Consider the following 72089-nt stretch of genomic DNA (forward strand, 5'->3'; position numbering starts at 1 on the left):
ATTTTACCCTTATTTTATTTAAGATATGGACATAATAGTCACAATATGATAAAATATGAGCATAATAGTCACAATATGACAAGATATCGTCTTTTTCCTCCAAATCCTTCTAATTTTGTAGGGGAGGTTGAGGAGGGGAGGGGAGGAACAATTTTTAAAATTTTTCCTCCCTTCTTAAAATTTGTGTGTTGCCAAATAAGGAGAAATAATTAAAATCCTTTTCCCTCCCTCCTTTCCGTTCCAAATCCCTTATACCAAATATATCCTTAAGGAAGCAATTTTATTCGATAATAATTTCAACAACTTTAAGATTTGCCTTAAAACTAATTGTCAGGGGCTCTATAAGATGGTGCTTAATGAATCTTTAGAAAACATTAAGTGGCAAAGTTTAACGACTCTATCTAATATTCCTTCCAAACTATGGTGTTGTTGTACTCTGCACTCTGCCTTTCACCTTCTTAACAATCCTCTAAATTGATTTTGACAACAAATGTTCCAAACAAATTTTTTATCTTCTTTTGTTTTCAAATATAATAATTTTAGAAAAATTATGCACATATATTTTTTGTTTTCTCTTTTGTACAAATTATTTCAAAAAATAATTTTAGAAAACTATTCTGAAAACAAAAAAACCAAAAGCAGAAACAAACAACGCATTAATTTAGGCACTTCATGGAGAAACTGAAATAACCAAACATTATTTAAAATTCGAACCGAGCCGAAGTTGGTATTTTAACCGACGAGACCAAACCGTGATATTTAACTTATAGGTTCGATTTGGACTTTTTTTTTTAAAATAAAAACATGTTTTTGTATGTGTTTTAAAATACTACCTCCGGTCCTAATTATAAGAGTCAGTTGACTAATTTGAGGAGATTAAGGAAGTAAGTTGAGTTAGTTATTTGTTTTAAATATGTGTTGTCTTTCCTAAAATATCCTTGCTAATCAAGTGTATTAACTAGAACTATAATTTTTAGAAGGACTATCTTGAAAAAAATTGAATAAATATGAGAGACAAAGTGGATTGGGGTCTTATATTTAGGACCAAAATAAAAGTCAAATAGGGTCTTATATTAAGGACTGGAGGTAGTATTATACTCCTCCGGTCCTAATTATAAGACCCAATTGACTTATTTGAGGAGATTAAGGAAGTAAGTTAAGTTGGTTATTTATAATAAATAAGTGTTGTCATTCCTAAAATATCCTTGCTAATTAAGTATATTGGCTAAAACTATCATTATTAGAAGGATTATCTTGGAAAAAAATGCATAAATATAAGAGATAAAATAGATTGGGGTCTTATAATTAGGACCAAATAAAAAGTCAAATTGGGTCTTATAATAATGACCGGAGGAGTATTAGAAATACTTGTTGACTGAAAAATATCTTAACACCGTGCAAGCAATATTAACAGAGATAACACCATTTGTGACACATAACCACAATCAAATTTGATTCAATAACAATGGGGACAGAGTTACTAAACCAACAAAAGTTGAGAAATTAACTCACGATGAGTTAAATCTGAGGGGCAAAATTATTAAGAATTACATAACTATTTTTTCTTATAAACATTTATTCTTTATATCATATCAAATCCTTTTATTTCATTTTATCAAATCTAATCCTCATGCATTTTTATAAAAATAAGGAAAAATTACTATAAGGATCCAAATAAGAAAATTAATAATTAAAAAATTTCTTAACAGCTGAGCAGTTTTTATAGACAACTCCTAGTATGAAAAATAATAATAAGTTTTAACTGCTTCCTTGTGATTGGAAATTTTTTTTTAAAAACAATTATATCCATTTCCTAGATCTCATTACAATTCTCTTTGAAAATATTTATGCTAACGTATCCATTTGATCTTTTGGTTTTGTACATGATTTCAATTTGGTCCTTTAACTTTAAAAAGCATACATTTAGTCCTTTAATTTTAAAATTATTAAGTTTCAATGATGATTTTTTGTAACAATCATGTATTTTTTAAAAATTAAACTTAATATGTTAGTATTTGAGAATGTTTAATCAACATTTAAGATCTTAATGTTATCATTTTTAAAAAAAATTTTAGGATCAAAAGACTAAAAATATACTTCTTAAAATTAAGAGATCAAATTAAAATTTTATATAAAATTAAAGTATTAAATATATACTTTACCCAAATATTTAATGCGCAAAACGCCCCTTCGGCAAACAGATCACTGAGATCAGGTTCGCCTCCGGCGTGCAAGGCAAAGTGCTTCGGAAGTGTGTTCATCATAACCGTCCGATGTTGATGAACGCCGTTCCCAGGCCCTTCACTAGTCCATGTTGCCCCCAGGAGGGGATCCAATTCGTAGTGAAACACGTGATCAATTATTCATTCTGTCGGCACCCGATTTACTGAGAAAATAGCCCTAATAATGAAAAATTACATATTCAGTTGGTGCTATCCCTCTCACTCTTTGGCCGTATATTGCTAATAATAAACGTGAAATTTTTTTTTTCAAATTTTGCAGTGCAATTAACAAGTGAGATCCCATTCTTAAAAACACAAATTCTGTAATACCTTCTATCTTAAATATAAGAGTTAGTTGACTAATTTGAGTAAATTAAAAAAAAAATCGAAGTTATCGAGTTAGTTATTTATATTAAATATATGTCTTTCTTAAAATACTATTTCTAATCAAGTTTATTAGTTAGAACTACTATTATTAGAAAGATTATTTAAAAAAAAGATAAATATGAGAGACAAAGTGAATTATAGTCTTATATTTGCGATTATTTACTTGGATTCAAAGATACTCACAAAAAATAAAATAAAAAAGAAGCAAAAACGTGACATCGGTTAATTTTAGCAAATTCTCGTTAATTATCAAAATGTAAACAGATGTGAGGCCCACCATGAGAAAGTAACAAATGTTTTCTTAAATAAGCACTGTGACATTTTTGCATCCTTCTAGAATTTTGACCGATATTTTTGCACCCGACATGCATATTCACTAATATTTTATAAATATATTTGGACTTTAATAAGAAAAAGGATATATTTCATTAAGATATACACTCTACAAGGACCGACAAGCTAATATATAATATATATGCCTTTATTTAGATGGACATGACCAGAAAATAATTTATTTATTCTATCAAATTATAAAAAGGCACATACGCCCAAAAAGAAAGGAAAGAACAAAAAGGGACGGCAACTCTGAGATCTCATATCATCAAGTAATTGACTATCCGATCCCCCGACCACGCCCTTAGCTGCTTCATCTCCAACATCTTCAGAAGTTCCTCCATCTAAGCTTCTTCTTCAACATCTTCAAGTTTCACCATCTCAGTTTCTCTGGGAAATACTGCACACCCATACGCAGAAAATAAATACATACTCACAAAGGGAAAATAGCAGACAAAATTCCAAATGGTTGAAGAAGTAAAAGTTAATAAAGTTCTCACTTTTTTAATGAGAGATTGATAGTATGGCTTCACTTTTTCCACATCTACACGAACTTGCTCTTACTGTACAGATCATATTGCTGTATAATGAACAGAGTCAGTTTAATTTGTAAGATTACTAACCAATTACAACTAATTAAGAATCTGTATTGAGATTATGGGAGAAGCATACTTGAATATTTTGACCCACTTCAGATTCTCAACATCTTCTTCGTTCATCAAGTGGGTATATGCACCTTCCTCATGCAAAGCTGCAAAATTTATTGTGTTAATGTCATCACATTTGCTAGCAGAATAGAGAATATTGACAAAGCTGCTGGAGATTCTTACGATAGAAAGAGTGATATCTGATAACGAACAAAGCTGCTGGAGGCAAAGTGGTGCCGTTTTCCTTAGCAACCTGCAGATTCCAGTGAACCATTGATTAGATCTTCGTCATTAACATGACATAAAATGAAGAAGACTGGCTCCATGAAACTAGTCTGGTTCAGGGTATGATGTTGAAGATAACTCACCAAGTACATATAATCATCATGTCCCCATGACATGACCACGTTATCAAGTCCACAACCTTTGGAATAGACGCCATTTTGGTGTTGTAAGAAGGATTGTTGTAATCTGGGTTGTCCTTGAAATACTGCAACAAGCAAAACAACTTGTGTTGGATGAATCTCAAAATTCACAAAGAAGTAACATTTACCTCTGAGTTGTCAGAAGGAATACACACCTTATGGTGCACATTTGCTTCATCAAAAGCACAGCCAGAGGGAACGTATCTCCTACAAAAATTTCAAGAAGCATCCATTTCAGTGTTGAATTCTCTCAGTGACATACAAAAAGAATACGTAGGTGGTATGCAAATAATGGACCAGTTCTTACCAACAACAGCCCATTGAGGAGACCACCAAATTGAGAAAGGAGAAGGATCTTTCCAAGATCTGTAAGAAAGAACAAAAGAATATTCTTCAACCAGTTCATTTTCCTTCAAAGTTTCCAACTTTTGATATTTAAAAGATGGGGGCCCAATTGGTGGCATGTAAAAAGTAGATATATGGACGATTTTGCCCAAAAGTTTTGAGTTTGATCCATAAAATCTAGATAATAAAATGAAAGATATAAATATTACATAAAATAATATACCATGAATAAGAGCGGTCAAGTGCAACCAATCTTCATCAGGATAATCTTTTCTTATTGCCTCAGCAGATTGCAACAAATGCTCAATTTGAGGTTCATCCAAATCAGGATCGCTTTCATCCACAACTTCATTTAACAACTCACAACATTCCCATATCCCCATCTCTCCTTTGTTCAATTTTCCATACTCTTCTCTCATTTTCTTCACCTGCAACAACATTCAACATTTCACTACCATGCTTAACTGCAGTTAAAACTATGTGGGCCCTCTAAGGGGACCCGTCTCAATACTCATCGTATTGATGAGGACCATATTTGCATTAAACATTGTTTTTATTATTATTTTATGGGCTTACAAAGTCATATGTCTGGTGGATGTGCTGAAGCCTGTAAAACTCCTCAACGCCTTTTTGCCTCTCACTTTCTGCATCATAATCTCTGCATAAACAGAAAATGGCATTGTGAGATTCAAACTAAACAGATTTTCTTTCTCTGCTGATCAGAAACTAATGAAAACAAAATGAGACCTGAAAGAGTGGCCAAATGAGTTGATTTCTGGGGCTATAAATCCATTCTGTGATGCAGATTTTGAAAGTGGGAATCCACCATCCAAAACAAGTTCATTGTTGTTCTCAGCATGAAATAAACTCTTTTCTCCAAAGTTTGAACCTGAATTGGAAACACAGAAGAAAGAAAAGCTTAGTTCAGAGAGAACAAACATGACAACAACAATGACGACAAAGAAGAAGAAGAAGAAAGCAAAGAATGAAGGATGAAAAGGATCAAACCAAGATCAGGCTGCTCAATGAGAATAGTCATTGTTGTGAAAGAAGAAGCCGAGAAAATGAAGAAAAAGAATGAAAGAAATGAAGAATGAAGGGAGGAAAGACTTTTGAAAAAGGTTGTGTGTGGATTCAGTAGTTGACAATGGTGGTATTTTATACCGAAATTGAAGAAAAGTCCTTGCCTGAGAATTAGGAAGCTTGGAGTCCTCATCTGAAAAATACAGATAATCATGATCTTACTCTTTTTGCAATTCTTTAAATCTTAATGCTAAAACCGGTACTATATCCAATTAGTCTTACAATTCCAGCTAGCTCTCATTGAATCATTTCAAAATATCCCCCAACGGTTGGGTATCGCTGACGTGGACAAGAAAAGGTCTGCATCGCTTATCTCCAATCATCTCCTTAACTGAAATTTATCAAATTTAATTAGTTGTTAGTATTTTATAATTAGAAAAGTTTAAATTAGACTTTTAATTTCATTGCTGCTTCGGTGTTTGGTACTTGGAAAAAAAATTAAAAAGCCTTGTTTGAGGGATAAAATGGAAAGAGGAAATGAAGTATAAATTCATTAAATGGTATAAAAAATGAAGTAATTATATAGACAAATAACATTTTTGTCCGGAGTAAAAATTAAAAAAAAAGGAAATACTAACAGCAACTAGGTTAAGTTTGATCTTTAGAAAAGCTAAAATACAAGTCTTGTACACGGGCAAAAATTGTCGTTATACTGTACCAAGGAGACAATTAGTATCCATTAATAATGATAAATGTAATAAATATTACATTTTTTTAATTTTAATTTTTGTATTATATATATTTTAATTTTTACACCAGAGAGATCCTTAAAAAACTTGTACAGTTGTACTTTCGTGTATTGTAATAATCCATTGGACGTGAAACGCACGTGTAAATAGGATAGCCAGAATGGGCTTGGAGAATGTGGGGTTAAAAACTAAATAAAAGGTTCGTGAGGGGTGGGCATGCAAAACGTGTAGGAAAAAAAGATGAGGATGAGTCAGTCTTGCGTGGATCAAACCTGGAGATGTGTTTGGTGGCGCAAGCTGTGGAATGAGTAAGCATCTAGTCATGACCGTGTGATATTTATGACCTTTTCTTTTCCTAACCATAAAAAAAAAAATTTTTTTGACATTTTTTTAATTACTTCTGACAATGATATGCTGAATCAATGGTACATGGATGTATCCATCTGTCCAAAATATTAGGAAATTAAGTAGGCTTTGATATTTATCAATGTTCATTGTTCTTTATTTAATCTGTTTTCAAGGTTTGATCGAAAAAAATCAACAGAGTTATTAATAATAAAAATTAATAAGTGGTTATGTTCAAATCAATTTTTTATTTTGCTGTTTTAATTAATATAGAATAGGACTTTTCACCAAACATGATATATTCGTAACAAGAATAAGCTTGGGTAAATAATAACAAAAAATAAGCTGCTCGTTCCTTTAGATGATTTAGCAAAAAAGAAAAAAATTCCTTGAGATGAGATATAAACCGTTTAGATTTAATTTGAGTGGTTTATATTTTGAAATTCATTTTAAAAAATTAATTTAAGAAAATAGATGTTAAAAGTTGTTTTTAATTTCACCTTTTATTTACATTTGTTAAAATAAACAAAATTAAAAATAAAATATAACAAAGTATTTACCGTTTAATTTCGTTGTTGATGCATGGTTCATATTTAGAAATGAAGACTAAATGCTGACAAGTGTTAATCCAGTTAGTAAGGAGTTTGCTCATAACTCATGATATAGTGAATTCAAATCTTGTTGCTATTATGAGAATCTTGTTAGTAGATGATTTCTAAGTATTTTTATAAGTACTTTCTGAATTTGAAATATGCTTTGATCATAATAAATCCTGGACCCCACTCACCTAAATTTGTTTACACGAAAAAAAACAAATGAACACTAAACTATATCTTTAAAGATGGGCCCAACATCTTTTCACAAGGAAAAAAAAAACTCGATAACGCTTGAGAAAAAAAATCAGACATTAATCTCTGGTAGGTTCAAGCGGAACAAATGTATTTGTTTTTTTAAGATAAAGTTAAACACAGTTGCAGCCGGCGGGGACACAATTGGCACGCCCATACAAAAATGTAGAGAAAGAGCCACTCTGCCACTTGTTCATATATAATAATTTTAAATAAATGTTTTAAAGGTTGGGATTTGGATTCTCTTGGTTGGATGGAAATTTAGCAAACGCTATTATTTCTAGTAGTATTGTCCTCCTTTTAACACTTCAATCATCTTCTGAATTCTGATTTTAAAAAAAAATCGTCTGAACTTATAATCATTTTTTTGATCTCTATTCTATTGATTATATGTATGAAGAGGATTTTTTTTTTTTTCAATCAAGGGGACATTTTCCAATGCAAATGATTAAAATAAGAGAAAATGAAAGAAAAATATTTATTGCATATCAAAAGACAAAGAGGTGATTTTGACAGATTTTGACTTGTCAAAATCATTATTAAAATAGTACCATAACACATTTATCTTTTTAAAATTCAACAAGTATTTTTGTGTCATTTTCTCTTATTTTAATAAATATTTTAAGAAAATTACCACATATATTATATAAATAATATAAATAACTATTTTGACCAAATTTCTTAATTTCTTTAAATCAGTAGGATTATTTTTTTCTTCATATGGCCATGAGAAAGAAACTAATTAGATCTATCATGGAGGATACATCAGTTTAAGGCTAAATAATTGACGTGGAAATGTCATAACGCTAATTATGATGGATTCTTAATTGGATTGTTCAATATATTCACAACTGAGATTAATTTACCTGATGGATCTGTCCAAGAATGTGTTAATTAGATGGTTAAATATACTCATAGTTAATTTATTCTATATTTAGAGTTCTAAAATTGAAGTTTGAATATTATGGGACTATATTTCGATGGGCGACGAGGCAACAATGGATTATAATAAAGTAAAGGCTACGAAATTATGATTCCCACATATTCTAATGTTATGAAGAATAATATGAATAAATTTCACATTGTGAGGATCCAAAAAAAAAAATCTTGTGGATTTTTCGTGTATTTTGAAAATATATACTAAAGTTCAGGAAGAAAAAAAAGAAAATATATACTAGAGTTCAAATCTTTATCTCTATTAAAAATATTTTTAAAAGATATTCTTTTAATTAAGACATATATTAGAATAAATTTCAATTATTAATTTACCTTTCAACACAAGAATTTCAAAATTTGGCTAAAATTGTTTGGAAGAATTTGAGAGTTTGTTTTTTTTTCCTTCTGAATTTTACTTTTTCTTCATGCAAATAGTTACTTCCTCCTGTTGTTATTATCAGAGACCTTCCAGAAGATATTTTTTGTCCTTTTTTACAAGACCATTTGATTTCGATAAGTATTAAATATTTTTTTATATATACTTATATTTATTAAGAGCAGTGAGAAAAAGTAGAAATTAATATAATGTTAAAAAGTATTATAGTTAATAAGGATAATAATAGAAATCATTTGAATTTTATAACAAATTTAATATTTTTAATTATTTTTATTATGGTGTGAATTAGTTAGAAGTTTCTTATACTACCTCCGGTCCTAATTATAAAAGCCAGTTGACTAATTTGAGGAAATTAAAGAAGTAAGTTGAGTTAGTTATTTGTCCTAAATAGATGTTGTCTTTCCTAAAATATCCTTACTAATCAAATGTATTAACTAGAATTATCATTGTTAGAAGGGCTATTTTGGGAAAAAATATATAAATATCAGAAACAAAGTGGATTGGAGTCTTATATTTAGAATTAAAATAAAAGTCCAATAGAGTCCTATATTAAAGACCGGAAATAGTAATAAGGAGTAGAAGAAGTATTTGTTTAATGTTTTCATAATATTGTAAAAGGAGCTTAAGTAATTAAGTACCCGACGGGGGCATAAAAAATTTAATTGAAAATATGATTAAATGTGTTTAAAAATGCAATTTGTAGCAAACAATGAGTCTAAAATTTTAAAGCATTAATACAATTTTTAGTCCCATAAGTTTGCTTTCATTTTAGTTTTGGTTCCTCAAGTTTTAAACAATAAATTTTGGTCTATCAACTTTTTTTATTTAAAGCATTAGTCCCCGTATATCAATAAAAGCCTTGATCATTTTGTCCTATGAAGGATCAAAATTTGTAGTTTGAAAATTAAGGGGCCAAAACTAAAATAAGGGTAAATTTGAGGAACAAAAAATATTAACATAATTTTAAATTTTAAATTTAAATAATTTATATAATCTCTTAAACTTACATTACTAATATTATATGATAAGCAAAAATATGCTTTGAAATTTTTTTTATCTATTTAAAAAAATTTGCTCCACAGGGAATGTCACACTTGATTCGTGGTCTGATGCTGTTTGTCTTTTTGTTCGTTATTTCTGTTGTGCCTATTAGAAAAATCATTGAGGTAGGGCATGGACCCGGGTGACCCGTCCAATTTTCCCGGAACCGCTCTTGTCATCACCTTCTGCTCCCTAAATCTATAGCGTACCGGTATTCGGTAAAAATGAAAGCCGGCCCCCCCCCTTTTTTTTTTTTTCAAAATCAACATCCTTCATTATGAGGTTATTTTTTTTTTTTTGCAAATATCCTACAATAATTTTGAGTGCGCTTAGCACTTAAAAATATTTTTCAGCAGTACCCTAATACTCCTCCGGTCCTTAATATAAGACCTATTTAACTAATTTGATTAGATTAAAGAAGTTAGGTAAGTTAGTTAATTATAAAAAATATGACATGTATTTCCTAAAATATCATAATCATCTTTCTTAATATCCCTTCTTCCTCTTCTATTTGATTATGGTTGAGGGAGTATCAATAGGGGTAATTTAGAGAAAATTAATAAATATGAGAAATGGGTCTTATATTTAGGATCAAAACTAACTCAACAATTGGGTCCTATATTAAGGACTGGAGGAGTATTTAGCAAGCTATGCAAACTATTTTTTCAACGGCATCCTATATTCTAAACTTAATTTCAGTGTATCCAGTAGTAATAACACCCAATATCTTAAAATTAGTTTAAATTACTATGTGCTACTGAAAAAATACTACAAATCCAACTTGCTAGATACCAGTGGGTGTTACCGGAAAAATATTTTAAGGTGTTAAATACAATAAAAATTATTTTAAGATACTTAATGTATTGAAAAATACTTTAAAATAATAGATATTAATTTTTAAAAAAATGGCCAGCCTCTATTTTTATACTCAAAACGATGTAATGTTGGGTAGGGGAGGAGAAGTGGATGGTAGAGAGTAGGAGAGGAAAGCCGGTTCCAATTTCTTCTCAGCTTGATTCTTACCGCTTCAACGTGGCTCAACCTCTCAAATGATTTTCAACCATAAAATGAGGATCCGAGGCCTAAAATCATTGGACAAGACATTTTTCTAATGAAGGATTGGAATGTCATTTTGATCACATTTATCCAAAAAAAGTTTTACAGACTAAAAATATTTCTTATCTACCATGTCACGAAAGGACACACACACAGTCTGGCAAACTCTGTTTTACAGACTTTGAACTGGGGGGTATACATGCTTAAGGCGGAAACTCTGATCTGCTTAGCTTAAAAAAATCACTGGCGTAACGGATAATATTTACTGATAAATTACCTTTTCTACTGCCTCTGATAACAGCTAACTGACTAATTTAAATAGATTAAAAAATTAGTTAAATTAATTATTTATAATATATTGATGTTTTTTTTCTAAAATACTTTTGGTATTCATATGTATTAGTTATAATTACCATTTGATGAAGTATTTAATATGTGCAACTACTACAAAGACTATCTTAAGAAAAAAATAAATATGAGAGGAAAAGTAAATTGAGATTTTATATTTAGGACCAAATTGAATGTCAAATTAATTTTTATATTAAGGACTGGAGGTAGTATATCTTTTTTACCATGATTTTTTTAAGCCTATCAATCTTTTTACAAAAGATATTTATATTTAGGTCCCAAATGAGAAAATTAATTAACCACAAATTTTAACTACTTGTAAATATCAAAGTTTAAAACTTTGCCATGTAAATAAAGAAGAAAATAATTAATTTTTTTTTATTTTTGTCCTGTTTGTAATTCTTCTTAATAACAAATCCTATTTGAACTTTACTAATTATTGTAATGATTATTTATGAACAAAAATAAATTCATACCATTTTATATCACAAACACCTATCTCTTACGACTTTATCTAAATTTGCGAAATCTGACAACCTTGTACCAACTAATTAGCCTAACACAGTCTTCTGTCCTATATAATAACAAAGCTAATTTGAACTTTCCTAATTATAATTTAACAACTAATTAAATTTAATGTATTTCTGTACTAGAGATGACTGGAGATAAGTGATACAAACCTTAATTTCGTATTCCACGTCAGAGATACAGCTGTTATGAGATAGTTTTGAATGGTTTATTAAGTTGTGCCTATGTTAGAATTAATCAGATCGTTCATTTTAGCTAGGATAAATGAATTTACCAAAAAGGGTTGGATCATAGTTGTCTGTTTTTTCAGATGCGGATTCACCAAGCTTCCTAATTCTAAGGCAAGCACTTTACTCCCATTTGATTATAAATACCTACATTGTGAACATCTCTGAATCCACACACGACAATTTTCAATACGCTTTGCTTCGTTCATTCTTTAATTCTTTTTCTTCGTTTTCTTTGCCTCTTCTTTCACAATGACTATTCACATTGGACAACCTGATTTTGGTATGATCATTTTCTTTCTTCATTCTCTTGCTTTCTTCTTCGTTGTTATTTTTTCTGAGTTAAGTTTTTATTTGCTCTGAGTTTCCAATTCAGAGTCAAACTTTGGAGAGAAGAATTTGCATTCTAAGAACAACAACGGGCTTGCATTGGATGGTGGGTTCCCACTGCCAAAATCTGGGTCACAGAATGGATTTAGCCCCAGAAATCAACGCGTTTGGTCACTCTTTCACGTTTCTTTTTGTTCTTATTAGTCTTAGAGTCTTACTCTCATGCAAGCTGATCCGTAAAGAGAAGTAAAATCTATTAAGTTTGAATCTGATTATGGCACTTGCTGTTTATGCAGAGATTATGATGCAGAAAGTGAGAGGCAAAAAGGTGTTGAGGAATTTTACAGGCTTCAGCACATTAACCAAACATATGACTTTGTAACCCCATAATAAAATACTATATTCTCAGACTTTATGCTTTGCACATATGGCCTGCTTAGTTTGACCTGCATTTATACATAAAAACATGGTGTTCAAATTTTGAATGCTTGTTACAGGTGAAGAGAATGAGGGAGGATATGGGAAATTGGACAAAGGAGAGATGGGGATATGGGAATGCTGTGAGTTGTTGAATGAGGTTGTGGATGAAAGTGATCCTGATTTGGATGAACCTCAAATTGAGCATTTATTGCAATCTGCTGAAGCAATAAGAAAAGATTATCCTAAGGAAGATTGGTTGCATTTGACTGCTCTTATTCATGGTATATTATTCTATGTAATGTCTTCATATATGATGGGTCAAACTTAAAACTTTTGGGTATTATTATCCATATATCCACATTTTACACGTCACCAATTGGGCCCCATCCTATATAAATATCAAAAGTTTGGAACTTTGAGAGAGAAAAAGGACTGATTGCAAAATAATCTTGGCTCTTTCTTTCAGATCTTGGAAAGATCCTTCTCCTTCCTCAATTTGGTGGACTTCCTCAATGGGCTGTTGTTGGTAAGAACTGGTCCATTTGTTTGTATACCCACTGAAGTATTCTTAAGTATGTGGCAGAGAATTCAAATCTGAAATGAATGCTTCTTGAAAATTTTTCCAGGAGATACGTTTCCTCTGGGGTGTGCTTTTGATGAAGCAAACGTGCACCATAAGGTGTGTAATACTGCAATTCCTTCAGACAAACTCAGAGGCAAATGTTACTTTTTGTGAATTTTGAGATTCATCTAACAGTTTCTTTCTTTTTCTTTTTTGGGTTTTGTTTTGCCTTCTTGTAGTATTTCAAGGACAACCCAGATTACAACAATCCTTCTTACAACACAAAAAATGGCATCTACACTAAGGGATGTGGACTCGATAACGTAGTCGTGTCATGGGGACATGATGATTATATGTACTTGGTGAGTTCTCTTAAAGCTCATCATGTCCTGAACCACATCGTATTCGTGAAATCTGGCTTCTCTATTTTATGTCATGTTAATGACGAAAATCTAATCTTTGGAATCTGCAGGTTGCTAGGGAAAATGACACCACTTTGCCTCCCGCAGCTTTGTTCGTTATCAGATATCACTCTTTCTATCGTAAGAATTTTGATGGAGTTCAAAGGACATTGTCAACATTCTGTGTTCTGCAGGCATATATAATGACATTAACACGTTAAATTTTGCAGCTTTGCATAAGGAAGGTGCATATACACACTTGATGAACGAAGAAGATGTTGAGAATCTGAAGTGGGTCAAAATATTCAAGTATGCTTCTCTCATGATCTCAGTGCAGATTCTTAGTTGTAATTAGTTAGTTATCTTACAAATTAAACTGACTCTGCTCATTATACAGCAAATATGATCTATACAGTAAGAGCAAAATTTGTGTAGATGTGGAAAAAGTGAAGCCATACTATCAATCCCTCATTGAAAAAGTAAGAACTCTATAAACTATTACTACCTTTTTCCTTTTTTTTTTTTCTCTCTCTAACCATTTGGATCCTTCACTGCTATTTTATTTTTGTGGGTATGTATTTATTTTATGTGCGTATAATGGATCTGCAGTATTTCCCAGCAAAGCTTAGATGGTGAAACTTGACGATGTCAAAGATGAAGCTTAGATGGAGGAACTTGTCAAGATGTTGGAGATGAACTGTGAAGGGCGTAGGCAGGGGATCATATAATCAAATATTTAAATGATACGAGATCTCAGAGTTGTTATCCCTTTTCTGTTCTTTCCTTCTTTTTTTTTTGGGCGTATATGCCCTTTTCAATTTGATGTAATGAATAAATTATTATTTGGTCATATCATATCTATCTAAATAAATGCATGAGTATATATTACACTACACTGCCTCCGATTCTTAATATAAAAACTAATTGATTAATTTGAGTAGATGAAAAAAATTAGTTAAGTTACTTGTTTGTAATAAATAAGTGTTGTTTTTCCTAAAATATTTTTACTAATTAAATGTATTAGCTAGAACTATTATTATTACAATGACTATCTTAAAAAAAAAGATAAATAAGAGAAACAAAATAGATTGGAATCTTATATTTAGAATCAAAATAAAAGTTAAATGAGTTGTTATATCAAGGACTGGAAATAGTATATTACCTTGTTGGTCCTTGTAGAGTTTACATCTTCATGAAATATATGTTTTCCATATTCTTCCAATCTGCCAAACAATATATATATATATATATATATATATTTATAGAGGTAGTCGTTTAAATTAAAAATTTGTCACCCTAATTATTGGAGAGCAATTTAACAAGAAGTCCATTGAAACATTCTAATTATATTTATGCCTCGACTTGTATATAATTTTTTTGACTGGCTTAAAAAAAGCGCTTGTTGGTTAAAGCTGTCCGCTAATTGGTGAGCATGGTGTCATGCGACGAGCTAAAGGGCCTTGGTGACTCATAAATATTTTCAAACATGATATTGTTTTTAAGATATTTTAATTATTTATTGGCTAATGACAAATCTTTTGTGCAATTAGTAATAGTAATTATATTAAAATTGAAAGAATTTAACGTGCAGAAAACCCAAATTCGTAAATTCCAAGTCTGAGAATTTTGCAGACCTCTCCCTCCCTCTTTGTTTCCATCTAGTAAATTTTTATAGTATGCATGCGCAAAAAAAATTGTTACTTAACATAATAAATATAAGTAACTTGGCTTAAATATTTTTCTCTTGAGAATTACTGTCTTAAGGAGAGATTTTTTTTGACAGGGAAGAAAGACAAAAATTAAACGTCACACGCTTGGTGATATGGAAGGGACATAATTCTCGTTGGCTAAAAATAAAAAATGAAAGGGGACATAATTCTCGTTGGCTAAAAATAAAAAATGAAAGGGGACATAATTCTTTCTACATTCAATCTTTTATATAAAACTAGTTTGAATTTTAATTTAGTCTTAAATATAAGATTCTAATATACTTTATCTCACATATTTATCCATTTTTTTTAAAATAATTCTTGGACGTAGTAGGTATATATGTTAAAGGTTTTATCAAATGATAGTTCTAGTCAATACACATAATTAGTAAGGGTATTTTGGGAAAGACAATACCTGTTTGTTATAAATAATCAAGTTAATGAACTAGTTTTTAGATTAAGAACTGGAAGTAGTATAAGAGCTAAATAACTATTTTAGAGATATTAAGAAAATTAGTTAAGTTGGTTATTTATCACAAACTTGTGTTAGCCTTCTTAAACTATACTCTTTAATCATGTGCATTAGGTGATTGAAATTATCTCATAGTGAGAAACCCTTACAATTAATAGAGATATTTTGAGAAAAAATATAATTAAATTCAAACTTCAACTAATTCTTATATTAAAAAGTGGAGGTAGTATTATACATAATGATCTAAGCCTCGTCTTGTCAAAATGGTAAAAATATGTTTTATTTTCATGTTATAATGCATGAATTATATAATACCAGTAACCGTTATCCAACCTTACTGTTATCATTTATTTGAACACATCAAAATTATTTTTTATTCATAAAAGTAGTTATTTTATTTTCTTTCATAATCTTCATCACATCGATCATCGAACAATCTCAATGTTAATAGCTAGATCAATAGAGAATTTTTTTCTGAAATTGTTAAACTTGACAACGTTATATCCAACTAATTAACCTTACAAAGCTTTGTTTCCTATGTGAAAACAAATCTAAATTCAATTTTCCTATTTAATTATAATATAATTATTAATTAAATTTAATGTCTTCTAATACTCCTCCGGTCCTTAATATAAGGCCTAATTAACTAATTTGAGTAGATTAAGAATGTTCATTAAATTAGTTAATATCATATGTTTTTTTAAAACACTTTGAACATCTTCCTTAATTCTCTCATTTTCTCTCCTGCTTGATTATCATTGCAGAATATTAATAGGATTAATTTGAAAAAAAATTTGGTAAATATATGAAATAGGTCTTACATATAGGACCAACATCAACTCTTCAACCAATTAGGTCCTAACTAAATTCATTCTCTTGTTATATCTTCTTCCTTTAACTCGGCCTATATTTTATAGCCGGTCCTAAGCCCGAGCAAAGGAGGAGGGTTGTGTTAGGTTCTCGATAGCCAGCGTAAAACTTTGTCGAATCTTTTATGACATGGATCAACAAAGAAATTATGCTACTGCTAGGTTGTTGCCCAGAAGCGACGCGCTGTATGGCTTGAGTACAGTGAGAAGTGAGCAAGAGCCGCTGTATTGTCCTCCGAATGTGGTGTTAAATGAGTAAGGGCTACTGCACTCTTATGGATGGAGGCGATTAAAGAAGTTAGTCCATGAAAGCAAGATCAGGTTTGACATTTGGAACATTGGGATCCTGTATAGTAAATCAAGGGAGGTGGTGGATGTAATGGACAAACAGAAGATTAATATTTTATGCCTCTAAGAAACTAAATATGTTAGAGAGAAGGCTTTCGAATTTACTAATGGTTTCAAACTTTGGTACATGGGAATGGTAAGTACAAGGAATGGAGCTGGTATTATTGTCGATAATGAATGGAAAAAGAACGAGGTGGAAGTCAAAAGGATAAAAGACAGAATTATTTCTTTAAGAATAATCATGGGGAGGGATACTATCAATGTGGTTAGTGCATAAGCACCTCAAGTAGGGGTAGAAGACCATTTTAAGGAGAAATTTTGGACGGATATGGAAGGTTTGATTCAAAGCATACCACTCATGGAAAAGATTTTTATTAGGGGTGATCTTAATGGACATGTTGGTGAAGAAGAGGGACAATATACAGGGGTTCACAGTGGTATGGGATTTGGAGTGCGTAATAATAAAGGAAAAACTATTGTTGATTTCTCCCTCACATACAATCTCAAGATTGTTAACACTTGCTTTAAGAAAAAAGAGGAGCATTTAATCACATACAAGAGTGGAACCTCTAGGTCGTAGATTGATTTCTTTCTGGTAAGGAATCCTGATAGAAAACTCTGCACAAATTGTAAAGTGATTCCTAGAGATGGCGTGACAGCACAACATAGGGTACTGGTCCTTGATGTGTGTATTAAGTGTATAAAACAAAAGCACCAACAAGTGTCAACTCCAAGAGTCAAATGGTGGCAGTTAAAAGGAGAGAAGGGATAGACTTTGAAAAGGACTCTTTTAAACAAAGGAGTGTGGGAGCTATAAGAAAATGCTAATCTTATGTGGATGAAAATAACTAAGAAGGTTGGAAGGCAGCTAAAATTTTTTTGGGTGAATCGAAAGGTCGTGGTTGGCAAGATAAGGAGACATGGTGGTGGAATGAGAATGTGCAAGAAAAAAATCAAACATAAGTGGGATTGTTTTAAAGCAATACATTTGTGTAATAATGTTGAAAATTGGGAAAGGTACCGTGTAGCTAAAAAAGAGACTAGGAGAGTAATGGGTGAAACTCATTCTAAAGCTTTTAAGGAGTTCTATAAGGATTTAGGGACTAAGGCTAGGGAACACAAGATTTATAAAATCACAAAGAATAAAGAAAGAAAAACAAGAGATTTGGACTAAGTGAAATGTATAAAGAACGAAGAAGGTAGAGTTTTGGTTATTAATGGTGATATTAAGGATAGATGAGAAGCCTACTTTTTAAGCTATTTAACAATGTGGGTGAAGGATTGGCTTATGAGCTTGAAGATTTGACAATTGGAGAACAAGAACATAATTTATCTTTTTATCGAAAAATTCAAGTTGGTGAAGTTATGGAAGCTCTTAAGAAAATAGAAAACAATAAAGTGGTTGGACCTGATACTATTCCTATTAAAGTTTGGAAATGTTTGGGTCAAGGTAGTGTGCTGTGGCTTACTAAGTTATTTAATGTGATATTGCGCTCTATGAAAATGTCTGATGATTGGAGAAAAAAGTACTTTAGTAACCTATTCATAAAAATAAAAGGGATATCCAAAGCTGTGCTAGCTATAGAGGGATTAAACTCATGAGCCATACTATGAAATTGTGAGAAAAGGTGATAGAATATAGGTTGAGATTGGAGACTTATATTTTGGAAAACCAATTTGGATTCACGCCACGAAGAGCGACAACAGAATCGATTTATTTATTAAGGGGGTTAATGGAAAAGTATTGAAGTCATAGAAGAGACTTGCATATGATTTTTATTGATTTGAAAAAAGTTTACGACCATGTGCCTAGAGGAGTGTTTTGGAGAGCCTTAGAGAAGAAATGTGTGTGTGTCGCTTATATCAAAATCATACAAGGCATGTATGAGGGGGTCACAACTAGGGTTAGAATGCTAAGTGATGAGACAAAGGACTTTCCTATAAGGATTGACCTACATCAGGGATCATCTTTGAGCCCTTATCTATTTAACTTAGTTCTCGATGTTCTAACTGAGCATATTAAAGAAGAAATCCCTAAATGCATGCTTTTTGCTGATAGTAGTGTTCTATTGGCTAAGTCAAAAGAAGAGATTATCACTAAACTTGAGACATAGAGAAGAACCTTGGAATAGAAGGGTTTCTGTTTGAGTAGAAGCAAGACAGAATATATACATTACATTTTTGATAAGAGACAAGTCAAAATAGATTTGGAGGTCAAATTGGGAGATCAAATCATTTCGCAAGTGGAAAAGTTTAAATATTTGGGATCAATTATACAAAAGGATGATGAAATTGATGGAGATATTAGTCATAAAATTCAAGCTGGTTGGTTTAAATGGAGTGATGATGCCTCTATCGTCAAAGCATTCAATTAAACTAGATTATAATTATTTTATAGTTTAGGATCGACCTAGGTCATTACTTTCAAGGAGCAAGTTATAGGTTTCTTTAGGTAAAAATTTAGGTGATAAAGAAAATGCAATAAATTGAACCTAAACTAAAATGTAAAATTCTAATTCTAAATGCAAGTTGCAAATGTCCTAAAATCTATATGAAAATTAAATTAAACTAAATGAATGTAATGCAATTTTTGGAAGGATTTTTTTTAAAATTAAAATAATAAATAAGAAAAATTGACTAAAGAGCAAAGAAAATTAATAAGTAAAAATTGAAATGTTTCTCTTCGGTGAGGTAGGAGGGATAACTTAGGATTTGCATAGATTTAATCTTCATAACCTTAATTAGTTAATTAGACCAAAGGAAAGTGATAAAAGAGTGAAATTAATAAATTTAATCACCTATTTGAAATAAAGGGAACCCTCAATTTCAAAAACCCTTAAACTATTAAAGAACTCATAACAGTATAAGGTTGGTTAATTCAGCTTATTAAAACCAATAAAAAATAATTCTGGAAATTATATTTGAAATTATCCAATTAAACAATAAGATAATTAACCAACTTAATTCAATAATTAAGAGGCAAAAGAATCCAAATTTTGCAATTCAAACCACACTGATAATTAAATTCATAATGAAAACTCAATATAAATTCAATTAACAATGCAAAGGTTCTAAACATAAATTCCAGTAAGTATCTCGGCACAAATAAGATCCAAATATCAATCTAATCCAAGAATAAAAATGACAATCTAGGACTAAATTGTCTCACAAAAATACAACTCAAAATTATTTAAAATTAAATAATCTCAACTCATTGAATTAAAAAGATAAATGGAATATCACTCCCTTATAGTCTTCAAGTGTTAGCTCAAGGCTCAAGCCTCTTCCATACTTCTCCTAAGGTGTCTCCCAAACAAGTTTAAGCTTCCATCAACATGTCTCCTCCTCCAAAGTTGTTAGATGATGATGAGGTATAGATGGGAATCTAGCCAAGGAAAAGACGTGAATTGATGATGATGAGAGGTGATAATAATTGTTGGGTGAATATGGAATGAAAAATGAGAGAGGACATGAGACTAGAGGAATGGAAGAGATTTTACGTTGTCCCTCGGTGTGAATGGAGAAGGAAAAAGTATATCTAGCGTGAAGCCTTGCTCTCAAATGAGAAAAATATTGTAACAGGAGAAAAGAAAATTTTTGTGAATCCAAAACTCAAGTCTCTTAGTAATTAATTGATCCACTTGATATTAGTTATTAGATTGTGCTTAAGTCTCAAGAAACAATCTTGCACCATTGGATTTCCTATATGTTTTTTCTTGACCTATAAAAATTTAAGTGCAACTATTAATGTAGATTATATCCAAATATAATCAAAAATTAAATATTAGATTTGCACAAAAATTAGGTAAGAAATTGCGAAACTTTCTAAAAATATGAGACTTGTTTCTAAATAAACAAAAAAATTAATTCCAAGTCAAAAATAGGAAATCACAAAATATTTTTATTTTTAATCCAAAATCTCAATTTTTATGAAAAATCCAAAAATCAACCAATTAATTCAATAATGCATAAAAATCCATTTAAGCTCAAAATTATCATTTAAATCCTAAATTAATATGGGATAAAATGTATAAAATTGGGTTTTATCATGAAGAAAAGCGACAGGAGTTATCTGTGATAGGAAAGTACCTAATAAGGTCAAGAGAAAGTTTTACTGCATTGCTATAAGACTAATAATGCTATATGACAGTGACCAATGGGCTTCAAAGGGACAACATGAACATAAAATGACAGTTGTTGAGATGAGAATGCTGAGATGGATGTGTGGTCAGACAAAAAAAGATAAAATTTGTAATGAACATATATGAGGAAAAGTTGGAGTAGCTGCTATTGATGAGAAAATGGTAGAAAACTAATTGAGATGATTTGGTCACGTGCAAATAAAGCCTTAGGACGTGCCAGTGAGAAGAGTTGACCAAATAGTTTGGAATCCTCTATAAAGGAGTAGAGGAAAGCCGAAGACAACGCTTAATGAAATCATTGAGTGAGATCTTTCAATTAACAATATATCCAAAGATTTGTCTTTGGATAGGTCTTAATGACGTTATGCGATCCATATAGCCGATCCCACCTAGTGAGATAAGGCTTTTTTGTTGTTGTTATTATTATATCTTCTTCCTTTGTTTTGACTTTTGTACTAAAGTTTTGCTCTGTGTTTTCAATTCAGAGTAACACAATGGGGAGAGGAATTTGCATTATGAGAATAATACCGAGCTTGGATTGGATGGTGGATTTCCGCTGCCAAGATCTATGTCAGCGAATGGATTTATAGCCCCAGAAATCAACGCACAAGCATTCAAATAGTTGACGACAAATAATGTGTACTATCATATCCACTCATTCATTTGGTCACTCTTTTAGGTCTGATTTTGTTGTTCTTGTTATTGTTCTTAAGTGCCATGCAAGCTGAGATCTGAAAAAGGGACAGAAAATCTGTTAAGTATGAAGCTATAACAAATGGGAATTCCTGTCTATGCCGAGATTATGATGCAGAAAGTGAGAGGCAAAAAGGTGTTGAGGAATTTTACAGGCTTCAGCGCATCCACTAGACATGACTTTGTAAGCCTACAAAATCCGTAGCCTGTGTGTCTGCAGAATCAATATCAGTACAGAACATTAGTAAACACTTCACTATTTATTTTTCAAACTGTGCGTTGTGCATGGAGAATCCACCTAGGTTCGCACGCACTTTTCCACAAAAAGCCATATTTCATAATATAAAAACTAGTTTGACATTTAACTAGGTCTTAAATATATGACCCTAATCTACTTTGTCTTTTAAATTATCCATTTTTTTTAAAAGAATCCTTACAGTAGTTGCATGTGTTAAAAATTTCATCAAATAGTGATTCTAACTAATAAACATGATTAGTAAGAGTATTTTAGAGGAGACAAAATCTTTTAATTACAAATAACTAACTTAACTAATTTTTTTAATCTATTTAAATTAGTTAGCTACCTTTATATTAAGAGCGAGAGTTGGTATTAAGAAATTGCACTTCGAGGTTCATTTCTTAGATTCTTTGTCATCTATAGAGGGCCCACCTAGTTTCAGTTTCACTTGAGCATGGTTGTGAAATTTTGAATGATGTTGCAGGTGAAGAGAATGAGGGAGGAGTGTGGGAAATTGGACAAAGGAGAGATGGGGATATGGGAATGTTGTGAGTTGCTGAATGAAGTTGTGGATGAAAGCGATCCTGATTTGGATGAACCTCAAATTGAGCATTTATTGCAATCTGCTGAAGCAATGAGAAAAGATTATCCTAATGAAGATTGGTTGCATTTGACTGCTCTTATTCATGGTATATTCGATATTATGTTGATAACCCTTCATTGTATACTCTAGGTTTGTTGTGTCAATCTTTAAATTTTTAGGCATAATCATCCATATGTCAAAATAAAGTTAAAAACTTTGAAGAAAAAAGTGACTGGTATAAGAATATTCTATTGGTTTTTTCTCTCAGATCTTGGTAAGATCCTTCTCCTTCCTCAATTTGGCAGACTTCCTCAATGGGCTGTGGTTGGTAGGTAATCAATGCTCTGTTTGTGTATTAACCCATAGTTTTTTTCCCCCCATGTCAAGAGGAATTTACAATCTCAAATGGACGCTTCTTGAAAATTTTTACCGGAGTTACATTTCCTCTTGGTTGTGCTTTTGATGAAGCAAATGTTCACCACAAGGCTTTTAACTTCTGACAAAAACTCAAAGAACTCAAGATTATATGTTGTGGGTATATATTAATTTTTTGTGGCTGGATCATTTTTCAGTATTTTCCAGCGAAGCTTAGATGGTGAAACTTGAAGAGATGTTGGAGATGAAACGGTAGGGTGGAGGGCAATCAGCAATGGGTTGTGATTGTACGGTCAATTAATGGTACAAGAGAGATCATTTGAGTGTTTTTTTTGTTAGGCACACACATCTTCCTAAAAGTAATCTTATTCGAGATATTATTAGTACTAAATATAGATATTTCTCTTAGTGAGAATTTGAATTTTGACTCACCATGTTATGAAAAACTATCTCTTTTCATTAGAGCTAATATCCCTCTTTTCTTTTATCCTCTTCTTTTCGTTCTTTCTGGGCCTTTTGTGTCCTTTTCATTTTGATGTATGAAAAAAATAAATTAGTATGTGGTGGCACCAATAAAAGCCTAAGCATATATGTTATGTATCTTAATGGACGGTCCACCATTCCGTGTAGCTTTCATATCCTTTGGAAATGCAATCAATGATTCAGATTAAGCGAAGACTTATTGGAAGACTGATTCTTAATGACCAAATTCCAAAATTATATTTTCAGGTGAATTATTATTTATAGATATTACGTCCATGTTTTATTATAAAAAAATGAGAATTTCCCCCCAAAAAAGATAATTAGAATAATAATTTATTTAAATCTAAATATACCATATGAGAAATATTAAAAAAAAAATGCTATAATCTATTTTATAATGCTTTTCTGGTCCTATTTATAAGTCATTTCTAATATGTTTCATATAGACTTAAACTTCATTAACTCTTATTTAAAATTCGCCAACTTTTTAACTTTATCCCTATTTAATATACATTATATCTTATGTAAACAAATTCAACACAATAATAAATGAAGAGTAAAATTGTACATCTATATAAAAAATTTCTCTTAGTATCCTATAAAAAAGACTAAAAGATATTTTCTCTTTTTATCCTATAAATAGGATTAGAGAAGTAGCTCCTAAGAGATCGATTCTGCCTCTCATAATGATCTCTGCCAGTTGAATATTTTAAAAGATGATTTAAATTAACGTGTAACTGGTAACATTTTTTGTTTCTATTTTTAGTTGCGTGTGAAAGTTGGATGGAGAGAAATTATCATTAGCGGTGTGTGAAGATTTGATAGGCTTGCACTTTGAAATGCACTTTTGTTTCTATTTTTAAGCAACGGAATGATGTCACTTGCAAGTCATTGCTTAATTTTTTATCCATCCATAAGAAGAATAATTTCAACTTCATCATATTGATTGATTAATTATACCGTTTTTATGTAATGAAAAATTAGATGAAAAATTATTAAAATAAAGGTCAACTGAGGAATTGGGTTTGAAGATAAATAAAAAAAAAAGAAATTATACCCATTTTATTTATTTTTTTATAAAAATACGTTTTAAAAAAACAAACACAACGTTTGGTTATTGATTGAATTTGAAATTATAATAATATTTGATTTATTTTTAAAATTTTGCCTTGAATTATTGTGAATTAGATAAATCTTTCTTAATAAATTTCTTTAAAATCACACCTCGCATTTTTTTTAACCATTTGAGTGATACTGCCATTATAAATTAATCTTTTTCATTTGTTTTTTCTGCTTATCCAAACACTAAAAAGACAAGAAATTATGGCTTCACTTTCCCATCTCCTCTATTGTTGTCTTTTCCAATTTTCTCGCATCTTCTACGCAAAGTGTGAGACCGTGGCTGCACAAATAATACTACTATTTATACCCTGACAATAAAATAATACTTCTTGAGTCTAATATTAAATATAAAAACTAATTGACTGGTTTGTAAAAAAAATTAATTATTTATAAAAAAATTGTGTGTTGATATGTGTATAGAGGGTTTGGAAAAAAATTATAAATTTGCATGACAAAATAGATTATTATTTTTTAATTGGAGATAATTCTTTTTAAGGTATTATAGGGTATCAAAAATAAACACATCTTCTAGCAGAAATTTAAACATTAGTTTGTCATATTTTAAAAGACTAACCCAATTCATTAGACCCAACCGTTATTGATAATTAGGATCTTATATTAAATAGGATTAATATAATTTTTTGTCATTGAAATCTGGGTTCATTTTGGTTTTGGTCTTCAAATTTCAAACTCATTATTTTAGTTCATCTCATGATTTTAGTCTTTAAAAGTACGTCTTAAAACATTCATATTTGAAAGTATAACAATGTTAAAATTTGTTCAAACCTGGTAAACAGTATTAAAATGATAATATGGAATCACCACGTAGCAGATAACCAAGAAGCCCTCAAAACGCAACGCAAAAAATGCTTGTACAGTGGAGATAGGTTTTTAAAATGCTACGTAGAGCAAAACTGTTTAAAAGAATAGTGAGGGAAAACGGGACTAAACAGCTATGTTTTGAGAACCTGTTTTTTTTTTTTTTTTAAAAAATCCTCTGTTATTCATACAAGATTTAGATAGATGTTATTTGTGAGTTCACATCACCATTTTAATGCCATTTACGATATTTCAGTAAATTTTAACACTGTGACATCTCTAGGAGATTAATGTTTTATGGCAAACTAAATTTTACGGACTCAAGCCATGTGCTTGAAATCGAAGGAATTAAAACCAAAATAGGCATAAATTTTACAGATCAAGAATTATAGTAATCCTAATGTTTTTTTTTATAAAAAATCTCTCAAGTAGCTCTTTTAAAACTGGAGGTAGTAGCGAAGAATATATCCGGTCCAGAACGAATTATTAAACTTATTATTTATCATACTCTATTATTTTTGTTTCTTTCAAAATGCCAATCATACACCTAATAAATACAAAACTGAGACCCAGGTGGCCTGGCTTTGTTTCACAACCGCTCAATGTCCTTGTGGTCACCACTTGTTTCATACTTTCAGCTTTTGCTTGTTTAAATTAATTGGTGCCAAATTTCTGATGTAGACAAGTGCCAAATAAGAGATTATTCAGAATTATATAATAGTCCTATAGAGAGAAACACTTTCCTTTCTTGGCCAGAAAAAAAAAAACATTAAATGTGGCATTTGATGATATGGAATGGACAAAGGGAATTCATATTTGTACATCATGGTCAAAGCTAACTAGCTAAGGGGTCGTTTAATTAATGTCTATTTTCATTTTATAGTGAATAATAAAATATAAAATTAATTAATTCAACTTTATTATTATTCTTTAGATAAACACATCAAAATTAATTTTCATTTATAAAAAAATTTTATTTTCTATCATAATCACCGTTCTTTTTGACTAGACAATATCTTAAATGCTAGTAGGCTGTTCAACAAAAAAAATTGCCATCTACATATCATTTTATTCATACAGAATGTGATGAAAATAATTTATCGTGATAAACACATACTTTGGAGATCAAATATTACCTCTCTTACCCCAAATATAAGAGTTAGTTTTGTAATTTATTTTGACCTTAATGTAAGATTCTAATTTATTTTTTTTTAAATTTATACTTCACATGATTCTTAATATAAGATGTTTCTAGCTAACTCATACGCATCAATAAAAATAATTAGAAGCATCAAATTTTGCATAACATTCAAATAATTTTTAATATTACTCCTATTAACTGCACTAAACTTCAATATCATAATGATTTCTATTCTCTCACAACCCTTATTAAATATAGGCATGCATGGGAAAATATCTAATGCGAAGTGAAACAATCAAAACGTATTATAAAAAAAACTTCTTATAATATGGAAGGACTAATATTTTTCAAACAGTCATAATTGATTATATATGTTAAGTGATTTTCATTTATAGGTAGTTGCAATGTAAATAATTGAGGATGATATCATAAAAAAATAAACAGACATTTCTATAAGTAATTAGCTTTTACTTAACTATTTTTTAATTGATATAAATTAGTCATTTAGTTCCTATATTTAGGATAAGAACACGTAGTATTTTAACATGACTTGATCACTAAAAAATTGATATTTTTAGTCAAAATTGAAATTCATTAATTTTCAAACTCACAGTACAGCATCATCTAAGGATTACAGTTCTTTATCAGAATCCACCTCCTGTTCACTAGATAGAGTTGATCAAAAAACCAAAAACCAAAAACCAAAAACCAACATCCATGTTATGAGAAGATTTGGCCATAGGATTAGCAAGGACCAAATCCTATCTAGAAACACGTGTTATCAGTTCTTGCAAATCTCAATGTGTACAACGAGTTTATTTGGAATAGTTTCTAAGTAACTTTTTATTAATTATTAACAGAATACGTGATAAGTATGTAAGGAAAATTTTATCTTAACTCATATGAAAATATTTATACATCGCGGATCTAAACAAGTTCAACTATTTTTTGATATCCTCTAGACTGGTACACATTGAGATCTTTTGCTCTAATCGTGAGCTTGCACTTGAAGCCACAAATCCATCTTCCCTCCTCATCCCAAATTACACGGTCACATCCATTATACCCACAATAGTCAAAACAATTGATATCTACTATCCTAATTATAAGAGCCAATTGATTAATTTGAGGAGATTAAAGAAGTAAGTAGAGTTAGTTATTTGTTCTAAATAGGTGTTGTCTTTCTTAAAATATCTTTACTAATCAAATATATTGACTAAAACTATTATTGGTAGAAGGGCTATTTTGAAAAAAATATATAAATATGAAAGACAAAGTGGATTGGAGTCTTATATTTAGAATCAAAATAAAAGTTAAATAGGATTTATATTAAAGACCGGAGGTAATATTATTTATTCATATTAATATGGGGAAAATCCTTTAGCTGGAAGCCCAGATTTTTGGGAATCAAATATTAATATTTTATCCAGAGGGATGTTTTTATGGGCCTAGGCTCAAGTAAATGGGCTTCACCAGAGTGCGAGGGTCCAAATCAGTCCACATCTGACGGTGAGAAAAGACGCGACTTTTGAAAGCGAAAAAGAGGCACACGTGCCATGCGCATGATCGCCTTCTCAGTCCTCGCCTTCCTTCTTCGTCATCGCATTATTTTTTCCCCTCTCCTGCTTCGCTTGACGCCATATGTACTTTCCCAAAGCTTCTCTTCTGCCTTAAGTTTTCTCGGCTCTCTATTTTTTTCGCCTAATTCCAAAATCCAAGCTTCTCTGTATCCACTCTAGCGTAATTAATGGCACCAACAAAACCGTCGTTTTCCTTTCCGGTTTCAATTCTGACATAAATTCTACTACAGTTCATACTTTAATTTATTCTGATTTACACAGCCACCGTCTCATCTTCCTTCTGATGAGTTTGATCCTTTTGAATGGCTCGCGCCCTTTATTGTTTGGGTTCGTTCCTTTTAATTGTGTTCTCAGTTTTCATAGCATACTGTGGGTTCACTGCTGCTTCCGGCGATGGTACCTTCTCCATTATCGGTTCGGATTTTGACTCCTTGTACAGCGATTATACTCCCCCGTCGCCTCCTCCACCTCCACCGCTGCCTGACCTTCCGTCTCTTTCTTGCGAAGAGGATCTTAAGGGAACTGGTTCTCTGGATACTTCCTGCCAGCTTAATTCCAGTTTGATTTTCGATAGGGATATCTATATTGAAGGAAAGGGAAGTTTACATATACTTTCTAATGTAAGTTTGAGTTGCCCAGTATTAGGTTGCTTAGTATTGATCAACATTAGCAGGGAATTCAGTTTACACAGTGGTTCGTTGATTATTGCGGGGACGGTTTTAGTGGAGTCTCAGAACGCTAGCTTGCTTGGTGGGTCGGTAATAAATGTGACCGGGTTGGCAGGTAAACCGCCGGCACAAACGAGTGGGACGCCGTCGGGAACTCAAGGTGCGGGTGGAGGGCATGGGGGGAGGGGTGCTACTTGTGTCACGGACAATACCAAACTTCCTGGCGATGTTTGGGGAGGAGATGCTTACTCCTGGTCTTCGCTGGATAAGCCGTGGAGTTACGGAAGTAAGGGTGGGACCACAAGCAAAGAAGTGAAATATGGAGGTGAAGGAGGGGGGAGAATTAAGTTTGTAATCAGGGATTCCATAGAAGTCTCGGGGGACCTTTTGGCTAATGGAGGTGATGGGGGGATGAAGGGTGGAGGAGGTTCCGGTGGCAGCATATTTATCAGGGCTCATAGAATGTAATTTCATCGTCCTTATTGCTTAAATGGTGCATTTGCATATTCACTTATGATCATTTGTAGATGATTCTCAGATTTTGTAGTGCGGTGTGGGAAGAGAAAAATGCTTAGCATCTTTTAGTTTAGAATATAATACAACTGTAATTGGCAGTTTAGGATGAACTCGTGGCTTTAGTCAAGGTTTTTGGCTCTGGATGTTATATCCTTCGTCATGAGCTACATATAGAGAAAACTTGCGGTGACTATATATTTTGCCATTGGCAACCACTTGTCTGTACGTAGCATTGTGATCTTCTGACTGTCACTTGCTTTTGCTATAAAGCGTATAAATAAGACTGTCAGCTTCCCCTCCCCCTCCCCCCTCCCCAAAAAAAAAATCTGGGTGCATTTGCATATCGTAAGCTCTCTAGATGGGTGGTAAGGAGAATATAATTACGAAGCAAGATTTCCTACGAGTTTGTTTGGGCTGATAAAAGAAATGAGGGAATTTAATTTAGATGCACAAAACTTTGTGCCTTCAATATTATGGGAGGAAAAAATTAGGCAAATTGAAGAAAAGATTTAATGCAAAGGAAAAATTGTTAGGATATGTTTATTGCAGAGGTCGTTTTTTATGCTGGTCAGCTATTCTATTGTTGGCTCTGTTGCTGATTATTTCACCCTTCACCTGTCCCTTGAAGGGTTAGGTGGTTTTGTCATAACCTGAAAGTCACCAAGGTCAAAGCTCTTCTGTGGCATTTTGTTACCCTTTTTGTGAGCCATTATTATTCACTTGTACCCTAGATAATTTTGTGCTGCTTTGTCCTAATGTAAGAGTTTGCAATTAATCATCTCCTCTGTGAAGTTCAGGACTGGAACTGGCAGGATCAGTGCCACTGGAGGGAAGGGATTTGCTGGGGGTGGAGGTGGAAGAGTTTCAGTCAAAGTTTTCAGTAGACATGATGATACAATATTCTTAGTGCATGGTGCGATACAGCTTTTTTTCCCCCCGGGGAAATGTTTTTTCTCGTTATGCCTCTCTATTGTTCTCTATGTTTTAATGGATATCTGTCTAAGCTCGGGACAAATTATTTATGGTAAGAATAATGTGCATTGATGATAAAGAAGTCTGCTCTATGCTTCTCAGGAGGAATGAGCTTTGGATGTTCTAGCAACGCTGGTGCTGCAGGGACATATTATGATGCTGTTCCTCGGAGTCTTTATATATGCAACCATAACTTAACTACACAGACTGACACACTTCTGCTGGAATTTCCTAAGTTGCCTCTTTGGACAAATGTTTATGTCCAGAATCAGGCCAAGGCATTGTTTCCTCTATATTGGAGCCGAGTTCAGGTGATTGAAGCATTGAGTCTATCGCTCCTCTTCAAATGTTTTGATTTTGATAGAAATGAGGCTTCAGAAAAGAGAAGAAAAAGGAGATACAAAAGTATGAAGCATGACAGTAGTAAAAATATTAAGGTCCTTCAGTCTCCTAGTTTTCTTATACTTTCTTTCTAATCTGCAGGTTGGTGGACTCATACGTATGACCAATGGTGCTGTCCTGAGCTTTGGGCTTGCTCATATCGGTTCATCAGAGTTTGAGCTAATGGCAGAAGAGCTTCTAATGAGCGACTCTGTGATCAAGGCAAGCGTAACATACTTTCCTCTCGTTGGAAAAACACACACGCATACAAACACACTTGCCTTTTCCTCTCCTATGATAATATATTCACGTTTGAACTGTGCTGCACTCATATGTTCATTCTTTATTTGAGAAGCGGCTAAGAATCATCAGTTCTAAGTTCCTTTTTTTTTTTTTTTTTGGGCTTCTTAACTTCCTCTCTCTCTTTTTTCCCCCCCTGTTTGGGGGGGGGGGAGATGGGTAAGAGTCGTTGGACATATTTTTTTTACATTTGAAATAGATTTTCTAAATATGACATCTACTCAGAAGCCTTTTCTCCTCTCTTTCAATCCAGCATACTCACCAGAAAGGGTTCAAAATGTTTACATGTCTTATGCTCTTTATCATCTATTCCTAAGTGAGCTGCATGCCTTTTTGTCAGGGACCCAAGCTCTTTGCCGAATTATTTATTGTGCCATTATTAAAGCTTTTTATGATCGCCCAAACTAATTTTATCTCAAAATATTACTATAGCCTACTAGAGAGAGTTGAATGGGAAGTCTCCATGTAAATTATATGATTACAAGTATTGTTTTAAATAGCATATTTTGTCTTTGATATTTGATATATATTTCAGTTTTCTTCCGGTTCTTTTCGCATCTGTTTTGCATTAACATAGAACTAGGAATGATGTTGATGTGACGAAATCACAATGCTTCAGTATCCATATCAGATTAGCGTTTTAAAACATTGACAATGACAATGCCTTCTCTTTCATTTTCTTCTGTCATCTCTCTTCCAATTAGATTTATGGTGCTCTGCGCATGACTGTCAAGATTCACTTGATGTTGAATTCCAAGATTCTCATAGATGGTAATGGTGATTCTATTGTTGCAACGTCCTTGCTTGAAGCCAGCAATTTAGCAGTTCTCAAGGTAATTATCATGTGCATTTGTCCCTTTTGCAGAATTATAATCCATATTTGTTATTGTCTGACAAGCTGCCCCATTTTGTTGTGTGATCAGGAATCATCTATTATTCATTCTAATGCAAATTTAGGTGTCCATGGACAAGGATTTTTAAACTTGACTGGACCCGGAAATCTTATTGAAGCACAACATCTGATATTGTCATTGTTTTATGGTATCAATGTAAGTTTAAGCCTCATCAGGTAGCTCTTATTCTTGCTTTACTGTTTCTTAACATCCATTTAGACAACTGGGAAATAATTCTTCATCTTTCTCTTTGCTGTGTTAATGCTTAATAACACCACTCAGAAACTTTTCCTTTTTGACCCCCAAAAGAAAATAATAATTTAATAATTTCCTATGTCAAAAGCAAACGCTGAGTTTGATAACTATATGAACTAAATAACGCACATGCTGTTCATGTAATGGACTTGGCAAGATAACTGGTATTTTGTTCCCTCTGTTTGCTGGGTAGTTATGACTTGCAACATTTTATCTCTTAAATTGATATCTGAGCTTCAAACTCTCTTTCTGTGGTATTATTTGTGTACTGATACAATGAAACTCATTTTGAAATGTGAAGGTTGGGCCTGGATCTGTTCTAAGAGGTCCTTTAGAGGCTTCTGGTGATGATGATATGTAAGATTATGAGTTTATTTCATGCATAATACTTAAGCATAAACTATCTTTTAATATTTATTTTTGAAAATGCCAGGAGACCGCAACTGTACTGTGAACTTGAAAATTGCCCAGATGAATTGTTTCATCCCCCTGAGGACTGTAATGTTAACTCAACATTGGCCTTCACTCTTCAGGTTTTCATTAGCCTTAGCCGTTTTTGAGAATTAAATTTTTCCATTTATCTAGATCATTCCTGTATCGAGGGTTTGGCCTTGTTATTCCTTACAATTTTTGGCCTTGATTACTGCCCCAGATCTGTCGGGTTGAGGAAGTCATTGTTAAAGGAACCATAACTGGCTCTGTTGTGCATCTTCATTGGGTTAGAAATGTAGATGTGCATCATTCTGGAGTTATCAGCGTATCTGGGCTTGGTAACATATTTGTTTTTAGAGGCTATGCCCCCTAAAGGATTTCATAGATCACTTAATGCAGAGTTAAATCATTTTATAAAATCCTTATTTGGATTGTTTGCAGGTTGTACTGGTGGGCTGGGAAGAGGAAGGTATTTTGAGAATGGTCTTGGTGGTGGAGGAGGACACGGGGGGAATGGTGGGGAGGGATACTATAATGGCAATTTCATTGAGGGTGGTACCACATATGGTGATGCGGATATGCCATGTCAACTTGGCAGTGGCAGTGGGAATAATAGTTTAGCTGGTGCAACTGCAGGTGGTGGCATTATTGGTAAGTTATGAATTAAAAGTTGGTCATTTTTGAACTCAGGCTTGGTAATTTTATTTAATTTTCTTTTAGGTTTGAGCTGCTTGCTTACAGGTGTATTCCTGACTTCTGACAGTGATGGGTTCTTTGGAGCACTCATTGTCTAGCTTGACTTTGAACGGTACAGTGAGGGCTGATGGAGAAAGCTTTGGAAAAGATATTAGAGAGCAGGAAGGTAGGCTCGTTTTGGGCATTGGTCCTGGTGGTGGATCTGGTGGAACCATTCTTTTGTTTGTTCAGATGCTAGTGCTTGGTCAGTTTTCTATGATATCAACCAATGGAGGGCACGGTAGTCCTGGTGGTGGTGGAGGTGGTGGAGGTGGAAGGATTCACTTTCATTGGCCTGATTTGCCTATTGGAGATGAATATATTCCTTTAGCAAATGTTAAAGGAAGTATTATTACCAGGTTTATATATAGCAAAATATGTTTCTTATCAATATCTGCTGCGTGTTTTGTGCCTCATGCGTCTGATGAGTTATGAGGTTACCATATCGTTGCTAGGAGTTGTGTATTGCCCATCCATGTAAAACGCGCATAGCATGAAATTATATTCTCAAGGTGGATGATTTTAATCTGTTTCTTTTCATTGATATGCTGTGGCAATTTTTATCGTTTGATCTGGAGGCAGTTTCATGATATTTATATGTTAATTTTCTAGCTATGTTTTTGACGATGCTATTTGGCCTATGGTCAATTAGATGGTTGGTGTTACACTTTTTCAGAAGATAATCTAACGGTTTTATTTCTCCTCTTTGTAGATTGAAAGGTATTTTAAAATGCAGTATGGTGCTCACGGGATGATGTCTTGATTATTTTTCCATCATTTTTGGAAATAACAGCTGTTTAATTGATTTACTTATTTCTTTATTGTTTTCTTCGAGGGATTGCGGTTGGTTAGATCAGTATTGTCTGCACTTGTTACTTAAATATGATTTCAGGGTTGGATGTGCTTCCGCATCTCTATGTGACGCGATGTCCATTATGGCTGTCCAGCCCATCTTCAAATATTTTTTCCTCTCTCATTCCATTTTTTCACTTCTTTTAATTTGCTGAATGACTCTTGATTGTTTAAATTTTGTTGCATCTTTTCGTACTTGCAATTGCTCCCTTGTAGCATATTACATTGCCTCCTTTTTCAAGATTTCCCCCTTTTTGGTTGTGGTTAACTGCTTTAAGCAGATATTTGCGCAAACTTATGAACTTTCTCCTACTGAGAGTGGTTTGGTTCTGAGTTCTTATTTCTGATTTCAGAGGAGGCTTCGGTGGGGGGAAGGGTCTTTCAGGTAAAAATGGAACTGTCAGCGGAAGGGCCTGTCCCAAAGGGCTATATGGTATCTTTTGTGAGGTGGGTTTGCTATTTATGATATTTCGTACTTAGAATATTTTGCATGAAGTAAAGAGATTTAGAAAATTAGAGTGGTTGTTATTGAGAACAAATGAATAATTATTCATTGGACCATCACTATGGATTACATACCTAGAGGATATGGCAAAGTGGCTGATGCTCTGGCAAAGAGGAGCATTCAGAAAGAAGCCCGTTTTAGATTTTGGATGTGGTCCCTGGTTATGTTAGGGTCCTAGTCATTAGACACCAGCTCGGATATAATTCCCCTCACTGCATCGGTTAGTTTCTGCGTTTTATTCTCATCTGTACAGAGGGAAAAAACAAAGAAAAATAAGGTGGTTCAATGCCTTGAAATTTAGTTTGAAATGGTATGCTGCATTTTCGTATGTGTTGTTTAGCCACTTTAATCTGCAGTTCCTGTATATAGGTTTTTGAGAAGAGATATTAAGGGTCTATTCCATCTTTCAGTTGCTAGAGTCTTAACTATGCATATTATTGCAGGAATGCCCTGTTGGTACTTTCAAAAATGTCAGTGGATCTGATGAATCACTTTGTCGTGATTGCCCCCCTCATGAGCTTCCACATCGTGCCGTATTTGTTCCTGTTCGAGGTATTAATTATTACTTTGCTTTCTCACTCCTGGAAAGAAAAAGAAAGGGTAAATTATTTATCAGAGTGGTTCTACATATCTGGAATTGTTGTTCTGCCTTTGGTTAGTGGGGCTTGTGTATATTACTTTTTCATTTTCTTGGATGATAAATGATTGCAGTCCCTGCACCACTTTTTGTTTGATTCTGTTGTTACTTTTTTGGAAGGTGGTGTGAGAGAGACTCCTTGCCCGTACAAGTGCACGTCTGACAGATATCACATGCCAAATTGTAACACAGCATTTGAAGAGTTGGTATACACTTTTGGTGGGCCTTGGGTTTTTAGTCTTCTTCTTGTAGGTCTCCTCATCCTGTTAGCTCTAGTTCTCAGTGTTGCGCGAATGAAATACATTGGTGGTGATGATATACCAGTCCATGCCCCTGCTCGAGATGAGACTCGAATAAACCACCATTCTTTCCCATTTCTGGAATCACTGAATGAGGTTTATTACCATCTTCCTTGTGAAATTCACAAATCTTACTGTTCTGATAGATGAGAAACCCATTTTGGAACTAGTGCAATGTTACGGTTCACTCTTACCATAATATTCCGTTTATCTTTCAGATCATTGAAACAAATAGAAGTGAGGAGTCTCAGAGTCACGTGCACAGGTTGTATTTCCAAGGCCCTAATACTTTTGGTGAACCATGGCATCTACCTCACTGTCCCCCGGAGCAAGTAAAAGATATTGTGTATGTAACTTTCATGTGAAAAATTCTAATTTCTTCGCAGTGCCGGATGTTTCTAGTTTACATTATGCATTTAATTTAAATTGGTTCTATAATTTATTATTATGTTGCTCATCATGCAGATTTGAAGATGCCTTCAATAGATTTGTGGATGAGATTAATAGTTTAGCTACTTATGACTGGTGGGAAGGGTCTATTTACAGCATCCTTTGCATCCTTGCATATCCTCTTGCATGGTCTTGGCTTCAAAGACGTCGTAGAAAGAAACTACAACAACTTCGAGAATTTGTTCGGTCAGAGTATGATCATGCTTGTTTGCGTTCTTGCCGCTCCAGAGCACTTTATGAAGGGCTCAAGGTAGCTGCAACCCCTGATCTGCTGCTGGCTTATTTGGACTTCTTCCTTGGCGGGGATGAGAAAAGATCTGTTCTCCCTCCCCGTCTTCATCAAAGGTTTCCTATGTCTATAATTTTTGGGGGTGATGGAAGTTACATGGCACCTTTCTCTCTCAATAGCGATAATATTCTTACTAGCATCATGAGTCAGGTTTGCTCACTCAAAATTTAGCTTTTATCTGACTTGTTGATATTTGATTCTTTGTGTTTGATTTATTGGCTAATTTTTATATTTTTGCCTACCCTTAGTCTGTTCCGCCAACTATATGGTACCGCCTAGTGGCTGGTCTTAATGCTCAATTGCGCATTGTTTGCCGTGGACATCTAAAAGTAACTTTCAGGCATGTTATTAGCTGGCTAGATCTCTATGCTAATCCTACTTTGAGAACATATGGTGTGCGTGTTGATCTTGCATGGTTCCAGCCAACGGCTTCTGGATATTGCCAGTTTGGACTTGTGGCATATGCCACTGAGAATGAAAGCACATTATTGCATAATCATGATGATTCAACTGACAATCAGTCAAGGTAATCATAATTCCTATGTTTCTTCTTGATGGCAGATTTACAGTAATATTGACTTATTTTGCTTTGTTATGTGCAGTTTCCTTAGAGTTCGTCGAAACCCAGTGCATAACTTGACCAGTAACGACCAGCTGATAATACCTAGAAGGAGTCTTGGTGGTATTCTAAATACCAAGAGCTTGAAGGCGCTCAAAGAGAAAATAACTATATATTATCCGTTCAGTTTTATATTCTATAATACAAAGCCTATTGGCCATCAGGTAGTAAATGCTTTCTACCATCCACTTTATTTTCTGTATCTCCGAAATTCATGTTGATGGCACTTACCTGATTCTCTCCTCCTTTCAGGATCTAGTTGGTCTGGTTATCTCTATACTACTACTTGGAGATTTTATATTAGTATTGCTCACTTTGCTTCAGATGTACTCTCTATCCCTGATGAACTTCCTCTTAGTTTTGTTTGTCCTTCCGCTTGGCGTGCTATTTCCATTTCCATCTGGAATCAATGCTTTGTTTAGTCAAGGACCTAGGAGATCTGCAGGTCTTGCTCGTCTTTATGCCCTGTGGAATCTGACATCCTTAGTCAATGTTGTGAGTTTTCCTCAACCTCTTATCTTTCATCCTTCTGTTTTGGAAAGCAGTGGTTACTACCCATCTCCAGATATTTGTTTTAACCTTTACTTCTAATTGCAGGTAGTTGCCTTCTTTTGTGGATTGATTCATTATACAGCAAACTCAAATAAAATGCATTCCAACTTTAAATCTTGGAGTTTTAGCATGTAAGTGTCTTTCAACATCTGATATGGCAAATTACCGGTAAAATTGAATTGACATGAGGTTGAATATTTTCTGAAGTTGCTAATATTTGGCAAATATCTAAATGCACTTGCCCTTTGCTGGGGAAATGCAGGGATGAAAGTGAATGGTGGATTCTTCCTTCTAGTCTTGCCCTGTGCAAAATCATCCAGTCCCGTCTTGTCAATCGCCATGTTGCTAACCAGGAAATTCAAGATTTGTCTTTGTACAGCGATGATCCTAATGTCTTCTGGCAGTCATAAATGTAATTTTTTTTTTCGTTTTTTAGTTCTTTTTTTCCCTCTCCTTTTGCTCATTGAAAGAGTAGCAAGGAAATGAGAGGAGCCACATGGTGTGCTGTGAGTATTTATTTATTTGTACATGTGTGATGAGGGCTTGTTGTATGAGCTACTGAGCTAGTATTGTGATATCAAGTATAGTGTACAGGTTAGAGAGGGGTGAAATTAATGAGTTTAGTGTGTTAGGTCATAACCAAGTGAAGCATTCAGTTGAGATGTTTACAGGTTGGGCTATACAGGAGCGGAATTCTTTTTTGGGAGTTGTGGAGAGGTGTATCATATTTTTTTCTTCTGATTTATAATTATAGTTTTCTAATAGGCAAACAGTTGATTAAATGGGAAACCCGGGTTGAGTTTTGCAGCTTTTATCTCCTCGTTTTGCCCATAATATGAATCGGTGCCAGAATATTTGATCCGCTTGTCTCTTCAACGCAGCCATTCGTGATAACTGGCGCCCACTGCAAGTTTAGATTTTAGTAGATGATAAAAAGTTAAACCACCATAGTAGCAACTTCATTCTGCAATACGGCAAAGCAAGCTTTCAAGTTACAAATGGACAGTTTAAATATTAATCGTTTATGTGTTATTGTTTAGCTTTTCCATTATTGTTTGTCAAGAAGTGATTTCCTTTATATTATAACCAAGCCGGCTGGGCTCATGGACAAAAACGCAATGTCTTGATTTTCCTATTTCCTCGTTACTGTATTTTGAATTTTTTTTTTGGCTGCATTTCAAATGCTTCTGCTTTGTAAGTAAACAAATTTTCCCGCCATCGTGCTCTATTGTTGTTCATGGGAATGTTATTTTGCAAGACATACTTTTCCTGTGGCTCCACTTGTCTAGGCTTGCTTCTGAAATTGTTCAGCCTTTTTAACTTTCGTCTTCTCTCTGTCTTTTTGTTAGACAGACTTTTCTCTAGTCAAATGCTACTACCTTATAATATTGTAAGAGCGAATAAAGTAAATTTAAAATGCACAAGTTGGTGGACGGCATTACAACTTGCGTAGAATACGTTTCATCGTTTCCCTCTGGTTGGACGAAATGAAGGGGAAGAAGTTTCCGGGTCCGTTCCCTTCCCTCCCAGGTGATGTCGTGAGGTTTGGGAACTGCAGCTGAACACTTGACATATAGGGGAGGAAACTTGGTGGATCTACTCGCCCAACTGATCAAAGTAGGAAGATTATCTGAACAGGTAATTTTGTTTTACTTTGTCGAATGTTATCAGAGGAATAATACGATGTTGATTTCCTTTGGTTTAAATTAAATAACTGAGGATGACATAGTAAGTTCATGGATGACATAGTAAGTTCATGATTTTGGGATTTGTTTAACATCAAGGCATATAAACATTTCACTTCTACCTAGTGAACTACGTTTCACTTATTATTATGATGATGATGATCTATGATGATGAGATTTCCAATGCAATACGATTTAGATGCCTCTAAAAAAGAAAAGGAAAAGAAACTGTCAGATGAAGCTTCATGAAAACAAGGCTAATCATCATCATGACTCTATCACTCATGCATGCATGTGTGAGTAGCATCAATAGTGTGTAAGATTTCATGGATTATTATTATGACTTAGGTATGAGGTATATGAAATTAAATTAACAATATATATAATGCTTGCAAAGTGGCTCTACTAGTTACCAAGGTACTTGGCTTTAACTAAAGGCAACTTTGACATTATATTGCACTTTGCTTAGGTTGTGTTCTAGAAGGTGACAATCCTACAAATATCCTTTTCTCCCCATCCCAAAGTGAGCACCAACATACACACTCACATTCTGTTGTGGACTTTGACTCGATGAGACGACTATTTGTAAAGCGTAGGACCCTTCCCTTTCCTATCAAAATTCATATGGATCGTGGGTTTGTGGGCTTTCAATTGGACTATGATTTCTATATTACTGAGCAAGATCTCATGGAATTCCTAAGCATGCAAGAGCTGTTCATAACCGTTATCCTACTCTTTGTCAGGTGCGTCACTTTGTTTTCATTTCTAGACCTAACACATCTATATATATGCATTTAGTTCTCTCTCCCACAACTCACATGTTGGTATGCAATTTGATAGGTTTTGCTACGAACTATGCTCCTTCAGAGGAGTTGATGATAGATTTGGATTTTTGTGTCCAAATGCGGTTCAGTGCGTAGGGTGTACACGAGAAGATAGAATATCTTACATAGGAAGTACTATCAGGGAAGGCAATAAGCAATGTTGGCTTGCACCAATTCGTGAAGGGTATATAAATAAGTTCATTATCAATATTGTAAACAATCAATTATGACAAACTCTTATGTAAACAATATGGTATTTTAGTCATTAATTGATACATTGTAGGAATCATTGGACATTATGTGCTATTTGCCCAAAGTTGAATACCATTTATTGGTTTGATTCATTGGGAGGCGAACAAAGCAAGGACATTGAGAAATTATTCACCGAGTAAGTATATTTTTTAAAATATTTGGGTTGCAATATTATGAGTCAATATTAGTCTAATTTCTTACATGTATTTAATAATAGAGCCCTCGAGATGTACCAGATCACTGGAGGAAAGAATGTCAAATGGCTACATCCAAATGTATGTAGCTAGTTTTGAAGCTTGAAGTTTAAATGATATCCCATTCCTATTTCTTTTTTTTAATCTCAGTTACTCTTATTTCTTGATTCGCAGTATCGTCATCAACTTGGGGATAAAGAATGTGGATATTATGTTATGCGATATATGTATGACATCATTGATAGTAACGAAGTTGACTCATTAGACACGGTAATTACATATTCCCAAAGCCTAGTCCTCTCATGGCAACTGATGTTTTTGTGAGCTATTAATGTTGTGATGTGTTTCTGCAGCATTTCAATAATCCACAATGTTATTCGCAAGAAGAAATCAACTTCATTCGGAACTTGTGGTCGGCCTATTTGTTGGGGCTTAATTTTCTCTCGTTAGTCTCTTCTATGTTGTGGAAATATGATCTCCTCGGCTACCCGCGGAGATATAAGACCATATGAACAGGCTATTATTTGGACCATTTGATTAGAAGAAATTAATCAGTGAATGCTCATTCGAGTGGGTGACATTAGCGTGTGTTTCAAAGGCATAAAATTTGGTTTGAGCTCAAAGACATTTCGTTTGACAAATGGTTTTGTTGGAAAAGTTTGTTTCTCCTGTTATTTGTTGTAATTGTATAAGATAGGGTCATGTGTCTTGGCACAATCATATTAAACATACAAGTCCAAATATTTAAGTCTTCTTTTATTTCTCGTTTTCGGTCTCCATGTCATCAGGTTTATTGTCTTTTCTTTTTCTTTTTGAAAAAGGAACACAAATTTTTTTTTTTGTACATTTGAAATTTAGGATTAAAGTAGACTTTTTGCCTAATTCAAGTGGTATGTCTCAAATGTTTATTTCGATACTCTTCTTATTTTGCTTTTGATTCTTACATTTGGAAAAAAAAAAAAAACTTGTATACTTAAACTTTTTTCATTTAAAATTATTGCGCAGTTAATCAAGACATGGGAATGTCTTATATACCACTCTGGTTCTTATCATTTATCACTTGTAGGGATGAATTTGGATACTTTTTATTTTTCACTTGTACCTTTTTTTAATGCTTCATCTCCAATTCTAGCCCGATCAATGGTAATAAAGGTAAAGAGAGAGGGGATGAATAAGAGAAAATATACTAGTATTTATTACTTTTTTTAAAATGGCAAAAGTGAAGGACTTCATTTATTTGACGTTCTTAATATTTTAAAATCCACTTGATCTTATTTAATTGTACAAAAATATATTAAGCATATAAGGCCAATTACTTAAGTTTCCTCCTTTTATTTCCAGTTTTGGGTCTTCATGTCATCGGATTTATTATCTTTTGATCCTAACATTGCATTTTTCTTTTTGTTAATTTATTCGTCGGATTTGTTCCGACCTTCAACTTAGTCTTTGTGTTACAGTCTTTCTTTATCGTCATCTTATGTTATGAATAGCTTTCTATTTTTTTAAAACAAAGGAAAACATATATGTGTGTGTGTGTATTATTTACTGAGAATGAGTCGGATTCACGAGGCAGAATTTCTCGCAAAGACCCCATATTTTTCCTTCACTTTAATTTTCCGGTCAGATTTTCAATTCTCAAGGTCCCGGGCCACCATACTAATCAACTAATCTCCCACTACTTTTCATTTTTGTTTTCCTTTTCTAATGATGAACTCATGGATTCCAATATATATTCAACTATAAACTATCTTTTACACTTTTCTCTCATTCATACTTCATGTCTTTCCAACTTCACCATAGTTTATTGTTTATTCCCCAAAGGTCCATTCTGATAATTCCAATTACAAATCTTGACTTTACATAGGAAAATTTTGATATGATTTTTTTAAGGGCAAATGTGTAAAAATACTCATGATGAGCTTTTATCAAAAATACCCTCAACACTGTAAACTTTTCAAAGGCACAAAATTACCCATGTTCATGCAAATAAATTAATTCTATTAGTTTTGAGGGGGAAAAACTTTATTAAGTTTTATCATACTATTATAATACTAATAATTTTATTGTTAATATAACATTTGGTCATCTAAATTTATATGAAATTTTAATTTAGCCCTTTAAATTTATGAACTACATTTTCAGTCTCTTAATATTAACACTATTAGTTTCATTAACGGAATCAATGCAGTACATTACTACAAAAAATACTTTTAACAATGTTATTTTATATTGGTTAAAAAGAAAAATGGTGTGGGGGGCAAAAAAAAAAGACAGTGGCATTTTTATAATTAAAGCGCGATAAGTATTGACTTTTCACAACAGTTGAATTAATAACCACCTTGAAAAGTACTTTTAACGATAGTTATTCATATAACCTTTGTTAAAAATACTTTTCACAATGGCTATTAATACAACCACCATGAAAAGCGTCCCCATAGGTTTGAATAAACCCTATTGTGTGTTTAGTTTCAGAGTTTTCACTGTCGCGTCGTGGTCGATCCCCTCCCCTGCCTCACAACCCAAATTGCATTTTTCAGCAAAACCTCACCTTATACCCTTGTTTTTGGCCCCCTGTTCATCGCGTTTTGCCTTGACGTCATGTTTTCCATTCAAACTCGCATCTTCTCACTTTTTAGTCCTCTCCCACACTATGAGCTTCCTCTTTATTCATTCTGTTCCTTTTTTCTTATTGTTTTGGATGTTCGATGATATAAATTTGCTGTATATCAAATGGGTTTATTGATTATACATTTTGGATGTTCTATATTATTTATTTTGAGTATCTTATATGCTTGGAAGATTGGTTGGTGACATTTCGAATTAGAAAATTGCAATTACTTCCTATATGTGGCATTAGTAACATGTTTAAATATTCAAAGTTGATTAATTTTTAAGTTTGTAAATTTTTTAATTTTTTGATGTTTTATTTCAAATTTTTGTGATAAACTTGGATATTTACTAATAAATAATCTGTAAGTGTTTGGCTAATTTTTTCTGTTATAAACTTTGATTAATGATAAAGTATTGTTGAAAATTTCATGGCAAATAGATATCATTTGTGTTTCCATTTTAGATTCAGAAGTTTTAGCTTTAGGAATCTTTATTTATTGAATTCGTTTGAGATTGCTGCTTCTGTTTTGTTGGTTACAATTTTTAGATTTGTTTTGTATTAGTTTCTCATATTGCTGGTTAGTTGATTGATTGATTTGTCTATTGTTTAAATTATTTGGGATTACTTATATTTAAAGGGAAATTCTGTCAAAATTTTTATAATATAAAAAAAGCATTTCCTTTAATTTGTAATTAATTGTTAGTCAATTTTAATTTATTAACTAACACTTAATTATTTTATTTACCTAAATAATCAAATTAAGTAGTTAGAATTGAGCTTGACAACTATGTTTATTGACTCTGTAGAATAATATATTATTGTGTGCTCTCTATGTGGACTTTAAAGGTTCACCTCGCCATGTCTCTAATGATTGAGCATTTTTGAACACAACAATCCATGGCAAAAAAGTTTTGAAAGGATCAGGTGAGGGTGACAATAGATAAAGTCCGTAACAGTCAAGGTAGTACACTCGTGCCCAACCCTATTGATGAGATTCGACTATTGGCCTAGGCTAAAGAAAATTCCATTCTATGGCCAAGAAGACTTGTTGAAAGCCAGTAGCAACAACAAAGAAAACAATAGCGACGAAGGAGATAAAGAACGCAGTTCTTGTCCTCAAGCCCCTTGATGCTGACGTTGAGGTTATGTATAAAAGTTTAGCAATTCTTCATTCCATGGTGTAACAAGTGGAGTAGCCACTTACTTTCAAAATGCTACTGGGTGTTGTGGGTTCAGATTTAACATATGACTTCACCGTTGACAAGAAGGATCTTGTTCAATTCTTCAACTTTGAGGAGTTGGATGTAGTCTTCATGCAGCTGGTCATTTTGTAAATTAAATATCATTTTCTTATTTTATGTTATACTTATACACGTCCTAATTTTTTTTTTTTATTATTTGAACTATGGACACTTTACCCACGTTTGCATGGATAAAGGCCTTGAGGGCGCATATGGCTTTATGTGTTCTCAAAAGGGGTAGTGAGTAATAAACATTGTAGAAGTGAGGTTGATTTACATGATGATCACAATAACCCATATGAAGAAGAAATTATATTTTGCACTTTACGTTGAAAGTTAAGTATATTATTGTACTTGAGACACACATATAGAAATATATAATTATAATTAATATGATTTGCATCTTGCAGTTATTATTGGACCTTTATTATTTTTGCTCTCTTGATAACAATGTCTACTGGTTCGATTTCCTTCATGGAGCGGCACAAAACAAAACTAAGGATGTCATTGACATGTGAGTTCATATTTATATATTTATTATGTGTAAAATTTACAAAAAAATGCTCTAATATTATTTTTTTTAATTGCTGATAAGGTTTTTTATAGTTTCAACATGGTGGCCAAGCAAAAAAATAAGTTACTACCAACAAGGATCCTCCCACAAGTATATTGTTCTAAGCTAAATATATGTTTATAAATTTTTTAGACAATCAAAGTTAATGTTTATAAATTTTTTAGATAATCAAAGTCAAATATTTAATTTTATTTTTCATTTTGTTAGTATCGTTGTCAACCCGAGAGTATTGAATGTGGATATTATGTGATCCGTTATATGAATGACATCGTTGAGATAAGGGTTACTAAAAAGCTAGGCAAGGTAAATATAAGTTACATTGTAATTATTTAATTCTTTTCACATTTTTGATCTAGTTGACTAATGACTTTGTTATGTTTAATTTACACGCATTCCAAAATAGTGTGCCATATGATCCGGAAGAAATCAACTCAATAAAGGATACTTTGTCGACAACATTGCTTGAGAACTTTGAAAATGTGAATTAATTAAGTCATTCACATTTTAGTTCATTGTTTATTGTATATGTTTAGTTGAAATATTGATTGGTTAAGTTGTTAATTATTTGGTGTAGTTGATTTAATAAGAATTAGAAACATTAATTATGTTAGTGTTAGGTTTGAGTTTATATCTTGAAATGGTTTTGTATTCTTTTGTGACGCTAGTTGGAATTGGTTTGTAATTTATTTGGCATTATAGTGAGGTTGTATAAAAAAATTAAATCAATTTTTTTTTAAAAAAAATAATTGAACCTTTCATGGCAGTTATTTATTTAATTGACGTGAAAGTTTTTTTTAAGCGACAGTTATACAAACAATCACCATTAAAAGTCACAATTTTCGTAGCAGTTATTCTTATGAAACTACTGTGGAAAGTTAATTTTTCATGGTAGTTATAAACCATGATAAGTAGCACTGCTATCCATGTACTTTGAGGGATCGACCGTAGTCCATGGAGAACCATAATTTGTTTAAGGAGGTGCTCCACCATAGTTTCTAAAATTTCTACCAAAGTCAGATGGAGGAAAATTCCCATTGGAATGATGATAGCACTAAGCAGCAAAATGACTGTAAGTCTGTAACTATCACTGTTATGGCAGTAAGGGCGATTATCATAGTGTGCACCATGATACCCCCTGTTATGATAACCTCCTCAACGACCTCTGGAGTGACAACCACAGCCACGCGACCCACATAAGGAAGAGCCTCGACTAGAATCAGAGAGACGATTGTCTTTGCCTCATGGTATCAGTGTTCATAGCGGGTTGAATTGATGGTATGGAAAAATGATTCAGCCACTCGAAGTTTCAAAGACGAGAAGAGCATATTGAACAGCTACCCAGGTCAGATCTTGTTGATCTATGAGCTTTACCACCGATAATGATTATTTTTATAATTAAATAGTTGTAGATTTTGAAATATATTTAGTAAAATCTGTGGATAATTAATACCCATTTAACCATCTTTTATTAATTTTTCTCCCTTTAAATTAATTATAGGATAAAAGATGATTTTGCATAAAATCTACTCAAATCTTTTATTATTTCTAATACAGGAGATATAAAATTAGGGAAAATTACTGTAAAGTCCCAAGCAAGAGATTTTATCACTCTAAAGTCTCTGAAAATGCTAAAATAAATCTGAAGTCCCAAGGGACTTAATTGTGAAAGATTTCAATTGTGGAATTACAAAATTACCCTCATTCATTTGAAAGAAAACATTGAAGGAAAACATAAGGGTTCTTTCATTCGCACAATTCCGTCACATCTCGCCTCTCTCCCTATCGCCTCTCACCTCTTTGACTGTGATATTCTACTTTGCTCCTCGCCTCTATGACTCTGTCTCTGCCTCACGCCTATTGCTTCTCATTGTCACTACTAACTTCCTTGTTTTTCGCTTCTCATTTGTGGGATATAAAATGATGCTCTGTTTTTCACTAGTTCATGCTCTATTTCTACTGAGAATAAATGAATATGACAGTTTTTTTTAATTGTTGTAAGCCCTATAATGCGATGGTTAAATGTATTGTTAATGGATATATTGAAGGTTGTCAATCTAACTGTATGACTTGTCAATGACAACAGATTGTGACAGGTTGATATGAAGAATGGCAAGTTCAAGTGAGAAGCATTTGTTCTACCATATCCATATAGGGAGACAATTTATTAATGATGTAGAAGATGAAATGCAATATATTGGAGATGGTAGCATATATAGCGTTTTCTTTGTTCATTTGACAATATAATGACATCTAAATGTAAAGTTAAGTTAATGTGTATTGATATTATTTAATGGTTACAAAGTTTTTTTAATGCCATTTATGTGTAGTGATTAGCATGAAATTCTTCATTAATATCCTTATCACGTCTAGAAATGATAAGGGTATTAATACAGAAAAAACGAATGCTAACTATGATGACATGATAGGTACATACCATAGTCTTCTCTGCCAGATCTATTGACAACCTCAACAACGAGTGTTGACAACCTGAGGAGAAGTCGTTGACAACTTCAACAGTGTCGCTAACAACTGACTCTGTGGGATAGCACAACCTCTAATCAAATAAAATTATTATCATATATAATGACTTTAATTAACAATAAAATGGGAAGCTCTTTCAAGTCATCAACAGCTTTAAGTGAATCCAATTTGATTATAGCAAAATTTTATTATAGAAATTCATTAACAACCTCAATAGCAAGTGTTCACAACCCAAGAAGAATTTGTTGACAACCTCTGTAGTGTCACTAACAACTGACTCTGTGGGATAGCATAGCCTCTGATCAGATAGTATTATTATCATATATAACCACTCTAACAATAAATGGAAAGTTCTTGAAGTTATTAACAACTTTAAGTGAATCCAATTAGATTATAACAGAATTTTGTTGCAGAAATTCATTGACAACCCGGGAAGAAGTCGTTGACAACCTTGGCAGTGTCACTAACAACTGACTCTGTGGGATAGCACAGCCTGGAACCAAATAGTATTATTATCATATATAATGACTTTAACAATAAAAGAGGAAGCTCTTTCAAGTCATTAACAACTTTAAGTGAACCTAATTAGATTACAGCAGAATTTTATTACAGAAATTCATTGACAATCTCAACAGCGAGTGTTAATAACCCAAGAGGAATCTGTTGACAACCTCGGCAGTGTCGTTAACAACTGACTTTGGGGGATAGCACAACCTCTAACCAAATAGTATTATTATCATATATAACAACTTTAGCAATAAGATGAGAAGCTCTTTCAAGTCATTAACAGCTTTAAGTGATCCCAATTGATTACAGCAAAATTTTATTACAGAGATTCATTAACAACCTCAACGGTAAGCGTTAACAACCCAAGGGGAATCTTTGACAACCTTGGCAGTGTTGCTAATAATTGACTCTGTGGGATAGTACAACCTTCAAATAACATCAAATTATAACTAAATAATATCATATCACAGCTTTAACACTAAAATCCTATGTTAAGAAATCATGAAACATTGCAAGTACATGAAATTATCATATTATACCAGTAACTTAATTCAGACTGTCAATGACAGCCTCAATAGCATTTGATAACAAGTCTATGGCAACCTATTGACAAGTACAGCAAAATAGAAATATGATATTATATTAGATTACTTCCAGATGTCATTTATCACTTTATATATGTGTGTACAATGTAACTACACCAAATTCACAACCCACTCAAAAAGCATATGGGTTGTATGTGTACATAATGACCAAGAACTCGAGAGGTGTGTAATGACATTTACAAAATAATATTGTCACATGCATTCACAAAATCCTTCCACTTTTTTTTTAATTCATTTTTGAAATTGGGGTTGGTATCATTTGTGAATCACATGACAATGATAGTGAGTCTTTACTAAACACACTGGATGGAGACATGGACAATGCATCTGAATCTCTGAGCAAATCTTTCATCCTGCATAAGAGGACAAGTCATGGGGTTGTTAATGACAACCTTTGACCATTGCAATAACAATTTAAGCAGAACAATTGATAATTGATATTACCATTGTTTTAAATTTTTCATATGATGTGCCTTTCTTTATCATTCTTGTTTTCACACCACCTTCAACTATTGGATTTCATCTTCTATACTATTAATAAATTGTCTCCCTGTATGGATATAGCAGAATAAATGCTTCCCACTTGAACTTGCCATTCTTTATATCAACCTGTCACAATCTGTTGTCATTGACAAGTCATACAGTTAGATTGACAACCTTCAATATATCCATTAACAACACATTTAACTATCGTATTACAGGGATTATAACAATAAAAAAACTGTCATAGTCATTTATTCTCAACAGAAACAGAGCATGAATTAGCAAAAAACATAGCATCATTTTATACCCCATAGAATGAGAAGCGAAAAACAAGGAAGTTAGTAGTGACAATGAGAAGCAATAGGCGTGAGGCAGAGACAGAGTCATAGAGGCGAGGAGCAGAGCAGAATATCACAGTCAAAGAGGCAAGAGGCAATAGGGAGAGAGGTGAGATGCGACAGAGTTGTGCGAATGAAAGAACCCTCATATTTTCCTTCAATGTTTTCTTTCAAATGAATGAGGGTAATTTTGTAATTGCACAATTGAGATCTTCCACAATTAAGTCCCTTGGGACTTCAGATTTATTTTAGCATTTCTAGCGACTTTAAAGTGATAAAATCTCTTGCTTAGGACTCTACAATAATTTTCCAATAAAATTATTGAGAGAAAGAAATATCACAGATAAAAGATAAAACAAAAGGGGAGCAACATTTGCTTAGAGGTGTGAAGTTCATGGAAGGAGCAGATCATCAATTATGATATGATATAATATGTTATATTAAAGGACATAAAGGGATGAAGAGGTGTGAGTAACGCAAGGCAAATCATCATGATATGATATAATATAATGTATTATATTATATTAGAGAGATATAGATAAGAGGCGATGGATTCAAGGGATTCAAAGGAGAGAAGATGCAAAACTATTACAAATAGGAACTAGGAATACAGCGAAGGGGGGTAGAAAGCAGCAAGTAGAGCGTAGTGTTGAATCCATTCATAAATCTCAATTCCACTGTGACGACAACGAGGAATTGGGACGAACGGATTGAAAGTAGCGAGCAAACAGTGGCAATTGGCGATCCTTTTCTACTACAGCAGCAAGGATGTTTTCTTTGGTTAATCATTTTTCCTCATGCGATAGCAATTATCAAGGAAGAAGGACCTTCCATGGATTTGCTTTCTTCTTTTCATCTTTATTCTTTTGTTGAATCTGAACTCTTTCTTTTATGTTATGGATTTTATTTTAGCCATGTGTGGCTAGTTCTTTTCTTTAATCTAGAGTAGCTATGAACTTACTTATGGATTAGACTTTGTTTTCATTTAATTAATTATGCTTGATATTAATTTTGGTTACTTAATCGTGGTTTAATATATCTATTTAATGTTTGGCCACCATTAAATGTGAGTTTGAGCATCGAAGTTAGCCTTGACAAAGGAAATTTTAATTAGGCTCTAGGATTAAGTAATATGGGATGAGATTTTTATTTGATTTCCGAGTATGATAGAAATATACCTAGGAGCCCTATATAATTGATGAAGAGTGAAATTAATTTATCCTCTTAAGTATTTGAGTTAGATATAATCTTATTACTTAGGAGAGGATTATAAGTAGATCGAAAGGCACTTTTAGTTATAAATACTCTAGATTAACTAAATTAATATTAAGACTAATTAGTTAAATAAAAGCAAAAGTCTATGAAACTAGCAAAGGATTAGTAACTCTAGGTTGCCTTAATATTGAATTTTTTTTGTCTTTATTCTTTTTATCTGACCATCCATAATTCAGCTTGCTTAACTTAATTGAAAGTAGGAACTTTAATGCTCAAACACTATTTTGTCTGATTCTCCGTGGGAATGATACTTTATACTTACTCTTTATTACTTGATCGATACATGCACTTGCATTATTTACAATTTCTATGCATCAACCATTATAGCATTGTACTCACCATCAAGCCCATTAAGAGTGTGGAGAATAAGATCTTTCGATGCAATAGGGGTACTAGCAAGTTGAAGCTAATTGGTGAGATTTTTCAGTTTTGCCAGATATTCAGTCATCGTCAGTTTGTTTTTTTGAGTGCTATGGAGTTCTATCCTGAACACCATTACTTGTGTCTTAAGAGACGCACATGTGACTTTATGAGCACCATTCCACAGTTCTCAGGCTGTCTTGCAATGGAGGAGTTGGGCACCGATGTCCATCGTCATTATGTTACGGAGCCACCCAATAAGCAAATAGTCCATGATGTGCCATTCTTCATATGCCTGGTTGGAAACAAATTTGCCTTCTTCCGTGATCAGTCGCTCTAGAGGGGAGTTAGCCCCAACAATATGGTTTTCAAGTTGGTTACCTTCAATCAGAGGAAGGACTATGCAATCCCAGATAAGATAATTTTCTCTATCCAACTTGATAGAGGAAGTTTGACTAGAAGAGTGAAATAGAGAATAGATTTTCGCATTGAAAGACGAGGTGGCTGAGGATGTCGACATGACAGCTAGGGCTCTGGTACCAAGAAAAGAAAACAATAAAGAATTGATTGAATATTCTAGAGTACTGGAAAGGTTACCCTACCACTGCCTTTTATAACAAATCCCAATATGGGTTAATGAATGATACAATTAGGGCCCTACACGTGTGCAATGGATATAATACAATAGTCACTGAATAAATATACATTAATTATTTGCTCTAACATATTATAATTATTAATTGATATATTGTAGGAATCATTGGACATTATGTGCTATTTGCCTACCATTTATTGGTTTGATTCACTAGGAGGTGAACAAAGTGATGATATTGAGAAAGTATTTACTGAGTAAGTAAATGTTTTTCCCCCCTAAAAATTTGGTTAGCAACATTATAAGTCAATGATCTAATTTATGTAATATTTACTAATAGAGCCCTTGAGACATACTAGATTATTGGTGGAAAAAACATCAAATGGCCACACCCAATTGTAAGTAGTTAGCTAGTTTAAACCTTGTAGGTAGTTTAAATGGTTATGTCATTCCTATTTTTTAAAATTTTAGTTACTTTTATTCCTTGATTTGTAGTATTGTTGGCAATTTAGCAATGTTCAAAAAACTGGACCGGACCGGTCGGTTCAAACCGAAAACTGGTGAACCGGTTATTTGTTCAGTCTGGTTTACCTCTTAAACCGGGAAGAATCTAAACCGGTGGTGAACTGGTTAAACCGGTGCGACCCGGTCAAAACCCGAGGTAACCGTTGGGTTTGGTGGGTTACTCGGTTCACTTTGTGGGGGGAGAAAAAAACACAGAGCTCAAAAAAGAAGAAAGGGAGTCAGTGAGTCATCGGAAAAGAAAAGGAGAGGAGGAAGAGAAGGAAGTTTGAGAAGGAGAAAGAAGTAATCCAATGAGGATCTACGCAGTTAGAAAGCCTTGAATCAAGTACTCCAAGCAAAACTTGATGAAGAAGTTTTATATTGGTTCAAACAAGAAAAATGCCTCGGTACTTAATGTGAAGAAGCTAGACGAAAAAGCCAGGTCCACTGCTCTAGAGAAGATATTGACAGAGGTAAGGGTAGCTATAGAAAAGGCTAGATCAGAGAAGATGAACCAAGCAGATCGTGCAAATGCATATCAATATGCCTAGGAGAATAAAATGGGCTTTGGGCATGAAACTCAGGAAAAAAAGTTGTGGTTTTCTAATGTGAATCATAGAATTGGGAAGATAAACTCATGGAACAAGAAAAGAGGAAGGCTGAAGCAATGATGGCTAATCTGTAGCTATGAGCCTATGACATGTCTTGCATCATTTTAGGTTTTTTAATTATTATTATTTTGAAAGTGTAGCATGTGATCTCTGATCTCTCCTCCTCTAATCCTTTACATAAAATAAAATATTAATATGACACGTTCTTCTATGAACGTATTAGTTCTTTTGTAATATGTAATATTTTTACTATTTAATATGGTAATTTGTAAATATTATTTTATTTTTAATTAAAACCGGTTTAAATCCGATTCAACCCCGATCTGACCCATTAACCCTTAACCCATTGTCTTAACCGGTTTAGTGACCGGTCTGGTTTTTTGTACATTGCAATTTAGCGATAAAAAATGTGGATATTTGTCATGCAAACATCATTGATCTTAATCAAGTTGACTTATTAGCCATGGTAATGATATATTCCCAAAACCTAGTCCTCTCATCATAATTGATGTTTATGAGCCATTAATGTTATGATGTGTTTCAAATTTGTAGCATTTCAATAATCAACAATGTTATTCACAAGGGACATCAGCTTCATTCATAACATGTGTTTAGCCTAATTTTTTGGGCTTCTTGCCATCTTGTGGGATAGGCTGGTGACATGTAGGGAATATTTTAAAAGGCTATTGTTTGGAGGTACTTGATTAGAAGAAAATAATTAGTAAATAATGCATGTTAGAGTGGGTAACGTGTGCATTTTAAAACATGATTATGTGAGTGTTGGTTTTAAACATGAAAAAAAAGAAACTAGATTGGACTTGCCGGTAAATAGGTGAATCGGCCTGATGTTCAATCTGGGTTAAGGCAAAAATTGGCCAGCCTTTGAACTGATGTTAAACTGGTTGAGCTGGTAAGAACCAGTATTAAACTGGGTAACCAGTTTAGGTGGGTTACCCGGTTTACTAATTCCCCCAAGCCAAAATGACAGTATTTTTTATTAAAAAAAAAAGAAATCAAACCAAGTCTGAAATTCAAAGACCTCAACAGCCTAACCCCAGTCTCCTCCCCCATTCCTCATTATTGCTCAGTCCTCAGTCCTCAGTCTCAGCCTCTCTGCTCACTCTCAAAGTCGTCGTCCTCGTCTACTGTTGCCTAAAGCTTATCGTAGTGTCGTACTCGCATTGCCATCACCTAGCTTGAAGCTCATCCCTTGCCTCGCCTGAAGCTCCTTAGCTCCCTGCATGCCCTCGCCTCGCCTGATGCCTGGAGCTCCTTGCCCTGCCCTCGCCTTGCTTTGCATGAAGCTCCTCCTTGCCCTGTCCTCGCCAATCTCAGTTCTTAGTGAGTTCTCATCGATCTCAGTTCTCTGAAGTCTAAACTCCCAAATTCTTAATCTCTGATCTCTTACTCTCATTCTTAGTCTCTGATCAGTCTCACTGTTTACACAAACCGAGCAATCACACTCGTCCTTCTCTAATGTCACACAGACACAGCTCTTGGCCTCTCGCAAACTCACACTCGTTGTTCTCTTAGTTGGTCAACTCAACCCCAAAGTCTTAGTGTCTGAGCTTAGAAGTCGTAAGCTAATAAGCTCTGCCATCTTTTATTTTTCTGGTCTGATTTTGCCATTCTAAATTCTGCTTCTACTTGAGGATTTTTTGTGCAAATTAATTGTATTATGAAATCTGAACCCATCAATGGATTCCATGGATTTGTGTTTTGATTGTGTTTGGTACTTTGGTTTAAAATTACTTGTTTGTTTTCAAAATTGTGGATTGTGTTTGGTTTAAAATTGTGGTCATTATATATACTGAAGTCTGAAAGTTTGAAACTGTGTTCAATTTTAAAATTATGGACTATGTTTGGTTGCAAATTAAGCTCTAGTTTGTTTAATATGAAATCAGAATCAATATGAAACTAAATAACTAATTGATTGTTTAATTATTTATGTTGTGTTGAGCTTTTGATTTGTTTTTTAGTAACAGTGATGGATATTACAAATAACCAAAGTTTTGGAAATGACAATGTGACTCCTAATACTGAATCTTCAACTCCTAATACTGAAACCTTCATACTGACATCTTCATTATGTGCCAAAACTGATCCAGCAGGGGCATATTTTGCCTACAGAAAAAGAGGAGACACAAAATATATATATGTGTGTCTTTTTTGTGCTAATAGTTGTAGAGGAGGTGGGATAAATAGGATGAAGCAACATCTTGCTGGCGTTATTGGTCAAATAGCTGCTTGTAAAAAAATTTCACATGATGTACGTTATAGAATAACAGAGTCTTTAAAAGAAGGATCAAAGAAGAAAACTATTAAAAACATAGAAGAGAAAGTTGAAGAAACTCATATTGAATCACTAAATGTCATAAGTTGTGCGAGGAAGAGGAAAGCTCCTGGGAGCATAAACAATTATTTTGCACCTAAGACAACTCCTGATTCCCAACCGGGCATTAAAAGTGCATTAACAACTAAAGAAGCAAAGCACCATAAGAAAATGTTGATTGCTGAATGGGCTATTCTGAACTGCGTTCTATTTAAAGCGTTTGATTGCCCTTTACTTCAAAAAGCTGTGGATGATATTGCTTCAATAGGGCCTGGGTTTAAATTCCTTAGTGCTTATGATTTTAAAACCAACTTGTTGAGTGACTAGAGAAAAGAATGTTAGTTACTTATTGATAGTCATCGAGCTAAATGGAAAAACAATAGCTGCGAACTCATGACTGATGGATGGATTGATGTTAGACAACGTGTTTTGATAAACTTCTTAGTGTATTATACACATGGTATGGTATTCATTAAGTTTGTTAATGCATCAGATCTAGTCAAAGATGGCAAAACTCTATTCAAACTATTCTGTGAAGTCATTAAGTGGATTGGTCCTAAAAATATTGTTCATGTGGTGACTAACAATGCAGTCAACTATGTAGCATATGGTAGGTTGATTGGAGAAGTATAAAAGTATTTATTGGTCATGTTGTGCTACTTATTATTTAAATCTTGTATTGAAGGACTTTTCAAGTATGCCTTATGTGTCAGATCTTGCATTAAAGACATCAAAGGCATCAAAGATAACGATATTTGTATACAATCATATGGTTTTCTTATCATGGCTGAGGAAAAGACCGACTTGGAAAGAAATTGTGCACCCTAGTGCCCAAGGTTTGCTACTACATTTATTACATTGCACAACATATATATGCACAAGAATGACTTGCAAGCTTTAGTTGTTGATAAACACTTTGTGAACCACAAATTATCAAGGACTAAAGCAGGAAAAAAATTTAGTGCAATCATATTAGACAATCAATTTTGGAATGATTGTTATCAAGTTGTGAGGATTGTATCTCCTCTCATAAAATTGTTGATTCAGATGAGAAGCCTTCATTGCCTTATATTTATGAAGGCATGCGAAGGGCGAAAATAACAATTAAGGAGATGTTTAAGAAGAACAAGGACCTGTATAAGCCCTGCACAATAATCATTCAAACTTGATGGGATAAGCATTTGACGACCAATCTTCATACAACATCATATTTGTTGAACCCGGCAATTACATATGGTCCAAACTGCACTATCAAGTCAAAGTTAATGATGGCTTTAATTGATATGGTGGAGTTTTACTTAGACAAAGAGGATGATGGCTTCTTGGTAATGAAACAAGCAACTACTTATCGTGAAGCCAAGGAATCTTTTAGTAGACCATCATGTCAAAAAGTAGTACAAAAACTTAACGCTTGTAAGTGTTTGTACTTAATAGTTAATAGTATATTCATGGTCATTCACTAATTCCATATGTCATATTTTCATAATTTAGATGAATGGTGGACATATTATGGATGTTCGGTGCCAGAATTTCAATGTGTTGCGATGCCTATTCTTAGTCAAACTTCTTCTTCTTTTGGCTGTGAAAGGAATTGGTGTTTATTTGAGCGCATTCATACAAAGAAGAAATAGATTGGAGTACAAAAGGCTGAATGATTTAGTTTTCACAAACTATAACTTGCAATTGAAGCATAGATAATTTTATAAGTTATGAACGCTTTTGTTTTGATATGGATTTACATCTAATTGAAATTTTATTCATCATTAAAGGAGTACATTGAAGAAGCAGAAGGCAAGCTATGATCCTGTTGACTATGAAAACATTGACTTGGTGGACTTTTGGGTGACTGAGGAAGATCCTATTCCAGAGTTTGATGATAGAGATGTATTTGAAAGTGTTTCCAACAACAAAGACATTACAAATTTGACAACTCCTGAGAGGGATAATGAAGGTATTATTGTCTCAGAAGTTATAAATACTTTTATTTTAATATTGATTTACACTTAATTGACATTGTCTTATTTAGGTGGTGATGATGATATGGATATTGTTAAATCTCCACCTCTACAAGATGATGTTGCTACTCCTACTTTTCCTCTTCCAACTATTGATGTCTCAGTTCCTCGCCCTGCTGATGAATTTAATGATGATTTTGATTTTTCATAGTTATGAAGATATATATTTGTTAATGTTAGTTTGGTACAATTAAATGTTTAAACCACTTTGGTTGTTTCTTGTATTTTGTTGAATGGTTATGATTGATGAATGTTATTTTTATTTTGTTTTTGCCAATTAAATTATATTATTTTAATATGACTGGTTTGATCCCAGTTTGATCCCGATCTGACCCATTGACCCTTGACTCACTATCTAGACATGTTTAGTGTCCGGTCTAGTTTTTTGTTCATTGGTTTAAATGATAGTTTATATATCATTGATGTTGTAATGCCACAAGATATGAGTTGAGCTCAAAGACATTTCATTTGAAAATTGTTTTGCTGAAAAAGTTTGTTTTGATGTTAATTCGCTGTTGCATATCAAGAGGAACGACGCTGTCTATTTTGTTACTGTTCTCTTTTTGAGTTCTATGTTAATATTTTGAAGAAAATTTATATGCTTAGCTTTATATACGTGGCGTGCTATTTTCAATTTAATATAAAAAATAAGAATTTTGTATATATTATGTTATTTATTCTAAAACAATCTCTTATTATTATAATCAATACTTTAAATTTCCTTCCTTGTTCTGATTTGATTGGATATATAAAAGTACTGAGTAGATCAGGCTTAATGTATGAGTTCATTTTTCTTTTTATTTAGCGTTTTGGTTCTTTATATCATCGGATTTACTATCTTTTGTGTCCAAACATTTCACTTCCTTTTTGCGGATATATTTGTCAATATATGTTATTATTTTTAATTCAATCTTTGTATTATATCTAATTTTTATTGTAATGGTCACGTAGTATTTTCTAGAAAGGAAAATACAGATTTCTTTTTCATTTACTAAGAATAAAAATATTACTACTGTTTTAATTATTTTAATGTGTTCAAACCATAATTTAAATATTTTTGTTAATTAATATTGATATTTTCTTCTTTAACAAAATATCAGTTATGTAAAATGAATCTCAAATTTACAACTAGAAATATATTAAATAATATATGCTTGTCTTTTTTTGGATAGGAGAATTAATGTGTAGTTTCATATAAGAACCAATATAATTCAAGAAATAGCATGCACGTTTTTGTGCAGAGCTTCAGATTGGGGATTTTTCTCAGATTCCATCCATCATTGCGCCTCTCCATCATCAATTCATCATCATCTCACTCTCCATCACCACTCTCCCCACGGCTCCATCACCATCTCGACTCCTCTCGATCTCCATCTCCCTCCATGGTGATTCCACCTTCACTCACCTTCATCTCTGAATCGATGGCCGATTATCTTGTGGAGCTTAGTAGAGCTGCCACGATGATGAGGGGCTAAGTGATTTATGGTCTCCGAGAAGTGTAGCCAAACTCAAGTCCACATGCTTAATAGGGAGTTTTTGTATTTCTTAATTTCCAGTTTGAATCTGTAACCTGTGGGATGAGTTGTTCTTCTATGTTATCGCGTTCAGGATCTGATATAGAATTATATTTCACTGGAACTTTCGAATTTTTTTAAAGAATTAATAGTATGATAATTCATTTGCAATATCGAGTTCAAATTGCCGTCTCTGATTTAGCATAGAAATCGATTGTGATTTCTGATCGAGTTGACTCAGTTTTCATGGTGAATTCGAATGTTGTCCAAGGCAATGCACGGTTGTGGTTATCGTAGAGAGATTGGATTGTTATGCTGATTGATTCTTAGCCGAATGAGTTTATACTTATCTCTGGATTGCTACGGTTGTGAAATCTGAGTGATAAGTGAACTAGCCAGTGGTTAGTTCAGTCTTTTGATTTGGTTTAACTCCAACATCATATTCGGACTAGGAAGACCGGGCATATTTCTAGGAGAATAATCATCACATTTGATATTCTATCACTCATTCACCTCACACTATCTCATCTAGATAAATCTGAAAAATATAAAGATTTTCATTTATAAAAGTAGAAAATATAATAAATAATTATTAACTTGTTAGTTAGTAGATTAGTTAAGAAATTTTAACCATAAAAAAATTTCCTGTGAATTTGACTTAAGTTGGGCTACTATATTATATTTTAACTTGATTTAGTTTCTTTGAAGAACCCTTTCGGGAAGGTTTTTTTTACTCCCCTCCCCTCCCCTCATCCCATAGGCCTAGTGATTAAGTTGTTTTTGTGATGCTACCCAATAATCCTTCCGTTTTTTACTAAGTTGTTGGGAATGACTCATACCATTATATTGAAGAAATGGAAGAATCACATGATTTGTTTTGTTATTTATAATTTTCATAGAATTTTATATTTATAATTTTTCTAGTAAACTAATTTAGAAACAAGTTTAGAACAGTTGAAAGCCTAAACGTTAGCTAAAAAAAGTTTGTTCGTTAAGTGCATTTTAAAACAAGTTTTAAAGTTGTAAAGAAAGAAACAAGTTTCTAACACAATGTTAATGCCTTAGGGACTAAGATTAACACATTAAGATTCTTACAAAACCAGCGACTTGTTGGTGAATTGAGTCAGCGAGTGTGGGTAGAAAAACAGAGTGGAAGAGAGATATAGGAATTATTGTATGGGAAAGAAAAGTTTGGTGAACAAGTTACATATTGGCTTTCAATTGGAGTTCGGACGCCAATTGATTCATAGCCAGTAAACAAAGAATAGAAAGCGTAGGAGGAAATCACAGTAGAACAAAGATGGATATTATAGCATGTGAATTAATTAATGAAACAACACATGAAGGAATATCTTAAAGATGTGAGGCTGAGATTTCCGCAGAAATTTTATGCAGAGAGGGGAATAGGAATTCCTTAATAATGAACTTTACAGCTTGAGAGAACTACTAGGGAGAGGGATGATTTCGTTGACAGCTGGACCTTGGTCATCATCCCCTGAGTGCTCCAACGGTTCTTCATTTCTCTTGTCTTCAATCATTATCACTACTTTTTGCCGTCTCTCTGTGGTTCTCTGTAAAATTTTAAAAGCAAATTGAAAATAATAAGATGAAAAAGCAACGAATAAGTCTCAACAAGGCTATCAAAACTGCTACACACACACACACACACTACGCAGCGGTTCTTTATATCTGTACCATTATTAAGCTCTCCAATAATCTTATAACATGTACTAGAAATCTTTAAAAATCTATATATTTATCTGTAAAATTTGTGCTGTATCTCATTGAGGCGCCTGGTTTCGAAGAAATATCAAGCGTGCACAATGAACCTCCGTAGAAAGGGATATAAGTTTGTCTTCCATTGACAAGTCCACTTGTATAGCCAGTGTAACCAGCGATTGCTCCATGAACTACACTTCGAGCAAGAAGTGTGAAGTACACGTTATCAGAAGCATTGTTTGGAATCGGTCGGATCATGGAGGTCGGATCTGTCGGATACAGGAAAGAAAAAGGAAGTAATTAATAATATTATACCCAGTGCTCTTTTTAGTATGTAAACAGATGGAGTATGGGGTATGCAATAATTAGGATTTAATTATATAACTAAAGTATCCGATCCAGATAAATATATGTATCCATTACAATTAGGATTTATTACATTAATTGTTTTTTAATATTTTGTCATTATCTTCATTGTCTTTGATTATAATTAGGATTTGATTTAGAATTTTATTATTATTTATATTTCCAGAGACTTTATAAGAAGAGGCTGGGGTTTTCATTTGTATTCAGTTTCGATGATTGAATAATAATTGATATTTCTTGGCCTCCTTTCCTCTTCTCTCTCCTTCTCCTCTCTTACCTCTTCCCTCTTCCTTCTCTCCTTCTCTTTCTCTACTTCCCCATCCTCTTCCTCCTCTCTTCTCTCTTCTTTCTTTCTCTATTCTCCCTCACCTCCTCGTCCTGCATCACAATGCCATGATCTTTTTCTTTAAAAAGAAAATCTGCACAAACCTATGTATTTGAGGTTCATTCTCATTGTATTGTGCTTGGCAAAATGATCTTGCAAGATGAAAGCAGATAGAAAGTGTAAAGATATGTAGATATATTGTAATTAGTCTAGGATCAAATCAGATATGATCTGATAGGATAGGATAGTATCTCCTAATAATGAGCCATTAATACCTAGGCTCCTTTCTTGTGTATATATTCCCTCTTATTGATCATGAATAATACAAGCAAATATATTTCATATTATTTCCTCCTAATATGGTATCAGAGCGGGCTGTTTAGGGTTAGTCTTTTTCTGTTTGTTTCAACTCTGGTTGCGCCGTACACTGGTCCTTTGCTGCCAGCTCTTATATTTGACGTTAGGGCTTCCGTGTCGGACCTTTGGTGGGAGCACACGTTGGTTAGGGAGAGTTGCAAGGTGCTAACCATCCAAACCCGAAGTATCATCGCCGTCCAAGCAGCGTGTGGGCCTCGCGTGCCATCACCTGTGATGGTGCTATTCATGCGCCGCCAAGGTTTTTGACGTCTGAGCTCCTCCTCGGCTTCGTCTCCCCTTTTCCGGCGAATCCCTGGTGTGTTTCAGATCTAGGTCTATCTCCTTTGCATCATTTTGGCTCTGTTTAGTTCTGCGAAGCTGTAAAGCAATGGTGGTACACTAGGGTGTGTGTTTCAGATCTGGTCTTCATACTATTGCCTTCTGTTTGCCTTAAACTAACATTGATTATTGTTGGTTAGTCCTTGGTGTGACCTTTTGTGGCTATTCTTTCTTATCACTGTTAGAACTATTCATTATTCTTTTCTGTTAATCTCTCATGGGTGATAATAAGTCTGTATTCACCTCTGAAGTGGTTCCAGTAGTCGTTAAAATTACTAAGCACAAATTAAACTGGACAAATTATCTGGACCAGAGTAAGACCATTTGTATTTACTTGTGAAGCATTAAGAAGTAGGGTCATTTAACCGATGATCCCCCAACAACTGACTCTCGTCAGTCATGGTTAAGAGATGATGCACGGCTCTTCTGATAGATCCGCAACTCTATTGATAGTGAGATTATTCCTTTTGTTACTCATTGTGAATTTGTTAAAGAACTGATGAATTATTTAGAATTTTTATACTCAGGCAAGGGAAATATTTCTCGTGTTTATGAGGCTTTCAAAGCTTTCTATAGTGCAGAGAAGTAGGGTCACCCTCTTAAGACCTACTTTATGGATTTTAAATGAATGTATGAAGAATTGAATGTTCTAACGCCTCTTACCACTAATCTGAAGGTTTAACAGGCCCAACGGGAGCACATAGGCATCATGAGTTTTCTTATGAGTCTTCTACCTAAGTATGAGACTGTTTGATCTCAAATTTTATCTAGATCTGAAATTCCTACCCTTCTGGAGGTGTTTTCTTGTGTGATGAGGACTGAGAATCTTTTATCACTAGTTACCAATGCCCATGTCAGTGCACTAATTAGTTAGGGACAAAATGAGAGTCGTGGAACTGCTAACTGTGGCAGTTCTAGGCAAGGGGGAACCCCTAAAAATTCAAATGGGGTGACATGTTACTATTGTAAGGAAGCAGGCCATACGAAGAGTACTTGTCGTAAGCTGCAAAACAAACAACAACGTAATAACTCTACATATGTGGCAACACTCTCTACTACTAAATATGCTCAATTAAAATCTCTCACACCATCCGTGAGTGCTCCTGCTGCTACAGGTAATCAGGCTACTGCTCTTGTCTCTTCTTCCTCCAAATGGATCATAGACTCTAGTGCTACTGACCACATGACAGGTGACCGCCATTTGTTCTCCACTTATAATCCTTACGCTAATCCCTCCACTATCACTATTGCTAATGGCTCTAATTCTCGAGTACTCGGATCTGGCACTATTAAACCTACCCCCTCTATTAATTTGTCATATGTGCTCGATGTCCCTGACCTTGCATTTAACCTACTTTCCCCTAGTAAACTCACTCACCAATTAAATTGCTGGGTCTCACTCTTTCCTGGTCATTGCTTGATACAAGATCTTTTGACGAAGAAGGTTATTAGTAGGGGCTATGAATCTAGTGGACATTATTTCTTGGACGAACAGGAGTCTTGTACAGTGGCTTGTGCCGGTGGTGTCACTCCTTTTGAAGTACATTGTTGTTTAGGTCATTTATCTTTGTTTTCTTTAAAAAGGATTTATCTTCAGTTTCAACATTTGTCATCTTTAGATTGTGAGTTCTGTTAGTTTGCCAAACATCACTGTCTTCCTTTAGTATCTCGAGTTAATAAACGGGCTTCGTCCCCTTTTGAGCTTGTTCACTCTGATGTTTGGGGTCTATGTCCTGTTGAGTCAATAGCCAGTTTTAGATACTTTGTTACGTTTGTTGATGATTATTCTCATACAACTTGGCTATATTTAATGAAAAATCATTTTGAATTATTCTCTCATTTTTGTGCCTTTCTTGCTGAAATCAAAAATCAATTTCACACTTCTATTCGCATCTTACGAAGTGATAACACTAAAGAATATTTCTCTCCTTCATTTCAATCCTATATGCTTCAAAATGGTATCCTTCATCAATCTTCGTGTGTTGATACACCAGCTCAAAATGGTGTTGTAGAGCGGAAAAATCGTCACCTATTAGAGGTGGCACGAGCACTTTTGTTCCAAATGAAGGTTCCTAAAACTTTATGGGTTGATGCTGCCTCCACTGCTTGCTTCCTCATTAATCACATGCCCTCTTCAGTTCTTGATGGTAACATTCCCTATACTACTCTTTTCCCTTCAAAACCTTTATTTCCTGTTAATCCCACGATCTTCAAATGTGTTTGCTTTGTTCGGGATGTACGACTATCTGTCTCCAAATTAGATCCCAAGTCTCTTAAGTGTCTCTTTCTTGGATACTCTCGGGTTCAAAAGGGTTATCGATGTTTCTCTCCTACTTTTAATCGTTATCTAGTTTTTGCAGATGTCACCTTTTACGAATCGATTCCATACTTTTCTTTGTCCATTTTACCTGTCCCTCCTCCATCTGTGGAAGAAGATGACCTTCTGGTGTACCTTGTTCTCTCGGCACCTACTCCATCACCTCCGGCTCTAGCTCCTGCTCAGGCGCCTATGCCACTACCCTTGTCTCATGTCTACACAAGACATTCCAAGGAGACCACTGTCACCATCCTAGATTCTGGTCCTCCATTGTCTGCTTTATCATTAGATCCTGCATTGAGCATCTCTCATCCTGAGCCTACGCCTATCTCCAACTCTGAGACACCTCCTGTTCTAGATCCAGACCCTTTGCTTGACTTGCCCATTACTCTTCTCAAAGGTAAACGCACTTGCACCCATCCTATCTCTTTATTTGTTTCTTATAACTATCTTTCCCCTGCCTCTCGTGCCTTGTCTCTTCTTTAGATCATATTTTCGTACCTAAGACCCTTCATGAAGTTTTAGCCCACTCGAGTTGGCGTGCTGCCATAGAAGAGGAGATGGCGGCCCTTGACCAGGCTGGCACTTGGACTGTAGTGGATCTACTGGCAGGAAAGAATGCTATTGGGTGTAAGTGGGTCTTAAACCCCTAAAACTCGAGCTGATAGTACCGTTGACCGTCTTAAAGCTTGCTTGGTTGCTAAAGACTATGCTCAGAACTATAGTGTTGATTACTCTGAAACTTTCTCCCTTGTTGCGAAACTTTCCTCTGTTCGCCTTTTCATCTCTATGGCGGCAATCTATGGTTGGGACCTCCATCAATTAGATATCAAAAATGCTTTTTTACATGGTGATCTCCTTGAAGAAGTCTATATAGAGCAACCACTAGGCTTTGTTGCTCAGGGGGAGCTTGGAAAAGTATGTTGCCTCAAGAGATCCTTATATGGCCTGAAGTAGAGTCCTCGTGCATGGTTTGATAGGTTCAGTACTGTTGTGCAAAAGTTTGGCATGTGTCAAAGTAAGTATGATCACTCTGTGTTCTATCATAGAACAAACACTTGCATGATTCTATTGGTTGTGTATGTAGATGACATTGTGATCACAGGAAGTAACACCTTGAGAATATCCTCACCCAAGTCCTTTCTTAATTCTCACTTTCAAACAAAAGATCTAGGCTTATTAAAGTACTTTCTTGGAATTAAAGTCTTGAGAAGAAAGAAAGGAATCTTATTGACTCAGAGGAAGTATGTTCTTGACCTGTTGAAGGAAATTGGAAAGTTAGGGGCTACGCCAACTAGTTTTCCTATGATGTATAATCTACTGCTTGATGCTGATGGAAGCATACCATTTGAGAATCCTGTTGATGTTGCTAAGAGCAAGCCATTTGAGAATCTGGAGGTATCAAAGATTGATTGGAAAATTAAATTATCTTACTATAACCCGTCCTGATATCACCTATCTAGTCAGTGTACTTAGCCACTTTATGGTCTCGCCTACTATCAGACAGTGGAAAGCTTTAGAGCATATGCTTTATTACTTGAAGGGGTCTCCAGGTCATGGAATACTATACAGAAATCATGGTCATACAGATATTGAGTGCTTTTGTGATGCTGATCATAGTGGTTTAAAGGCCACGAGAAGATCCACTACAGGATATTGCGTCTTTGTGAGAGGAAATTTGGTGCCCTGGAGGAGCAGGAAGCAGAATGTGGTGTCAAGATCAAGTGCAGAGGAAGAATATAGAGCTATGACACAGCTTGTGTGCGAGATAGTCTGGATACATCAGTTACTGAAAGAGGTTGGTCTTAAAACCTCGTTACCAGCAAAACTGTGGTGTGATAATAAAGCAGTCTTACACATAGCTTTTAATTCAGTGTTCCATTAATGCAAAAAACACATTGAGATTGATTGTCATTTTGTTCAGGATAAGATCAAGGAAAACTTCATCTCAACAGGACATGTGAGATCCAAGGATCATTTGGGTGATCTCCTTACTAAAGCTTTGAATGGGGTTTGGGTTGACTATCTTTGTAACAAGTCGTGCATGATTGACATCTATGCTCCAACTTGAGGGGGAGTGTAAAGATATGTAGGTATCTTATAATTAGTATAGGATCAAATCAGATATGATTTGATAGGATAGGATAGTATCTCCTGATAATGAGTCATTAATACCTAGGCTCCTCTCTTGTGTATATATTCCCTCTTACTGATCATGAATAACACAAGAAAATATATTTCACATTATTTCCTCCTAATATAACTTCTGTAAATATTCTTCTGCTGCAACAGCTTGGTGAGGATCAAACTGAAGAGCACAATAAACATGGCAAAAATAGAAAAATTTATAATCCCTACCTTAATCCTTTGGGATATCCAGAGCCCAACATCTTGAAGAAGAAGCTTGTTTCCTGAAGCATCCTGCTTTTGCACGGATTGGATGCTCTGAGATGCAAGATCCTGTCCTGCCCCCTCAGCTACTAAAATTACCATTTGCCCCTCCAGCCCACCTGGACCTTCCAGGTAATGAAATTAAGGGAAGATATCATGCTTTAAGGTAATGAAAGTTGGGGGAAGTGTCTCATGACACTGAATTTATAAAAGGTTCTAAGCTCATGCTACTTTAAATTACATGATATTATTTAGAAAATTATCTATTATACAGATGCAAGGGTGAATTTGTACCTTATACTAATAACTTGATTCTTCCCACATTTTCCTCCTCATTTATCTCTTCGAAAAAGCAGGAGGTAAGTTGTTTGCTTTCTCTTCTCTTTGTTTCTAAGCAAACATGAAGTAATTGCTTTCTCAGAAATGGGACAAGCATGAGGCGCAATTTTCACATTAAAGTATTTTAATTGGAAGCATGCCATGTATCAATTGTTTTTTTCTCTTTAGATGAACATAGTGCTTTCTGTTTTTCCCTACTCAGAATGAAAACATTTCCGAATAAATGTGAGATCATTCAGGCTGCACAGAAAATTCAAGCCACATGCTAATTCCCTGATCACAGTATTTGAGCCAGGGCAAATTCCCCCATATGTAACGATGTCAGCCTTCAAATCATCTGATTGAAAATACACCTTAACATCCAATTTAAAGAAAACACAATAAGAAAGATATCTAATACATCAATTATTGCCCACCTTATAAGCTTCCCAAATCTTAGGGGATCTGATAAATCACTTTGCCGTGACAGCACACCTCATATGCTTCCACATCGTGAAATATTTGTTCATGTTTGATGTGTCAATTATTACTTTGCTTTCACCACACCTGGAAAGAAAAGGAAAGGGTAAATTATTTTTCAGAGTGGTTCTGCACATCTGGAATTGTTGTTCTGCCTTTGGTTAGTGGGGCTTGTGCGTATTACTCACCAATTTTCTTGGATGATAAATAATTACAGTCTATGCACCACTTTCTGTTTGATTATGTTTTGTTACTTTTTTCAAAGGTGGTGTGATAGAGAACCATTGTGGAACTCAGTGCAATATTACGGTTCAATCTTATCATAATATTCCCTTTATCTTTCTTAGAGATAGCAGAAACCCGGTGCATAACTTGATTAGTAACGATCAGCAGGTGATACCTAGAAGAAGTCTTGGTGGGATTCTAAATGCCAAGAGCTTGAAGGCGCTCAAAGAGAAAATAACTATATATTATCCCTTCAGTTTTATATTCTATAATACAAAGCCTATTGGCCATCAGGTAGTGAATGCTTTCTACCATCCGCTTTATTTTCTGTATCTCCGAAATTCATGTTGATGGCACTTACCTGATTCTCTCCTCCTTTCAGGATCTAGTTGTTCTGGTTATCTCTATACTACTGCCCGGAGATTTTATATTAGTATTGCTCACTTTGCTTCAGATGTACTCTCTATCCCTGATGAACTTCCTCTTAGTTTTGTTTGTCCTTCCGCTGGTTGTCCTATTTCCATTTCCATCTGGAATCAATGCTTTGCTTAGTCAAGGACCTAGGAGATCTGCAGGTCTTGCTTGTCTTTATGCCCTGTGGAATCTGATATCCTTAGTGAGTTTTGCTGAATCTCTCATCTTTCATCCTTCTGTTTTGGAAAGCAGTATGGTTACCAGTAAGGTACTTACTATTTAACCTTTACATCTAACTGCAGGTAGTTGCCTTCGTTTGTGGATTGATTCATCATACAGCAAACTCATCAAATAAAATGCATTCCAACTTTAAATCGTGGAATTTTAGCATGTAAGTGTCTTTCAACGTCTGATATAGCAGATTACGGGTAAAAATGAAGTGATTATGGGGTTGAAGATTTTGTGAAGTTGTGACTATTTGGCAAATATCAAAATGTACTTGCCCTTTGCTGGGGAAATGCAGGGATGAAAGTGAATGGTGGACTCTTCCTTCTAGTCTTGCACTGTGTAAAATCATCCAATCCCGTCCTGTCAATCGCCATGGAGCTAACCAGGAAATTCATGATTCTTCTTTGTACAGCGATGATCCTAGTATCTTCTGGCAGTCATGAATGTATATTTTATGTTCTTAGTTCATTTTTTCCCCTCTCCTTTTGATTATTGAAAGAGCAGCAAGGAAATGAGAGGCGCCACATGGTGTGCCGTGAGTATTTATTTATTTGTACATATGTGATGAGGGCTTGTTGGATTAGCTAGTATTGTGATATCAAGTGTAGTGTGCAGTTTAGAAAGTGGTGTGAAAGGATGGATTGTGTTTAGTGTGTGTTAGGTCATAACCAAGTGAAGCGTTCAGTAGAGATGTTTATAGGTTGAGTCCTAGTGTACATTCGTTTTTTGGAGTTGGGGAGGGAAGTATCTTATTTTTCTTAATACTTGATCTGCTTGTCTCCAGCATGCAGCCCTTCAAGAGAAGAGGGCATCACTTTTTAATGAAACTTTGGTTATATTCCTCAAGCTCAAGTTCTAAACGTAGAAATTAAATAACATATAACTTATTTACAGAAATTAATGAAGTTAAAACCTGGAAGAAATGTGTAGTGGTTTTTTAAAATATACTTTTAATTATTTATATCGAAAACCATTCTATGACAGAAGTTCTCTGAACAATTTTAAGAGAGATAATTTAAAGAATAAATTATAAATTTAAGAAATAAATAAATTGAGCCGTACATTTGGGATCAAATCAAACTTTTTTAGTAACTAACTATATTTAAGATCGAAGGATGATACATAGTGTGCACTGCAAGTTTAAATCTAAATAGAAAATGAAAAGTTAAATAAAACAACCCATAATAGCAATTTCGTTCTGCAACATCAATACAGCAAAGCAGGCTTTTAAAAAGATTTTCGTTGCGTGATATTTATAAAAGACTTCCATAAATATTTTTGTTTCTATGGGAAAAACATTTATAATTAAATGTAATAAATAACTCATGAAGTATGGCCTTTTAGATTAAATTATTCAACTGTAAAATTTTCTAATAAAATGTAATAAATAGCTAATAAAGTATTGTAAGTATCTGGAATGTTTAAAGCCTAATAGTTATTTTATATTATTTTAATAAAATGATTTGGTAGCTCAATGATCATACTATCTCTAATATTTAATATAAGAGTTAGATAATTAATTTACAAATATTTAAAAAAATTAGTTAAATTAGTTATTTATAATAAATAAATATTGTCTTTTTTAAAATATCATTGTTATTTATGTACAGTAGAAATACCTTTTGAGGAAAACTTTTTAATATTTGTAATTACTATGGGGATTACTTATAGGGTAAATTGATCAAATGGATAAATATTATAAACCAAATAGATTAATATTTATATTTAGGATCAAATTAAATATTTAACTAGTTATTATATTAAAAATATAAGAAAGTACTTCTTTCAATTCTAAATATAAGATTTATTTTATATGGATTTAAATTTAGGACAACACGAGTGTTATTTTTTTTTGACATCCAAGAGGCTGGGATCAAGCTTTTCTCTTTGCAAACGAGGGGTAATATTGTAGTGCAATATTCCACAATGGCCTTTTGGCCCCCGGTAATTGGAATCGCCATTCTGAGCTATGCAAATGTTAAGGGTACATTTCTGTAAATTTGCCACAAATTTTTCTGAACAATTGGCCTTTTTACTAACCAATCAACATGCTTGTCTGAGTCCAACGTTGGAAACTTTTCTGAACATTTTGCCACTTTACTTACAAATCAACACTTGTCTGTGAGTCAACATGGAAGACTTTCAGATGCAGATATTTTTGCCGAGGTACGCTGGAGCGATTAGGACGAGACGCCGAACAGAGCTGCGAGAATGCCTGGAAGAGTGAAGATTTCTGCAACTCTCATCCAGCGCAGACCATGTATTTTGACATTTTCTAGTATTTTCCTTCTCCATCGCTCTCTGCCTCCGATCTGGTAATTAATTCCTGCCTCTTCTTTCATATTCTTGTCCTTTTCACTCTGCTATGAGTTTGATCGGCGTTGGGCTTCGCAACTACTGTATTGTTTCCATCTTTCAATCAACTGAGTTCACCCAGGAGTTGGATCCAAATACTCATGTATAAACCGAGATCTTGATGCATTCTTGTGCCATCTGGATTAATTCTAGTACGGCGCAGCTCCAAAATTGTTGGGGATCTCATTTGACTTGAATCTGTTAAGAAAAAGGAATTAAATGTTGCTTCTGTCTCCCCCATTAAGCCAAGTATACAGCGTCATCTACTTAGAACCTAATCATACTATGTAAGTCTCTGTCTCAGGCTTTCTTGTTCGATGATTGTTTGGGGGTCAGGATTCTGTGGATATTTGGGAATAAGGAAAAACTATGAGCGGGTCACTTTGCCAAGACTCCCGAGTCGTTGGGTATTATGCAAATTTTGGTCTATGTGGGGTTTGTGAATCAGACCCGTCAGTTTATGCCTGTCACTTGAAAGTTTTTTGTTATGTCTAACGTGCATAGGAAATCTCATGTTAATAAATTGACAGTTTATTAATGTTCACTCCTTTTTGTTTGGTTCTTCCATTAATATTTGTCCATATATGGATTATAATTATTTCTTTTTATATTATAGTTTACTAGGAAATAAACTGCATGTTTGTCTTCAGTATCTGGACTGAAGGGATCTGCCGAAGCTAGGTGGGCACATAAACAATAGTCAATGTCTTAATTATCCTTCCTGTTTTTTTTTTTTGTGTTCCTGTATTTTCATTTTTTTTAATTTTCTGGATTTCAAAAGCTGATGAAAACGAAATTGCTTTTTTATTTTTAATTAAACAGGGGCTTTTTTCCTATTTAAATACTACATGCAGTATTATATGAGGAACAAAATAAATTCCAAATGCATAAAAATCATATTGAGGAAAGCCTGGTCGTCGATCTTTTCATTTCCTGATTGAGACGGAGACAAACAAGCAACTTTCATCTTCTTCTAGGTAGTTCCATTTTCTTTTAGGATACAATACTAGCTGCTTAGTTATTGGCAACATCTATTATTTTCACGATAAAGTCAATTCAGATCCTCGTCATTTCTCTCTTTTAAAGGGTGTCTTTGTCTGTATTATTTTCATACTTGATAATTTTTCATTCTAAATTTACTCTGACGAAATCTTCATTTCAATCTTCCAGTGCAAGCAATAATAACTATGACATGCCGACCAAAAATATCTTCGATACACTATGAATGGACTTACGATGTCTTCCTCAATTTTAGAGGTGAAGATACTCGTCATGGTTTCATAGGAACTCTAAATAAAGAGCTCAATCGAAAGGGAGTTCGCACCTTCTTTGATGACAAAGAAATAGGAATAGGGGATGAAATTACACCAAGGCTTCTCAAAGCAATCCAGGAATCTAGGATTGCCATTACTGTACTTTCTAAGGAGTATGCTTCCTCAACATTTTGCCTAAACGAACTAGTCCAAATCCATCAATGTATCAAGAAAAATGGTCGGCTGGTTTGGCCAATCTTTTATGATGTGGAGCCTTCTGAAGTACGACATCAAAGAGGAAAATATGGACAAGCACTAGTTACACATCGACAAAACTCAAGGGCTGATGAAGAAAAAATGAAAAGTTGGAAGCATGCACTACATGAAATAGCTCATCTTAAAGGTTCATCATATGATCCAAGGTGATTTACAACTTCTAATTTTTTTTCCTTCTAATTATATGTTTTACGTAGCTAGTTTCTATGGTTAGAATTGAAGAAGATTA

General features: G+C 33.8%; 2 protein-coding genes, 1 long non-coding RNA gene and 3 pseudogenes across 3 annotated transcripts in view; 4 read left to right on the top strand and 2 right to left on the bottom strand.

Moving 5' to 3' along the window:
* Positions 1-3014: 3014 nt before the first annotated feature.
* On the bottom strand, positions 3015-3472 carry LOC114741649 (uncharacterized). The gene is made up of 2 exons (XR_003739795.1): positions 3443-3472; positions 3015-3342 (listed from the first exon to the last, which is right to left on the bottom strand). It is a non-coding gene; the product is annotated as an uncharacterized LOC114741649 (long non-coding RNA).
* A 57-nt stretch (positions 3473-3529) lies between these two features.
* LOC114741645 (inositol oxygenase 2-like) lies at positions 3530-5361 on the bottom strand (annotated as a pseudogene).
* Positions 5362-12298: 6937 nt separating this feature from the next.
* Positions 12299-14206, top strand: LOC114741648 (inositol oxygenase 4-like; annotated as a pseudogene).
* A 6097-nt stretch (positions 14207-20303) lies between these two features.
* Positions 20304-23124, top strand: LOC114741655 (inositol oxygenase 4-like; annotated as a pseudogene).
* Positions 23125-28196: 5072 nt separating this feature from the next.
* On the top strand, positions 28197-38313 carry LOC114741661 (uncharacterized). The gene is made up of 21 exons (XM_028929914.1): positions 28197-29276; positions 30126-30241; positions 30403-30611; positions 30784-30903; positions 31686-31814; positions 31905-32030; positions 32431-32486; positions 32563-32662; positions 32782-32899; positions 33003-33212; positions 33325-33655; positions 34502-34595; positions 35097-35205; positions 35411-35685; positions 35808-35935; positions 36055-36478; positions 36577-36854; positions 36931-37111; positions 37200-37442; positions 37545-37630; positions 37762-38313. The coding sequence occupies exons 1-21, from the start codon at positions 28447-28449 to the stop codon at positions 37907-37909; spliced, it is 4311 nt and encodes a 1436-aa protein (XP_028785747.1). The 5' UTR covers positions 28197-28446; the 3' UTR covers positions 37910-38313.
* Positions 38314-70541: 32228 nt separating this feature from the next.
* Positions 70542-72089, top strand: part of LOC114741656 (TMV resistance protein N-like) — a 2574-nt gene continuing 1026 nt past the window's right edge. Inside the window, exons 1-2 of the mRNA XM_028929910.1 lie at positions 70542-70618; positions 71502-72006. Of these exons, the coding sequence (XP_028785743.1) occupies positions 71519-72006 (488 nt within the window). The 5' untranslated portion in view covers positions 70542-70618; positions 71502-71518. The remainder of the gene's footprint in view (positions 70619-71501; positions 72007-72089) is intronic.

Source organism: Neltuma alba, unplaced genomic scaffold (genome assembly GCF_004799145.2).
Source record: "Neltuma alba isolate B1F8T4 unplaced genomic scaffold, ASM479914v2 tig00003455_pilon, whole genome shotgun sequence".
NCBI classification, from domain to species: domain Eukaryota; kingdom Viridiplantae; phylum Streptophyta; class Magnoliopsida; order Fabales; family Fabaceae; genus Neltuma; species Neltuma alba.

Bases quoted from the DNA above. Each gene is read 5' to 3' on its own strand.
- LOC114741661 (XM_028929914.1), top strand. From the start codon at position 28,447: ATGGCTCGCGCCCTTTATTGTTTGGGTTCGTTCCTTTTAATTGTGTTC. The intron at 34,596-35,096 runs GTGGGTTTGCTA...ATATTATTGCAG, and splicing joins TATATGGTATCTTTTGTGAG to GAATGCCCTGTTGGTACTTT. The intron at 37,112-37,199 runs GTAGTAAATGCT...TCCTCCTTTCAG, and splicing joins CAAAGCCTATTGGCCATCAG to GATCTAGTTGGTCTGGTTAT.